The following is a 72,089-nucleotide window of genomic DNA, read 5'->3' as shown; positions in this document are numbered from 1 at the left end:
TGTTGATATGAATATTATTACACCAGTACTGAATATTATTTTGATGATAATAATATAGGATATAAAACTGAGAGATGAAGCTGCTCGTGTGTCTAAACTGAGCAGGAAGGCTGTGGATATGCAGGCACACATTTCTTACCGCCTTCTTCATTCATTAAGGGTGGTTATTTAAATCTTAAAACTATTAAAACGCTACATTTGGTGTCATTATTGACATATTGTGCTTCCTTTTTAGGCGTATGCTTCTATGTTATACCTCCAAAAGTTCAACAACTTTAAAATCATCTTAAGAGGGAAACCCGTAGAGCAGTATAATATAGCAGATGATTTGAAGTTTCGGGAAGTAATCGTCTACAAGCCACAAGTTTCTTCTGTGCAACACGTAATAAATCCTTTGTATATCTGTATGATTTATATATATACAACGACAACCATACCTGGTAAAAATCCCATGAATAGCAACGCTATTAGTAGGATCTTGGGAGGGTGAGATGTAGCCGGACCGTACCTCTACTTCAAAGAGACCCCCAACTTTGAAACCATATGTGTGAAACAGTATAAAAGAAACACACAGTTGAAGACTAGAAACTCTAAACAACAAGGCAAAAAAAATAGATAAATAATATATATATATGACTCTTATTACTTGTCAATTTGATGTAGGCTGTTGCGGAGACAACTCTTGGATTCATCAAAGAAGCACCGGCTCTTGGGATTACTGGATTTAACGTGTACCATAAAAACCGTCTGATTCGTGTATGCATTTCTAACATCAAGACTTTGATTTTTACTAGAATGCTTTAAGGCTAGTATATAACTCAAATTGTTTCAGCCTTTCTGGAAAGTAACAGGTGAAGGACATTCTAAAGGGTATGGAATTGTTGGAGTTCTAGAAGCAAATTTCATAGAACCGGCACACGATAAGCAGGATTTTGAAAGATCATCCGTGTTTTCACGGCTGGAAGTGAAGCTAAAACAGATGCAAATGGAATACTGGTTCGTTTATTTTAAACACTATCACGCATTGAGTTTGTTTTTTTTTTTAATAATTTGTTCCCAACAACACAGGAGAGAACACTGTCACTTAGTAGGTCACCAACCCGATCCAACTTACTTGCGCAAGTTGCAAAAGACTAATTCTGTACCGCTTCAAACCCGAGGTGAACCACTTAACCACACTGTTCCGGGTCACGTGGTTAGCCCCAGCCCTGGTTTGAGTGGTCCACAGATTCATGACAGAACAATGGTTCGGCCTCCTGGTTTCCAAACAGTGAGTCTTGATCAAGAAGTGGCGTGCACTACTGATGATCCTAGGTTTATTGATGAAATATGCGATGAGAACATTCAATTATTCATGAGGTAGAAATTACTATTTTGCCCCCTTGCATGTGTTCTTAATGTGTAGCTGGCAGCTTTTATACCTTAATACTATTTTGTAGGTGTGAGCAGTATATGCTAAGGGAGACCGAGTTGAAATCTACCGTAAGTCAAAGATTTAGCTAAACCTTTTGAATTTGACTATTTGATCTTTCGAGTGCATATTTTTGAATTTTTTAATTTGAATCAGGTGGACGAATTAGAGAAACAAGTTGCAGACACGAAAAGAAAATGTGCTGAACTTTCTTCACGTCTCGAGTTTCTAAAGAAGCAGAAATATGTAATATGAGAAATACCCATGAAATTTGGTTAACTAGTTTGGTCGAGTATGTTTAGCTTTTACTCTTTCGTAGTGCTCCAATGGACGCATAAAAGAATGGTTATCGTGTTCGCAGGTGTGCATTAAGTGGTGCTTGATCTAACTTAGTCTTGATGTTTCTGATTGTTTTAACTTGAAAGTCACAAAATAAAATGTCACAAACGTTCAGGGTTTAATCAAACTGTAGATGGAAGTTCTATGTTAATATGAGAGTTCTAGAGAAATTAGGGTGTTATTTGCAACTTCTCACTTTTGAGTAGAGAGGCTGATTGCAACATAGAGGAAAACACCCTGTACGCCACTGCAACATAGGTATGGGTTTTAGAGCATCCACATCTATAAACCAATTCAAACCTTCACCTCATCGTCACATCATACTCTAATCATTTCTTTAAAAATCCCCCACTTTTTACTCTACCCACAAACCAATAAAAACCTTCACCTTATCTTCCACATTATTACCTACTTTTACTATTAAATATTTAATAAATTACTTTTACAATACATTAATTTTATAATATTATTATTTAAAATTACTTTAAAAATATTTAATATTACCAGAAAAAAATAATTTAATTAATGTATAAAAAATTATATATTTTTCGTGCATTAAATTTTTTTTTGAAAAGAAAAGACTAAAATATATAAGAAAAAACCTAAAATGTTTAAAGAAAACCATACATTAACTGAAATCGACAAGTTACATGAAACATAAATTAAACATACATCACATTAAAATGAACATAACATAAGAAATACACACTCATATATTAGACATACATAAATTAAAAACCTACTCATCATTATCATCATCATCATCATCATCTGGCATATCCCACTTATTCCTGATCGCTTCACACTGACGAAGATGCACCTTAAGTCCCTTCTTATTCATACCTGTAGTAGGCATCTTTAGCACGTTCATGTCGTTAGTGTATATTATATAGTCAAGTTTTTCATTGAAGGAGTTCATAGCTTCAATCTTCCCACCCACCAAAGTTTGCATTAGTTTAATCTCTTGTTCTTCGGGTTTCTCCTTCGCCTCTTTCGCCTTCGCTTTCATCCTTGCCTTAGCTTTCTTATGGCCAGTTGGACGAGGCAACTCTTCATACTCTGGAAACTAATTAGGACTTTCCATGTTCAGTGTAAAATCATCAAGGGAAATAGGAGTGTCATCAGTGTTGGAAGCCGATGTTGATAATCCTCAGAAGCTGATGTTTTCGTTCTTTTTGTTACACTCGTACCCCTTGATACCATTTTGGGTTGTCCTTAGCGATTGGAAACAAATGCTCGTACTTAAACGAGCTCTTCATTTCTTGGTGGTAATCTTCTTTTGCAAGATTCATGATTTGCTCATCTGACATACCGCTCCCCACTGTTCATACTCACGGTTGTAAATTTCACAAAACCTTGTCAACCCATGAGCAAACAGATGATAGTGTGATTTTACTTGTTGCACTGTACGGCTTGACTTACCAGTTTCATGACAGAAATAACTGTGAACGCGAGAAATCACGTCCCTTTTGGTTTTTTCCGACAATTGCGTCATCAGAAATGTGAATGTAGCCTTGAAGTAAAATGATTTCTTCCCAATGAGTCCACCTTTGAGTGGCAAGTGTTGGCGTAGAAGATGACCCTTCCATTTTTTTCCCTTTTTTCTTTGAATATGACGATGGTGCACATGGTTCTTGGGTCGACACCCTAGGTGATTGTTTGTCTAGAGACGATGGATAAGACATGTATTGAGGTGGGTAAGACATTTGTTGAGGCGGATAAGACATTTGTTGAGGCGGATAAGAAAATTGTTGAGGATGATAAGCCATTTGTTGAGGAGGAAGATTCATGTATTGTGGAGGATAACCACCTTGAAGTGGTACTAGGTTTGGGTTGTTTGATTGGGCAAATGTTGAGTGTTGGTGCCGGGAAAACCCGAGTGCTGGGACATTGGATGACTCGCTCGGGTTTGGGGTAAAGCCACTTAGCAAATTTGAAAATGGGAATTGGTTTTCCATACTTGATTAGGAGTACGGGGGTAGTAAGAATTATATGATGGTTGAAAGAGACGAGGAGTTGAAAGTGTTGGTGTAACTGAATAAGATAGAGTAGGGGTATTTAAAGTGCTAACCAATGGTCATATTTTTTTCCCAACGGTCATTTTTGTAGCCAACGGTCATATTTTTTTCCCAACGGTCATTTTTGTAACCAACGGTTATTTTTGTAACCAACGGTCATAATTTTTTTCCCAACGGTCATTTTTGTAACCAACGGTCATATTTCTTTTCCCAACGATCATTTTTGTAACCAACGGTCATATTTGTAACCAACGGTCATAATTTTTTCCCAGCGGTCATTTTTGTAACCAACGGTCATAATTTTTTTTCCCAATGGTCATGTTCGATCTTTCCCGAACGGTCTAATTATTAAGATATGTTTTATATTGTGTGATTATAAAATTAAAACATTACTTGGATAAAATAAAAAGATTACATGAATAAAACTAAAACATTGCATGGATAAAACTAAAAGAAAAGCTACCCCTAACTATGGTAACTGCATATTAGCCCAGATATGTTGTACTAAATCTTGTCGAAGGATATGGTGGGCATCCTTATTACACAAATGTTTGTACCTCTCCATACATTGTGCAAAAGCTTCAGACGGTCCAGGTATTGGCAGCTGCACATCCACTTTTACCTCATCGGTCCAGTCGGTTACAAATTACCCCTCATCCTGCACAATTATGTTGTGCAATATAATGCATGCATACATAATATCAGAAATTGTTTTTATGCTCCAAATCCTTGCAGGGCCTTTTATAATATGCCATCGACCTTGGAGGACCCCAAACACCCTCTCCACATCCTTTCTTGCTGACTCGTGACATTTTTTGAAAGCTTTTGCTTCGTCAGTGTGTGGATACTTGAAGCTTTTCACAAGTGTCGACCATTCCGGATAGATTCCATCTGCATGATAATATCCTTGATTGTATTGTCTACCGTTTACAGTGAAATGACATGGTGGTGCATAACCCTCAACCACATCGTTGAACAGTGGTGACTGGTTTAAAACGTTGATGTCATTATTCGATCCGACAATGCCAAAATAGGCATGCCAAATCCAAAGATCGTGTGATGCAACTGCCTCGAGCATTATGGTTGGATATCCATGGTCACCTCGCGTATATTGCCCGTGCCATGCTACAGGACAGTTTTTCCACGCCCAATGCATACAATCAATACTTCCCAACATACTAGGAAACCCGTGGATGGTTGAATGATTCTCCAATATCCGTTGGATGTCATTCTCGTTAGGTCTTCTAAGATATTCTTTATGCTAAAGTTCGATGACACCCTTGCAGAATTTTTTAAGAGACTCCATGGCCATACTCTCGCCAATGCGTACATATTCATCAACTGCATCGGCTCCTACGCCGTATGCCAACTGACGTATGGCAGTTGTGCATTTTTGGCAGGGAGAAAGACCCCGTTGTCTAGTTGCATCCGCTCTTTGTGTAAAGTGTTATAAATTGGCCTCCAAATCATTTACGATTCTAACAAAAAGTGGATGCCGCATTTGGAACCGACGCCTAAAGGTCATAGCATCGTACACTGACTTCTCAGCAAAGTAGTCTTTCCAGAGTTGTTCGAACCCTTTCTCATGACCCCTATCTACATTTGCACGTCTCCCCAATCTACTTCTGGAGGTTGAGGCTGCGTTTTCCCGACGTGCACGTCTCTGTTTCATCATCTCGAGCAATTCTTCGACGTCATTAGACATAAATTCTTGGAATTGTTGGACGGCTATTTGAACGACTTGATTTTGAATATCAGGATTCAAGTATGGGTTTATAGTGGGTGGGGGTTGTTGGCTTACTTCATCGTTATCACTTGTGTAGTCGGTTTCCTCATCGTTCGCACTCAAGGGTTGTGTTACTTCATCGTTGGAACTCATTTTTTTAGATATATTGTGGTGAGAGTATTTGAGAAATTTTGGTGTGAAGAGTGTTGTATTGAGTAGAGAAATGTGTTATTTATAGTGTGATAGGGTTAAATAATTTATTTATTTATTTTATGTAAACATAATTATATTATTATTATTATTATTATTATTATTATTATTATTATTATAAAAGAGCCGTTGTTGGCTAAAGATATATTATTATTATTATTATTATTATTATTATATAAAATCTTCATCACCTACCCACCAAGTCACCAACACAAACAACACACCCACCAACACAAACAACACAGACAACAAACCCACCAACACAAACAACACAGCTCCCCAAACCATCGATCCGTATTCCTTGTCTTCCTCCGTCGGCTTCGTCTTCCTCCATCGTCTTCGTCTTCCTCCGTCTTCTCCGTCTGCCAAAACCCACCTACCCACCGCCTGCCTCAGTCTTCCTCCGTCTGCCGCCGGCTGGGTGACCCAACAACGCCGGGCGGTGATTGCCGCCGGCACCGCCCGCCCGCCATGTCATTAATTTATTGTTTTTTACTTGATGCTGGGCCCATTTCAAACTCCATCACAAACGTTTGTGATCTCAAACAAACCTCCAACCCTCCGTTTTCCTCCACCGATAAAAACCTCCGCTCGTCCGTTTGCTCCAGTCCACGTCAACACAAACCTCTCCACGTCACGCCGGTGGAGATGCTCTTACTAAGACTATGTGTTATCTTGGATTCATCTAGTAATATTGTGCCATGCAGTGCTGACTGGACGTAGACTGTAAACTTGTTGAAAATTGAAACCCTTGTTGAAGCCACCTAAGCTTGTTGTGGTTCTGGTGAATGGGGGGCTTCATCAACATTTTTTTTTTCTTATCAAAATTCAAAAAAATAATATAATTTATTAGATAATTTTCTAATAAAAATAAAACATTAAACATTGTTAACAAAAAAAAATATAAATGCATTCCCGTTTTCTTTCTCTTTAATCTTTTTTCTTTACATCCAATCCATGCTACTTTAATAGTTATATTTGGGGAATATTTTATAGAATATTAACAAACTTTTAAAAATGTTCCAATTAGGTCACTGATGCATATTTTCCCCAAATCAGGTCATTAAATCTTCAAATCAAGTCTAACAGATTTTTTTGTGCATCAAGAAAGAAATGGAGGATAAGATGTGGCGGTTGGAATTTGCAATATATGTAGTTAAATTTAAAAAAGAGTTAAAGTGCCATTTTAGTGGCCGTGGGTTGTTCAATTACGCAACTTTAGTACCATTTTTGAATTCATTGAAAATGACTACCCCGCTTTTCTAAAAAACTTGTCATTTTAGTACTTTTTTCTAATTCTGTCTATTTTTTCCGTTAAGTTAGGGGTAAACTGGTAATTTCGTTTATTTTATTTATTTTCTCTTTTGAGCTAAGTGTTATTTTCATACCTATGGTTTGTTCAATTACGCTACTTTAGTACCTTTTTTGAATTTATTGCAACTGGATACTTTGATTACTTTTGGATACATAGGCAAACCAAAAGTGACATATTACATTTTAAAATTGAAAGGCAATTAAAATACATGATAGATGATGAAAAACAACCATGAAATGTATAACATATTTTTTTTAAACTTTTGTTCTTGATTGCCAATTTACTTCCAGTAGCTCGAGCTCTTTGACACATCGGATGATCAAACCAAATAACAATCCCACAACTTCGCACCTCTTAGTATAACATCAATTGAACATGCAGATGGGTAGCTTCGCACCTATTTATTTTCCGTAATTGCACTCCTACTCTCAATGGGCAAAGTTCTCTATTGATCTTATTCCAATGCAAATGGGTAGCTTTGACGCCATCATTGGTATGGATTGGCTCGCAAATCACCATGCCGAGATTCTATGTTTCGAGAAACTTATTCGTATCCCTGTCGATGGGGGCGTAGTTCTAAACGTTCCCGGAGAAAGACCATTCTCAAAGCTAAACCTCATGTCGTGCCTCAAAGCCCAACGTTATTTACGGAAGAAGTATGTCGCCTTTTTAGCCCATGTCACCACAAAATTCCATAAGAAAAGCAACTTTCCGATATCCCGGTTGTTCGCGACTTCCCCGAAGTCTTTCCTGATGATGTTTCCGGACTCCCTCCCGTATGCCAAGTGGAGTTCCGTATTGACCTCATTCCGAGAGAAAACCCCGTAGCCAAAGCACCTTACCGTCTTGCACCCTCCGAAAGGCAAGAACTCTCGAGCCAAATCTAAGAACTCACGGACAAGGGTTTCATTTTCCCGAGTTCGTTTCCATGGGGCGCATCCATTTTGTTTGTCAAGAAGAAGGACGATACTCTTTGTATGCGTATTGATTACTGCGAGATCAATAATCTTATTATCAAGAACCGTTATCCCCTTCCGCGCATCGATGATATTTTCGATCAACTCCAAGGAGCCGCATGCTTGTCCAAGATTGATCTCTGTTCGGGTTATCACCAACTCCGTGTCCACGAAGATGATATACCCAAGACCGTTTTCCACACTCGTTATGTAACATTTTGGATTTTCCAAACCCGTATTCGTGTACGTTTAACCCGACCCGAAACATTTTTAGATCCTTATTATTATTGAAAATCAAATGTTTATAAGTATTTAAGTTTCCATATGTTTACTTCAGGCCTGTCATACTTTAAAAGATGTTCAATTCTTAATTTATGCATAAAAGATTCATTAATTATCCAATTCTCAAACTACATGGACTAACAGTGTCAAATTTGAAACTCCCTCTCATTTTGGCCGGAGCACCATGTGATGGGGTGGCCTAGGCCCACCGCGCGGTGCTATGGGCAACCTGCACAGATCATGTAGCCAATTTTCTTTCCTAATTTGTTTTTAGCCCGAAATCGTTTATTTTTGAACTAAATCAAGTGTTTTAAGCTCCAAGAAAACTAATATAACTTACATACTTGTCCACATACATTACCCCTTCCACAAGATTGAATTATGTCTGCATATTAGGTTGATTTGATCGTTAAAACTCGATTCGGTTTCCTAAACGAGTAAATATACTAAATATGGTTCGTTTTTGTAATCTCTATATAAACACATCATAATTCTCATGTCACAAACTTCCTCATTCCCTAACTCACTAATCCCAGTCGTCACCTACCTCTGTTCATCACCAAACCCTTTGGTTTTTGCTTATTTGTTGAAGATACAAGCTTGTTCGTTTGACTTTGCATGCCTATGGACCTTTGACTCATCGTATCCGTTGATTCTTTCACTTTCCGGGTAAGTTGTAAATATAGAAATCGTTCATATATATTCCGTAGTCAATAAATTTCAATCAATTTCAGTGGTTGAAGGGTGTTGACTGGTCAATTAGTTTAAAACTCGTTAAAGGGCAAAATAGTCAACAAGTTTGACTTTACATTTTCTCATACTTCCGGTCGTATTCAATGTTCGGTCCAGAAGACTTTTATTCTCGTAACGTAATTTTAATGCTACTTACCAAAACCCGAATTCAGACTCGCTGTTAGGAATCTGGTCAGTACCAGCTCGCTTAAATCTTAAAACAAACATAACTTGAATTCGAAACGTCCATTTGGATTGATTCCAGCGGAAACGAGTTTGTTTTTATTTGTATTATCATATCCTAAAGTATCAGATTCTGAATTGTTTATATCGTTTGACATATAGTAGGCGAGTCACTTATTCGTTAACTCGCTTATTCATATTTATATTCGTTTGTCATTAATCTAAGGTGAGTTTATTATTCCCCTATTTTACCAACTTTTCTAAACGTTTTGGGGACATATGCGTACATATCCGTATTTCATACTATATATATATATATATATATGGAGATGATCAAGAGAAAACTCACCTTTAGAGAGAAAACTAAAGTTCCTAAAAACTCGTAAAGAATTATTTTTAATTAAAAATAAAAAAATATTTTCAAAAATCTGTTTTAGCCATTATTCTTATATTTTCTTATATTTCACTGGAAAAATATAAAAAAAATATAAAAAAATAAAAAAAACCCGCTGTAATGCACATACGTATTACTGTGCGATACCGTTGTATTACACATGTGTAATACTATGTATTTTTGAGTTTAATAGTGTTTTATTGTATATATTCAATATTTGTGTATTGTATATGTGTAGTAGTGTTGTATTATATGGAAAAAAAATAATAATAAAATAAAAGTCGTTGTGGTGCACATGTGCGTTAATGTTGTATTACACATACGTACAAATGTGTATTCGATGTGTGTATTAGGCTTATATTGCATATATACAATAGTGTGTATCAAATATGTGCAATAGTGTTGTATTCTATACAATACAAACACTTTTGCACATATGCAATACACACTATTACACATGCGCACCATACCGACGAGGTTATCGACAAGGTTTTTTTTTGAACCAATAACATATAAGAATAATGGAAAAAAAAGAAACTTCAAAATTTTTTTTTAAAAAAAGTTAAAAATAGTTTTTTAGAAATTTTTAAGTTTTCTCTTTAAGAGGAGTTTTCACTAGAACCCACCCCTATATATATATATATATATATATATATATATATATATATATCAAACAGATGCATACGTGTAATTGTGAGTGACTTAATAAAATATACGTGTTACATGCTTACTTGTGTTAATATTCATTCATTCGTATATTCGGAGGGGTCCAAAGTATTCCCATGTATTGGGTGCTAATGCTATTGACCAACGCCCGATTCGCTTGGAAACGGTGTTATTATTATTTGCTCGTGGTTGATTTACCGGCGTCCGATTCGCTTGGCATGGTTTAATTTACTACGTTATGCATATTTATATTGTTGTGTCAAAATCTGGTGATATTCTCACTCAACTTTATGTTGACAAACTCTTTCCATTTTCTACACATATGCAGGTTGCTTGTATTGAAGATTGAAGTTTGGACAGTTAGACAAGACCTTAGGATATAATCAAGATAATCATTATTTGATGTAACACCCCGACCGATGGCGGATTATACATCGGGGCGCCACGTATTGTTTCATTACTCGTGACACTATTTGGGTGTCAATATTTAATAAATACATTTCATTGCGCACGCGCAGAACACGACATAAAGTAACATAAATCATATCATAACTCAAAATATTCAAATAAAATAATTTGTCTTGATACATTTTAATCTAGGTCCAAACAAAAGAAAACGTCCTACGTGTCCTTGAGATTCCCAAAAGCAGCTACAGCAAACCTGAACATGTGTTAAAATAAAACGTCAACACTTGCGTGTCGGTGAGAAATCAAGTTTAATAGATATAAATAGATAATAATAAACACTGCGCGCAACATGTGCTTAACTGGGGTTTAACATAGGGTGTAATCAGATTGTGATCAAGCCTAAATAGATCATAGCTCATAGTTCAATCCGTGCTCCCAATTGAGCACAAAAACGAGAAATCATACGTGCATGTGTAAACAAAACAAGAAAACCGTAAACGATAGGTCTCCCGTGTTCATCTAATGGATCCATGAAAACTTCGGAATAGGCCGTCAAAGCGGTTAATGATTCACACATACAAATAAACAGCCAAGTAAACGTCCATAACACATGGGGTTTTGCGCACATAAATTTCATAAACAAGTTTAAGACTCAAGTTGTACGAACACATGAACATCCCAAAACGTTAAAAATAAAAGGGGATTAAGTACGAGATTACTCACTTGTAAACGGCGCGAAGAAAGATAATGCAAGAACCAACTTTTAAACAAGCACAAGTTAACCTATAAATAAGAGGTTATTGGTTTAACGATTGGTTTTTATGTCTTGAATATATGCAGTAAGTATCGATGTTAGTTAAACAAATTAAAATAAAATATATATAATTATATTTACCGAGATTCAGGGCAGAACAGAAGAGAAGACGGATGCAAGGAGAAGAGTTGGAGGCGCTGCTGAGGAACTACGGCAGAGAGCAAAAGGGGAGAGAGATTTGGGGAGTGTTAGTGTAGTGTGTGTAGTGTAAAGAAATTAGCTTAATTTATAGGAAAACCCAAGGGAACACAATCCCTTGAAAAGGGGAAAAGATCTTATCAAATCAAGCAAAAGATATCTAAAAGCACAAGAATCCAAAAGCAAAAGATATCAAAAGATATGCCGGCAGCTGCAGGGGATGGAGAAAAGCTGACAGGTTACAGGTCAAAGCATGGGAGGTGTTAGATAAAACACTGTTCAAGACATGCAAAAGAAGATTTCAAAAGATTATGTCAGTCACTTTTTCTGTCAACCAATAGGATTGGTGCGCATGCTGCGCCGAAAGTGGCTTTTCGGACAGATGTCGGAGCTGACCTAAAGTGCTCATACAAAAGATAAGATATTTCAAAAGCATACAGGCAGGCTTAAACAGAAGAAAAGACTTAAGGTCTAGCGCGAGAAGACTCGAGCGCTGCGCGCGAGGGCGAAGGCAGACAGAGAACAATCCTTAGCGCGCCGCGGGAAGAACTACAATCCTTAGCGCGCCGCGGGAAGAACTACAATTCTTAGCGCGCCGCGAGAAGAACTATAATCCTTAGCGCGCCGCGGGAAGAACTACCATTCTTAGCGCGTCGCGGGAAGAACTACAATTCTTAGCGCGCCGCGGGAAGAACTACCATTCTTAGCGCGCTGCGGGAACAGTTCGCCTCGCGTATCGCAGGAACAGTTGGTCTTCGCGCAGGCTTCCTTGTAAGGAGTCTGGCGCGTGGAGCTGCGCAGGCATCCTTAGGCGGGAAGAACCAAAGGACAAGCAAAGAGTTAAGAGAAAAAGGGGGTTTCAAGGCTTAAGGGTTAAGCAGAGGGGCGGGACGGCGACAAGAAAGAAAAAGAGGCGGGACGGCGACAAGAAAGAGAAAGAGGCGGGACGGCGACAAGAAAGAGAAAGAGGCGGGACGGCGACAAGAAATTATTATTATTAGTAAGTAATATAAAAATTTATATATATATATATAATTTATTTAAATGTTAAATTTACAAAGATTAATAATCAAGTTTTAAATCATAAAAAAAGAATCGGATTCGAAAACGGGTACCTGGGTCGGGTCGGATTGGGCAGTTGTCACAGTCTCCCCTACTTTAAGAAATTTCGTCCCGAAATTTATCTCGAAGTAGGATGCGCAGAGAAAAGGTGCGGGTACTTGATCTTCATCTGATCTTCCCTTTCCCAAGTGAACTCGGCTCAGCGCTTGGACTGCCAACGAACTTTGACAATAGGGATGCGACTGCGCTTGGTTTGCTTTACCTCGCGATCCATAATCTCAACAGGCTTCTCAACGAAATGCATAGATTCATCAACTTGAACTTCATCAAGTGGTATGTGGAGGTTCTCGTCAGCTAAACATTTCTTGAGATTGGATACATGGAAAGTTGGATGCACATTGCTGAGCGCGGGCGGTAGGTCAAGCTTGTAGGCAACTTTTCCCACCCTCGCAAGAATCTTGAACGGACCAACATAACGAGGTGCAAGCTTACCTTTCTTCCCAAAGCGGACAACACCCTTCCAGGGCGACACTCTGAGGAGAACAAGATCACCAACTAGAAATTCGAGAGGCTTCCGCCTGCGATCTGCGTAACTCTTCTGTCGGCTTCTGGCAGTCAGCAGATGATCACGGATCTTGGCGATTTTATCGGTGGTCTCTTGAACTAGTTCGGGTCCTGTGATTTGAACTTCACCCACTTCGTTCCAACAAATCGGTGAACGGCACTTTCGACCGTAAAGTGCTTCAAATGGGGCCATACCGATGCTGGAATGATAGCTGTTATTATAAGAGAACTCGATCAGAGGTAGGTGTGAATCCCAATTACCTCCAAAATCAAGAACACAAGATCGAAGCATATCCTCAAGGGTTTGGATGGTTCGCTCAGACTGTCCGTCAGTCTGAGGATGATATGCAGTACTCATGTCCAAACGAGTTCCTAACGCAGATTGGAGAGAATTCCAAAAGCGAGATATAAAACGGCCATCGCGATCGGATATGATGCTCAAGGGAGTACCATGACGGCAGACAATTTCTTTGACATAAAGATGCGCAAGTTGTTCAACACGGTAGGTTTCACGAATGGGCAGAAAGTGGGCAGACTTGGTCAATCGATCCACTATTACCCAAATGCTATCATGTTTGCTTGCGGTCAAGGGTAACTTGGTGATAAAGTCCATTGCTATACTTTCCCATTTCCACGTAGGAATTTCAGGTTGTTCGAGCAAACCAGACGGGCATTGATGTTCAGCTTTTACCTTAGAACAAGTTAGGCATTTAGCTACGAACACAGCAATATCCTTTTTCATACCAGGCCACCAATAAGAAAGGCGCAAATCTTTGTACATTTTGTCAGCACCAGGATGAACGGAATACCGGGTTTTGTGCGCTTCACTCAGTAAGACAGAGCGAAGATTCTCATCATTGGGGATCCAGATGCGATTGAGATAACAGAGAATTCCATTCAGGTTAGGGGCTAGGTGCGCTTCTGCACCACACGCTAACTCGGCGCGTAGGTTGCCTTTGCTGATCGATGCGCGCTGCGCGTCGAGAATGCGCGATTCAAGATCGTTTTGGATCGGCGCGAAATGAAGCTGCGTGCGCGGCAAGATACAGTTGAGTTGACTGGGTTTGCGGCTGAGCGCATCGGCTACCACATTAGCCTTTCCCGGGTGATATCGGATCTCACAATCGTAATCGCTGATGAGTTCGTTCCATCGGCGTTGTCTCATGTTAAGTTCCTTTTGATCAAAAATGTGCTGAAGGCTTTTATGGTCGGTATAAATGATGCACTTAGTCCCATAGAGGTAGTGTCTCCAGATTTTTAAGGCAAATACAACTGCACCAAGTTCGAGGTCGTGAGTCGTATAATTCTTTTCATGAATTTTGAGTTGCCTAGACGCGTAAGCAATAACCTTGCCTCGTTGCATAAGTACACAACCGAGACCTTGGTTGGAGGCATCACAATAAACGACAAAGTCGTCAGTACCCTCAGGTAACGCTAGAACAGGAGCTTCGCACAACAATTGCTTGAGCGCTTGAAAGGCTTCTTCTTGCTTAGAGCCCCAAATATACGGTTTGCCTTTGTGCGTTAATGCTGTTAAAGGCAAGGCGATTTTTGAGAAGTTCGAAATGAATCGCCGGTAGTAACCAGCTAAGCCCAAAAAGGAACGGATTTCGGTAGGAGTGGACGGTGTAATCCAGTTCTTGATTGCTTCAATTTTGGATGGGTCGACATGAATACCCATCTTGTTTACAACATGACCAAGAAACTGTACTTCATCCGACCAAAACTCACACTTGGAGAGTTTGGCATAGGGTTGTTCGGTTCGAAGCTTTTGCAACACCAACTGAAGATGTTGTTCATGCTCGGCCTTGGTTTTGGAATATACCAGAACGTCATCGATAAACACGATCACGAATCGGTCCAAGAAAGATCTACACACCCGGTTCATTAGATCCATGAAAACAGCGGGTGCGTTGGTTAAACCGAAGGGCATGACCAAGAATTCAAAATGACCGTAGCGGGTTCGAAAAGCAGTCTTGGGGATATCTTCTTCGCGGATACGCAACTGGTGATAGCCAGAACGGAGATCGATTTTGGAGAAACAAGAGGCACCTTGGAGTTGGTCAAAGAGGTCGTCAATACGCGGTAAGGGATACCGGTTCTTAATGGTGAGCTTGTTCAGCTCGCGGTAATCGATACACATGCGAAACGAACCGTCTTTCTTTTTAACGAACAAAACCGGAGCACCCCATGGCGAAGAGCTAGGGCGAATGAATCCTTTATCGGTCAACTCTTGAAGTTGACTTGCTAATTCTTGCATTTCAGCGGGTGCAAGCCGATAAGGAGATTTGGCTACGGGGGATGCACCAGGGACAAGATCAACACGAAACTCGACTTCCCGAGCGGGAGGTAAACCAGAAAGATCATCGGGAAAGACTTCAGGAAAGTCACGCACGATGGGGATTTCAGAAAGTTTCTTCTTTCCTTCATCGGGTTTGACCACATGAGCTAAGAACGCTACACATTTCTTCCGCAAAAGTCTTCGGGCTTCAGAGCATGACATAAGTTTAAGACCGTTAGATGGTTTCTCGCCGTAGATATGAAGATCTTGACCATTTTCCCGAGGAATGCGAATCAACTTCTTGGCGCAGATTACTTCGGCGTGATTTTGCGAGAGCCAGTCCATTCCAATAATCACATCAAAACTTCCAAGAGGCATGGGAATGAGGTCGATTAGAAAATCATGTTCATTAAGGTTAAGCGTGCAATCTTTGATCACGGAGTTTATTAAAATAGTTTCACCATTAGCCAATTCAACTGAAAAGTTTTCGTTTAAGTTCTTTCGCGGTCGCGCAAGTTTTTGTTCAAATGCGCGAGAAATAAAACTTCTATCGGCGCCAGTATCAAAAAGTATAGATGCATATTGTCCGTTAAGTAAAAATGTACCATTAACCACGTCATTATTCGCTTGCGCTTGGTGCGCGGTTATATTAAAAGCTCGGCCGCGCGTCACTTGGTTTGAAATTTGGTTAACCGGATTAGCTTGCGTAATTTGTACTTGCAGTCTCGGGCACGCGTTCCGGAAATGACTGGGGTCACCGCAGTTATAGCACGACCTGGGTCGTGGATTAAGGTATGTTGGTTGTGGGTTTAACGGGTAAGTTGGTGGTGTTTGCGCGATTGGGTTGGCGGGAAGGACTCTACAGTTCTCAGCAGTGTGACCAGTACGGCCACATCGGTTACATTGTCGACACGGGACTTGAGTTGGATGGTGAAGTCTACAGGTTGGGCAAAAGGGTTGGTTTCCTGTGTAAGGTTTCTTAGTTGACGGGGCAGGGAGTGCGGGATTGGTTAAGGCATAGTTATGGACTACAGGGGGTGTTGGGTAGGTTGACAGTGGGTTAGGAGCGTGTACTAGAGGTTGGTAGGCGGGTTGCTGGACAACGAGCGGGTTGGTAAGCGCGTAGGTTTGATGATTGGGTCTGCGCCTACGCTTGAGGTTGTTACGGTTTGAGGGTTCTGGCTTGGTTTCTGTTGGTTCTGGGACAGTCTTGGTGAGTTTGTTCTTCTCGGCTTGTAACACCCCGACCAAAGGCGGATTATACATCGGGGCGCCACATATTGTTTCATTACTCGTGACACTATTGGGTGTCAATATTTAATAAATACATTCATTCGCGCACGCGCAAAGTAAACACAATAACATAAATCATCATAAATCAATATATTATAAATCATAATATTCGAACAGCAAAAACTTGTCTTGATACATTTTAATCTAGGTCCAAAATAAAGAAAACTTCCTACGTGTCCACAAGCTCCAAAACAGCTACTGCAAACCTGAACATGTGTTAAAATAAACGTCAAACACTTGCATGTTGGTGAGAAATCAAGTTTAATACAATACATAGATAACAATAAATCTGCGCGCAACACGTGTATGTCTGGTGTTTAACAAGGGTGCAATCAGATTGTGATCAAGCCTAAATAGATCATAGCTCATAGTTCATAGTTCAATCCGTGCTCCCAATTGAGCACAAAAACGAGAAAACATCTGTGCAAGTGTAAACAAAGAAAACCGTAAACGATAGGTCTCCCGTGTTTATCTAATGGATCCATGAAAACTGCGGAATAGGCCGAACAAAGCGGTTAATGATACACACATACAAATAAACAGCCAAGTAAACGTCCTCAACACATGGGATACTGCGCGACTAAAGCTCATAAACAAGTTTAAGACTCTAAGTTTGTACGAACACATGAACATCCCAAAACATTAAAAGCAAAAAGGGATTAGGTACGAGATTACTCACTTGATAAACGATGCGGTGTAAGATAAAGCAAGAACCAACTTTAAACAAGCACAAGTTAACCTATAATTAAAGATTATTGTTTTAACGATCTGTTTTAAGTCTTGATTATAAGTTAGCATAATTAATAAGTAAATTATTATATATATAATATATATATATATATTACCGGAAAAGCAGGGCAGAACAGGGAGGAAGACGGAGGCAGAGAGGAAGGCGGCAGAGAGAGCAAGGAGAACAGGAGAGATTAAGTGTTTTGTGTGTGTAGTGTTAGGAAAAAATAATACTATTATTTATAGAGAAACCCTAGGGAACACAATCCCTAGAAAAAGGGGAAAAGATCTCAAAAAGTAAAAGATTCCAAAAGCAAAAGATATCAAAAGATATGGCAGCAGGGAAAAAGAGAAAAAGCTGACAGGGAACAGTAAAAAGGCATGGGCAGGTCAGTTAAAGGTACTGGTCAAGCATGGCAAAAGCAGATCTCAAAAGATAATGTCAGTCACTTTTTCTGCCAACCAATGGGGTTGGTGCGCATGCTGCGCCGAAAGTAACTTTTCAGACATAAAGCAGATTAGGTCAACAGCACAAAAGATAAGACAACACAAAAGCAAACGGCTAGATTAAACAGAAGAAAACTCAAAGGGTTTAGCGCGAGAAGGCTCGAGCGCGAAGGCAGACACAGAAGGTCAAGAGAGCGCGAGCGCGAAGGCAGACAGAACCAACCTTAACGCGTCGCGGGAAGAACTACATTTCTAAGCGCGCCGCGGGAAGAATCACATTTCTTAGCGCGCCGCGGGAAGAACTATAATTCTTCGCGCGTCGAGGGATGAACTACGATTCTTAGCGCGCTGCGAGAAGAACTACAAATCCTTAGCGCGTCGCGGGAAGAACTACCGTTCTTAGCGCGCTGCGAGAAGAATTACAATTCTTAGCGCGCTGCGAGAAGAGTTCGTCTCGCGTAACGCTGAAACAGGAGGTCTTCACGCAGGCTTCCTTGTAAGGGGTCTGGCGCGTGGAGCTGCGTAGACAACCTTAGGCGGGAAGGAACAAAGGACAAGCAAAGAGTTAGAAGAAAAAGAGGGAAACAAGGCGTAAGGGCGGGACGGCGACAAGAGGGAAAAGAAGGCGGAAAGAGAGAAGAAGAGGGACGGGACGGCGGAAAGAAAGAGAGAGAAAGAGGCGGGAAGGAAAATATATTATTATTATTAAAAGTAAAATATAAGTATAAATAAATACTAGATCATAAAAGAAAGAGATCGGGTCAGAGAAACGGGTACCTGGGTCGGGTCGGATCGGGGCAGGTGTCACAGTCTCCCCTACTTTAAGAAATTTCGTCCCGAAATTTATCTCGAAGTAGGTTGCGCAGAGAACAGGTGCGGGTACTTGATCTTCATTTGATCTTCCCTTTCCCATGTAAACTCGGCTCCGCGCTTGGACTCCCAACGAACTTTCACGATAGGGATACGACTGCGCTTGGTTTGCTTTACCTCGCGATCCATAATCTCAACAGGCTTCTCAATGAAATGCATAGATTCATCAACTTGAACTTCATCAAGTGGAATGTGAAGGTTCTCGTCAGCTAAACACTTCTTGAGATTGGATACATGGAACGTTGGATGCACATTACTGAGCGCGGGCGGCAGGTCAAGTCTGTAGGCAACTTTTCCCACACTCGCGAGAATCTTGAATGGACCAACATAACGAGGAGCAAGCTTACCTTTCTTCCCAAAGCGGACAACACCCTTCCAGGGCGACACTTTGAGGAGAACAAGATCACCAACTTGAAATTCGAGAGGCTTTCGCCTGCGATCTGCGTAACTCTTCTGTCGGCTTCTGGCAGTCAGCAGATGATCACGGATCTTGGCGATTTTATCGGTTGTCTCTTGAACAAGTTCGGGTCCTGTGATTTGAGTTTCTCCCACTTCGCTCCAACAAATCGGGGAGCGGCACTTACGACCGTAAAGTGCTTCAAATGGGGCCATACCAATACTGGAATGATAGCTGTTATTATAAGAGAACTCGATCAAAGGCAGGTGCGAATCCCAATTACCTCCAAAATCAAGAACACAAGATCGGAGCATATCCTCAAGAGTTTGAATAGTTCGCTCAGACTGACCGTCAGTCTGAGGATGATATGCCGTACTCATGTCCAAGCGAGTTCCTAGCGCAGATTGGAGAGATTTCCAAAAGCGAGATATAAAACGGCCATCGCGATCGGATATGATGCTCAAAGGAGTACCATGGCGGCAGACAATTTCCTTGACATAAAGCTGTGCGAGTTGCTCAACACGGTAGTTTTCACGAATGGGCAGAAAGTGAGCAGACTTAGTCAAACGATCCACTATTACCCAAATGCTATCATGTTTGCTTGCTGTCAAAGGTAACTTGGTAATAAAGTCCATCGCTACACATTCCCATTTCCACGTAGGAATTTCTGGTTGTTCGAGCAAACCAGATGGGCGTTGGTGTTCAGCTTTCACTTTAGAACAAGTCAGACATTTAGCTACGAACACAGCAATATCCTTTTTCATACCGGGCCACCAATAAGTAATGCGCAAATCCTTGTACATCTTATCAGCGCCGGGATGAATGGAATATCGAGATTTGTGCGCTTCACTCAGGATATCAGCGCGAAGATTCTAATCAAAGGGAATCCAGATGCGATTGAGATAGCAGAGAATTCCACTCAGATTAGGGACAAAATGCGCTTCCGCGCCACACGCTAACTCGGCGCGAAGGTTACCATTACTGATGGATGCGCGCTGCGCGTCACGAATACGCGATTCAAGGTTGCTTTGGATCGGCGCGAAGTGAAGCTGCGTGCGCGGCAAAATACAGTTAAGCTGGCAGGGTTTTCGGCTGAGCGCATCGGCTACCACATTAGCCTTACCAGGATGATACCGGATCTCACAATCGTAATCGCTGATGAGTTCGTTCCATCGGCGTTGCCTCATGTTAAGTTCCTTCTGATCAAAGATATGCTGAAGGCTTTTATGGTCAGTGTAGAGGATACACTTAGTACCATAAAGGTAGTGTCTCCAGATCTTCAAGGCAAAAACAACTGCGCCTAGTTCGAGGTCGTGAGTTGTATAATTCTTTTCATGAACCTTAAGTTGCCTTGATGCGTAAGCGATAACCTTGCCTCGTTGCATAAGAACACAACCGAGACCTTGGTTGGATGCATCGCAATACACGACAAAATCTTCATTACCCTCAGGTAGCGCAAGAACAGGAGCTTCACACAACAAACGCTTGAGCGTTAGAAAGGCTTCTTCTTGCTTCGAGCCCCAAATATACGGTTTACCTTTGTGCGTTAGAGCTGTTAAAGGCAATGCGATCTTTGAGAAGTTCGAAATGAAGCGCCGGTAATAACCAGCTAAGCCCAGAAAGGAACGGATCTCAGAAGGAGAGGATGGCGTAATCCAGTTCTTGATTGCTTCAATTTTGGACGGGTCGACATGAATACCCATCTTGTTCACAACATGGCCAAGAAACTGTACTTCATCAGACCAGAATTCACACTTGGAAAGCTTAGCATAGAGCTGCTCGGTTCGAAGCTTCTGCAACACCAACCGGAGATGTTGCTCATGCTCGGCCTTGGTCTTAGAATACACCAGAACATCATCGATAAACACGATCACGAATTTATCCAAGAAAGGCCTACACACCCGATTCATTAGATCCATGAAAACGGCGGGTGCGTTGGTTAAACCGAAGGACAAGACCAAGCATTCAAAATGGCCATAACGAGTTCGAAAAGCAGTCTTCGGAACATCTTCATCGCGGATGCGCAACTGGTGATAGCCAGAGCGGAGATCAATCTTCGAGAAACAAGAGGCACCTTGGAGTTGATCAAAGAGGTCGTCAATACGCGGTAAGGGATACCGGTTCTTAATGGTGAGTTTGTTCAACTCGCGGTAATCTATACACATGCGAAACGATCCATCTTTCTTTTTAACGAACAACACCGGAGCACCCCAGGGCGAAGAGCTAGGTCGGATGAATCCTTTAGCTGTCAACTCTTGAAGTTGGCTTGCCAATTCTTGCATCTCAGCGGGCGCAAGACGGTAAGGAGATTTAGCTACGGGGGAAGCACCAGGGACAAGATCAATACGGAACTCAACTTCACGAGCGGGAGGGATACCAGGAAGATCATCAGGAAAAACTTCAGGAAAATCACGCACAACAGGGATATCGAGAAGCTTCTTTTCTTCAGCAGGTTTGACCACATGAGCTAAGAATGCAATACACCTTTTCCGCATGAGCCTTCGGGCTTCGGCGCAAGACATAAGCTTAAGACCACTGGAGGGTTTTTCGCCGTAGATATGTAGATCACCATTTTCTCGAGGTATGCGAATCATCTTCTTGGCGCAAATAACTTCGGCGCGATTATGCGAAAGTCAATCCATACCAATGATAACATCAAAACTTCCAAGAGGCATGGGGATGAGGTCGATTAGAAAATCGTTTTCGTTAAGGTTAAGCGTGCAATCTTTAATCACCGAGTTAATTAAAACAGTTTCACCGTTAGCCAATTCAACTGAAAAATCTTCTTTTAAATCGCTGCGCGGTCGCGCAAGCTTCTGCTCGAAGGCGCGAGAGATAAAACTTCGATCGGCGCCAGTATCAAAAAGTACAGAAGCATAAAATCCGTTAAGCAAAAATGTACCATTAACTACGTCATTATTCGCTTGCGCTTGGTGCGCGGTTATGTTAAAAGCTCGTCCACGCGTCACTTGGTTCGAAATCTGGTTCACCGGATTCGCTTGTGTAATCTGAACTTGTAGTCTTGGGCACGCATTCCGGAAATGACTGGGATCACCGCAGTTAAAGCACGATCTGGGTCGTGGGTTTTGGTAGGTTGGTTGTGGGTTCTGCGGGTAGACTGGTGGTGTTGGCGCAATTGGGTTGGCGAGAGGAACTCTACAGTATTCAGCAGAGTGACCAACGCGGCCACATCGGTTACATTGTCGACACGGGGTTTGGGTTGGGTGGTGAAGTCTACAGGTTGGGCAAAAGGGTTGACTTCCTGTGTAAGGTTTCTTAGTTGGCGGGGCAGGGAGTGCTGGATTGGTTAAGGCATAGTTGTGGGCTACAGGAGGTGTTGGGTAGGCTGACAGAGGGTTAGGCGCGTAAACTGGAGGTTGGTAGATGGGTTGCTGGACAATGGGCGGGTTGGTAAGCGCATAGGCCTTGCGCCTGCGCTTGAGGTTGTTACGGTTTGAGGGTTCTGGTTTGGTTTCTGTTGGTTCAAGGGCAGTTTTGGTGGGTTTGGTCTTCTCAGCTCCCCGCAGGAACAGGGTTCCTGCTCTGACATGGTTGTCGCTGAGCACAGCGGCCAACTCGATGGCGTCAGAGAGGGTTGCTGGGTTTCTGGCCCATACAGAATCTTGAATTTCCATGGGGAGACCCCCAAGGAATTTCTCTATGGCTCGGCGTGAAGGGGTAACAAGGTGAGGGACCAGTAAGCTTAGCTCGTGGAAGCGCGTCGCGTACTCGCGCGCTTCTCCACTGTATTGCTTCAGGTTCCAAAATTCTTCCTCCAGGCGCTTTACTTCGTTGGGAGGGCAGAATTCTCGCGTCAAGAGATCCTTAAATTCCTCCCAGAGTATGCTGGAAGCAGCTTCTGCGCCACGCGCATGAGCTACTCCATTCCACCATGTAAGCGCTCTAGATTCCAGGACACTGGAAGCATATAGGGTTCGTCTGTCTGAGGGGCATTGGGTGTGGAGGAAAGTGTTTTCTATTTTCTCAAGCCACTGGAGCATCACGGTGGCTCCTTCAAGACCTGTGAACTTTGGAGGGTTACCCGCGTTAAAGGACTTAATGTTATAACTGGAGGTATTGTTTTGGCTCAAGGCTTGGGCTATCGCGGCGGCCATTTCCTGGGAACGTTGCTGTCTACGCATGCGCGAGGCTTCTCTTCTCTGAAATCGGCGAGATAGCGGAGGCATTCTATAAAAATTTTAATTTTAGTTAATATCTTGGTTTTATCGCAAAGTATAATCTCGAAAAGCTTGGTTTCGCGGAGTTAGATACTATCAAAAGTTAAAGTAAAATAAATGACCCTAAATGCAGACTTAATAAAGGTAGCAAATTCGAATCAAGAATCGACAATTCATGTATCACCATGACTTTCCGAATTCCCAATTTAAAATATACGAGTAAACGAGTATCGGAGATTGACGATTCATGTATCACCATGACTTTTCAATCTTCAATATAAAATATACAAGAAAATGAGTATTGGAGGTTGACAATTCATGTATCACCATGACTTTTCAAGTCTCCATCCTCAGAACATAATCGTAAATGGAAATTGAAAATCAACTATTCATGTATCACCATGACTTTTCGGATTTTCAAACCCAACAAACGAATATGTAAGTAAAATCAATAAAAATCGAAATTCAATCAAAAATCGAAATATCGCGGAATAAAACATAAAATCATATACTGCGCAAGCGCGAGCATATTCATAAATAACGAGTAATTAACAATAAGCGCGCAAACATGAGATTTCTCTCATGCGCGAGAAGGGACTCTTAGGTATTCTAGGCCGTTACGTCTAACCACCTATCCTAAAGTCAACGAGCTCTGATACCAATCTGTAACACCCCGACCAAAGGCGGATTATACATCGGGGCGCCACATATTGTTTCATTACTCGTGACACTATTGGGTGTCAATATTTAATAAATACATTCATTCGCGCACGCGCAAAGTAAACACAATAACATAAATCATCATAAATCAATATATTATAAATCATAATATTCGAACAGCAAAAACTTGTCTTGATACATTTTAATCTAGGTCCAAAATAAAGAAAACTTCCTACGTGTCCACAAACTCCAAAACAGCTACTGCAAACCTGAACATGTGTTAAAATAAACGTCAAACACTTGCGTGTTGGTGAGAAATCAAGTTTAATACAATACATAGATAACAATAAATCTGCGCGCAACACGTGTATGTCTGGTGTTTAACAAGGGTGCAATCAGATTGTGATCAAGCCTAAATAGATCATAGCTCATAGTTCATAGTTCAATCCGTGCTCCCAATTGAGCACAAAAACGAGAAAACATCTGTGCAAGTGTAAACAAAGAAAACCGTAAACGATAGGTCTCCCGTGTTCATCTAATGGATCCATGAAAACTGCGGAATATGCCGAACAAAGCGGTTAATGATACACACATACAAATAAACAGCCAAGTAAACGTCCTCAACACATGGGATACTGCGCGACTAAAGCTCATAAACAAGTTTAAGACTCTAAGTTTGTACGAACACATGAACATCCCAAAACATTAAAAGCAAAAAGGGATTAGGTACGAGATTACTCACTTGATAAACGATGCGGTGTAAGATAAAGCAAGAACCAACTTTAAACAAGCACAAGTTAACCTATAATTAAAGATTATTGTTTTAACGATCTGTTTTAAGTCTTGATTATAAGTTAGCATAATTAATAAGTAAATTATTATATATATAATATATATATATTACCGGAAAAGCAGGGCAGAACAGGGAGGAAGACGGAGGCAGAGAGGAAGGCGGCAGAGAGAGCAAGGAGAACAGGAGAGATTAAGTGTTTTGTGTGTGTAGTGTTAGGAAAAAATAATACTATTATTTATAGAGAAACCCTAGGGAACACAATCCCTAGAAAAAGGGGAAAAGATCTCAAAAAGTAAAAGATTCCAAAAGCAAAAGATATCAAAAGATATGGCAGCAGGGAAAAAGAGAAAAAGCTGACAGGGAACAGTAAAAAGGCATGGGCAGGTCAGTTAAAGGTACTGGTCAAGCATGGCAAAAGCAGATCTCAAAAGATAATGTCAGTCACTTTTTCTGCCAACCAATGGGGTTGGTGCGCATGCTGCGCCGAAAGTAACTTTTCAGACATAAAGCAGATTAGGTCAACAGCACAAAAGATAAGACAACACAAAAGCAAACGGCTAGATTAAACAGAAGAAAACTCAAAGGGTTTAGCGCGAGAAGGCTCGAGCGCGAAGGCAGACACAGAAGGTCAAGAGAGCGCGAGCGCGAAGGCAGACAGAACCAACCTTAACGCGTCGCGGGAAGAACTACATTTCTAAGCGCGCCGCGGGAAGAATCACATTTCTTAGCGCGCCGCGGGAAGAACTATAATTCTTCGCGCGTCGAGGGATGAACTACGATTCTTAGCGCGCTGCGAGAAGAACTACAAATCCTTAGCGCGTCGCGGGAAGAACTACCGTTCTTAGCGCGCTGCGAGAAGAATTACAATTCTTAGCGCGCTGCGAGAAGAGTTCGTCTCGCGTAACGCTGAAACAGGAGGTCTTCACGCAGGCTTCCTTGTAAGGGGTCTGGCGCGTGGAGCTGCGCAGACAACCTTAGGCGGGAAGGAACAAAGGACAAGCAAAGAGTTAGAAGAAAAAGAGGGAAACAAGGCGTAAGGGCGGGACGGCGACAAGAGGGATAAGAAGGCGGAAAGAGAGAAGAAGAGGGACGGGACGGCGGAAAGAAAGAAAGAGAAAGAGGCGGGAAGGAAAATATATTATTATTATTAAAAGTAAAATATAAGTATAAATAAATACTAGATCATAAAAGAAAGAGATCGGGTCAGAGAAACGGGTACCTGGGTCGGGTCGGATCGGGGCAGGTGTCACACGGCTCCCCGCAGGAACAGGGTTCCTGCCCTGACATGGTTGTCGCTGAGCACAGCGGCCAACTCGATGGCGTCAGAGAGGGTTACTGGGTTCCTGGCCCATACAGAGTCTTGAATTTCCATGGGGAGACCCCCAAGAAACTTCTCGATGGCTCGGCGGGAAGGGGTAACTAGGTGCGGGACAAGCAAACTTAGTTCGTGGAAGCGCGTAGCGTACTCGCGCGCTTCGCCACTGTACTGCTTCAAGTTCCAAAATTCCTCCTCAAGGCGCTTTATTTCGTTGGGAGGGCAGAATTCTCTAGTCAAAAGTTCATTGAATTCCTCCCAGAGCATGCTAGAAGCAGCCTCTGCGCCACGCGCATGAGCTACTCCGTTCCACCAAGTAAGCGCCCTTGATTCTAGGACACTTGAGGCGTATAAGGTTCGTCGGTCTGGAGGGCATTGGGTATGGAGAAAGGTGTTCTCAATTTTCTCGAGCCATTGGAGCATTACGGTGGCTCCTTCAAGTCCTGTGAATTTCGGAGGGTTACCCGCATTAAAGGATTTAATATTGTATCCGGAGGGGTTAGTATTATTTTGGTTTAAGGCTTGGGCTATTGCGGCGGCCATTTCCTGGGAACGTTGCTGCCTACGTCTGCGCGCGGCTTCTCTCCTCTGATGACGGCGAGATAGCGGAGGCATTCTATAAAAGTTTTAATTTTTGTTAATATCTTGGTATGGGAAATCGTTTTAGCGCAAAGTATATCGTCGTAAAGCTTGTTTCGCGGAGTTAAATGCTATCAAATTTTGAAGTAAAATATGAATTTAAATGCAAACTTAATACAGGTAATAAATTCGAATTGAAAATCGACAATTCATGCATCACCATGACTTTTCAAATCTTCAATTTAAAATATCGAGTAAATGAATATTGGAGATTGACAATTCATGTATCACCATGACTTTTCAAATCTTCAATTTAAAACATAAAGTTAATGGGGATTGAAAATCAACTATTCACGTATCACCATGACTTTTCGGATTTTCAATGCTAAATCCCAACAACAAACGAATATGTAAGTAAAGAAATAAATTGAAATTTAACAATAAAAATCGAAAGATCGCGAATAAAACATGAAATCATGTGCTGCGTAAGCGCAAGCATATTTTATAAATATCGAGTAATTAACAATTAGCGCGCAAACATGAGATATTTCTCATGCGCGAGAAGGGACTCTTAGGTATTCTAGGTCATTTCGTCTAACCACCTATCCTAAAGTCACGGAGCTCTGATACCAATCTGTAACACCCCGACCGATGGCGGATTATACATCGGGGCGCCACGTATTGTTTCATTACTCGTGACACTATTTGGGTGTCAATATTTAATAAATACATTTCATTGCGCACGCGCAGAACACGACATAAAGTAACATAAATCATATCATAACTCAAAATATTCAAATAACATAATTTGTCTTGATACATTTTAATCTAGGTCCAAACAAAAGAAAACATCCTACGTGTCCTTGAGATTCCCAAAAGCAGCTACAGCAAACCTGAACATGTGTTAAAATAAAACGTCAACACTTGCATGTCGGTGAGAAATCAAGTTTAATAGATATAAATAGATAATAATAAACACTGCGCGCAACATGTGCTTAACTGGGGTTTAACATAGGGTGTAATCAGATTGTGATCAAGCCTAAATAGATCATAGCTCATAGTTCAATCCGTGCTCCCAATTGAGCACAAAAACGAGAAATCATACGTGCATGTGTAAACAAAACAAGAAAACCGTAAACGATAGGTCTCCCGTGTTCATCTAATGGATCCATGAAAACTTCGGAATAGGCCGTCAAAGCGGTTAATGATTCACACATACAAATAAACAGCCAAGTAAACGTCCATAACACATGGGGTTTTGCGCACATAAATTTCATAAACAAGTTTAAGACTCAAGTTGTACGAACACATGAACATCCCAAAACGTTAAAAATAAAAGGGGATTAAGTACGAGATTACTCACTTGTAAACGGCGCGAAGAAAGATAATGCAAGAACCAACTTTTAAACAAGCACAAGTTAACCTATAAATAAGAGGTTATTGGTTTAACGATTGGTTTTTATGTCTTGAATATATGCAGTAAGTATCGATGTTAGTTAAACAAATTAAAATAAAATATATATAATTATATTTACCGAGATTCAGGGCAGAACAGAAGAGAAGACGGATGCAAGGAGAAGAGTTGGAGGCGCTGCTGAGGAACTACGGCAGAGAGCAAAAGGGGAGAGAGATTTTGGGAGTGTTAGTGTAGTGTGTGTAGTGTAAAGAAATTAGCTTAATTTATAGGAAAACCCAAGGGAACACAATCCCTTGAAAAGGGGAAAAGATCTTATCAAATCAAGCAAAAGATATCTAAAAGCACAAGAATCCAAAAGCAAAAGATATCAAAAGATATGCCGGCAGCTGCAGGGGATGGAGAAAAGCTGACAGGTTACAGGTCAAAGCATGGGAGGTGTCAGATAAAACACTGTTCAAGACATGCAAAAGAAGATTTCAAAAGATTATGTCAGTCACTTTTTCTGTCAACCAATAGGATTGGTGCGCATGCTGCGCCGAAAGTGGCTTTTCGGACAGATGTCGGAGCTGACCTAAAGTGCTCATACAAAAGATAAGATATTTCAAAAGCATACAGGCAGGCTTAAACAGAAGAAAAGACTTAAGGTCTAGCGCGAGAAGACTCGAGCTCGCGCGCGAGGGCGAAGGCAGACAGAGAACAATCCTTAGCGCGCCGCGGGAAGAACTACAATCCTTAGCGCGCCGCGGGAAGAACTACAATTCTTAGCGTGCCGCGGGAAGAACTATAATCCTTAGCGCGCCGCGGGAAGAACTACCATTCTTAGCGCGTCGCGGGAAGAACTACAATTCTTAGCGCGCCGCGGGAAGAACTACCATTCTTAGCGCGCTGCGGGAACAGTTCGCCTCGCGTATCGCAGGAACAGTTGGTCTTCGCGCAGGCTTCCTTGTAAGGAGTCTGGCGCGTGGAGCTGCGCAGGCATCCTTAGGCGGGAAGAACCAAAGGACAAGCAAAGAGTTAAGAGAAAAAGGGGGTTTCAAGGCTTAAGGGTTAAGCAGAGGGGCGGGACGGCGACAAGAAAGAAAAAGAGGCGGGACGGCGACAAGAAAGAGAAAGAGGCGGGACGGCGACAAGAAAGAGAAAGAGGCGGGACGGCGACAAGAAAGAGAAAGAGGCGGGACGGCGACAAGAAATTATTATTATTAGTAAGTAATATAAAAATTTATATATATATATAATTTATTTAAATGTTAAATTTACAAAGATTAATAATCAAGTTTTAAATCATAAAAAAAGAATCGGATTCGAAAACGGGTACCTGGGTCGGGTCGGATTGGGCAGTTGTCACATTTGAGCTTATGAATAATTGTTTGTTATATTTGGATATTGTGTGTATTCTTTCAATAAAATAATTAATTAGATATTGTCACATTTTATGTATGATAGTATATTCGAGCTGTGAGAAATCGGATCACGCCCCGGCATTTCTGCCTTAGGTTGGGGTGTGACAGATTATGGCTACTTCGAGTTCCTAGTTATGCCTTTTGGGTTGACTAATGTTCCCGCGATTTTCATGAAACTTATGAATCGCGTTTGTAAACCATACCTCGACAAGTTCGTGATTGTTTTCATCGATGATATCTTGATATATTCTAAATCCGAGGACGAGCACAAAGATCATTTGCGTGCCATTCTCGACTTGCTGCGAAAGGAACAACTCTATGTTAAATTCTCCAAGTGCGAATTTTAGCTAAAACAAGTTTAATTCTTGGGCCACATCGTCAACGACAAGGGTATTCCGTTGATCCGCTAATATCGAAGCCTTTAAAAATTGGAAAACCCCGTCATCTCCAAAGGAGGTTTGATCATTTCTTGGTTTAGCGGGGTATTACCGCCATTTTATTCGCAACTTTTCGAAGATTGCTCAACTTTATGTTGCAAACCTATCTATTTTCACGCATGACGTATGTAGCTTTATGGGATAAAACATGTGTTGAAGCTTAGATGATACCTTAGGCTGCATCGATGAATAAAGAATAAATTATTTTACGTTTTTGATTGTAACGTTTATTCCTTTTGAGACAATGTTATGTTTTTGTGTACTTGACGGTTAAATGAAATGAATAATTTAGATATTGACACGTGTAATTCAATTAGTGTCTTTTGAGCTATGATACAAATTATTTCGCATCCCGGCATGTTCCGTCGTAGGTTGGGGTGTGACACCGACTATGGTCTAAGCCATAATAATAAAATAATACTTAAGCGGAACCCCTACCTTACACGAATATTTGGAGTTAAATGCTTAAGAGCGATCGAGCAACACTTCTATTCTATATCTTGGTTGTATAAGTCGCTAGGCGCTCCCGGAGCGGTCGATTGGGGAGTCGCGAGTACTCGGTCTAGGTGAAGAGTACTCGGGGAGTACTCAGACGTGCTAAATTATAAAGAAACTAGCTTTTGGGAACTTATATATATGTCAAGCATCATAAATCTACTAATATTTATAACAAAAATACGTGAATATCCATATAAATAAAAAAGACACATCTTTAAATACTAAAGTATCTAAAATTTGAAAATCATTAATTAAAAAAATAATAGTCATTCTTTAATATTATAGAAATATGAATTATGCTTAATTTTTTAAATATAAAATATGCTCGAGTTGACCGACTAGATCCAGTTGGGCGAAGGTTGACCACTATTGATCGATTTTGAGTAATTAGGCTTAGTTAAAGAAAGTCGCCTCGGCACCATACCTTGTAGCGATTACTCAGTGCCTAGTCGGGATTTTTACAACCATGCTCTATATCGCGTACTAAGGCTTAAACTGTCGGAACTTCGGAGCTTGGCACGTACTTCGAGACTCGACACACTTCCCGAGACTAAATTTATGCTAGTGAAGGTGTTTTGTGTTATGAGGTGAGAGATGTCGTTTTATAGGCAAATTGTAAGGCCCCGTTCCCGGTAACCCTACTTTGGTATTGGATTTACTCATAAACATACTTCTAAAATCAGAGTTAATTAAAACTTTCGCGAAATAATTTAAAACTTCAAACATCACATTATAAAACATTCATTTTTTTGTCTGAACATACAAATTGTCTTTCCATAAACATTATTAAAACATTCATGACACTTCTTCGTAGATGCCAGTCTCTTTCGTTCATGCCATGTGTCCCTCCTCAAGCCAGCTGCCTCAACCTATTTGCCTGCGTGCATACTAAAAGTCAGCTACGGTGAGTGAGTTCTAGTTATTCGATTAACATACATAACATTCATACTATACTTATACGTGTCCGGAGATACGTATTCATACCTTATTTACTATTATTTCTTTCATACATACTTTACATACATGCACACGTTCTTAAATACTTCCTTTTATAAAACCCTATGGTATACCATAAGCTATTCTATCTTAAACATCACAGATATTATAAGGGTCTGGTCCCTAACATCACATATATTATGAGGGTCTGGTCCCTATCATCTTAGATATTATGAGGGTCTGGTCCCTTCTGTCTCGAATAACCATACCTTTATCACACGTGCATACTTTACCTATCTTTTAGTTATAAATATATATATACATACTCGTTCATACAATCATTATGTAACAATACATTCAATACACCATCATACACGTATCATTCACTTTACTAATCAAGTAAGTGTATTATCACATAGGAGTATGCACACAGCCCCGAAAACATAACAGATAAAGGGGCTAGAACTCACCTGGAGTCGGTTTCTCTCGCTGTTAATGGTAATGCCCTTCCTTAGTTGCGCACGACTAACTTTACAACACATTACGCGTGTCAATTATCCATTACTACTACTTCCTACATCTAAGTTAGTGAAACCCTCAACTAACGGGGATCCGGGAGCAGTGCCCCTGGTAGCGGGGTCTAGGGGCGGCAGCCCCTAGCAGGGTCCAAGGGGCAAAGCCCCTGGCTGGAAGAATTTCATGAAATTTCGCATCAGAAAATGAATTTCATGAAATTTCGCATGGAATTTCGCTTCGCATGACATTTTCGCTTCGGATATAATTTCGCTTCGCATGACTTTTTCGCTTCGCATGACTGTGCGATGCGAAAACATTGATTTCGCTTCGCATGGCTGTGCGATGCGAAATTATTGATTTCGCTTCGCATGGCTGTGCGATGCGAAATTCCTGCCTTTCGTCGTATTTACCATTTTAAAGCCGTTTTTCTCCTTGTTTCCTCCTTAGGACCCGATTCTACTCTTTTTATGGGTCTTGGGTTGTACCAACTTTGTATAGCCGTGTTTCTCATAGTCCAGAGTCACCTTTTTTGTTCTATAATACACCCGTGAGGCTAAAACTCACCAAGTTCAAGTTTTTCTTACATTTCACAACCCGATCTATCATTACATCGGTTTGCATGTCGATTCTAACCGTAAAACTTAACCCTTTGGCTGAAGCTTACCTTTTTGCTCCGGGTTCGGTTCAGGTCTGGACAACCCCGAAGATCTGGACGTTTTCTTGATGTTTGAGATACTCGAACACCAAGATCTTCCTTGCTTTAGCCCGGATTCGGATTCGGGTCTTGAGAGAAAATGTGTGTGTTCTTGAGTGTGTGTGTGTGTGGCGGTAGGGAAGAAAGTGGTGAAAGGAAGGAGGGGTTGGGTTTATATAGGGGACTATGGGCCCCACAACCCACTCACACTTCTAATTCCATTTATTATCCAAACATTAACACACCCAATTAAGTTAACGACACACAGTTAATCATAGAACTTTCTGTTATTTATAATTTAGCAAAAGTTGGATGTTACACAAATTTTGCAACCCGTCGCATACCGGGATGTCCTTCTTGAAGGGCCATCGCATAGCGCGATGACTCATCAATCGCCAGTGCTGCCACTTGTTGACGCTTTGCCTGCTACGCGTGCCATATGGTGGGACACACGTCATTTCTACGTATCACGGCTATGACAAACTGAAATTTTTCTTACTTTTTCAGACACTCATCACGACTTGACTCAAATTTTCGGGACGAAAATTCTTTAACATGGGAATGATGTGACACTCGTCAATTTCAGGTTAACTCCGTTAACTCAAACTCCGTCAATTCAAACTTAAGATCACTGGATCTATAACGCACATCTCATTACATTTAAACTAAGGTTTTAAATGACGCTTGACAATTACTACATGTGTAGTCTTTCGGGAATTGCACCGAAACGCAAACGAGTTGACGCAAACCATTGGTGAATAAACGAAAAACATCAAAACAATAATTATATGATAATTATGTGTTAGACTTATGTGTTAGACTTATGTGTTATGTGATAACATTGTATGAAACGTTAACTCAAGATGCAAACGAGTTAATTTAAGCTAGAAAAGTGATAATTAGAAGTTGAGGGGCCTAGATGTAATATATTATTATTAATAACATTAAAAACCCTAATCTCTTTCTCTCTCCCTCTAACCCGATCGGCCAGCCCCCCTCCCCTTCTCCCTTGCGATCGGCAGCCCACACACACACATATCACCTTGTTTTGATCTTGTTCTTCATAATCGGAGCATCCTACACTCGTTTCTAAGCACCTCTCACGTTTCTCTTGGTTGTTTCTGCGTTTTTAAGGTATAAATATGAAACCCTAATTATTGAATATCATGTATTAAGTGTTCTTATGATTGATTATTGCTAGAGGATGATTGATTTGTGTTGGTTATTGATATTGATGATCATATGTGATTTTGAACGGTGAAAGATTGATGAATCATTGATTGTTTGTAAACCCTAGAGGGTTACTACTAATTTTTATGATTAATAATGCTTATTGCATGTTGGAGTAATGTCGTATGCTTAGGATGCATGTTAGACGATTGTTGGTGCTTGCTGAGTTTTGACAGCAGTAATTGTTAAACTTGAACGACATGTAACTCGTTAATTATAAAAGCAAAATGAGCTATTTATGAGTCTACAAGGTAGTACTCTGAGTCTAGTTTTCAGAAAGTCCAACCACGCCTAATTTGGAGGTGTTTTGGTTGGTCAAATGATTTAAATGTGATTAAAGGTCAAAACTGGTACTGGACAGATTGTAAGTTATGTTTAGACAACTGTAACTAACTGTTAATGTGGCAATTGGTTGAGGTTATTAACACTACAGGGTGCTATGTTGAGTCTAGTTTCTATACAGTCCAAGTTTGTAATTTTTGGACGAGTAAAAGTTAATCTTTATGATTTTACAAAACTGAAGTGCAAATCTGAATTGTGAGACCTGCTGTTAAGTTGTTTTATAAATATCATATCTCATGAACTACGAGACCAAATGGGTTAGTTCCACTTCTGGAAGTTAACTTGTTGAGTTAAGAACCTAACCCAATTGGTCTTGTATTAATTGGATTTTCCATTTAACGGGAATAACAAATAACATTATGTTGCGCATGATTTTGACTACTGTGAGTTTGTTGTAATGTTTTGATCATTGTGAGAAATCTATGTAGAATAAAAATACAATAAAATATGTTCTGGAAACCTAACTCATGTATGCTTTTGTGACGATTTTTGGTGAATTAATTGAGATACTATGGTCTGTTGAATAGAGTAATCTTTCAAGTAGAATTCTGTCTTGATGAAACTAGCTGCTGAACTTTGTGAAAATACATGAAACGTGCTAATTGCTAGATAATTGTTACGTTTTGACCAAATTGCCCTTGCGGGGAATAATTGTTAGAAATGTACACTATTAATACTTGACACGTAAATTATTTTTCACACATGTAACGTATCACAAATGTGTTTGTGATGGCACACACAATTCATAAACGAAACACGAAACGTAATTTATGCATATGAATTATGTGCCGAGTCTAGAGACTCGATAATAGTTCCGACACTTAGAAAATCTCTTTGTTGTTTTAGAACGCTAGCGAGGTTTGTCTGCGACGCACATCACTTGGGTGACTTGTTTTTGGAATTCTTCGCAAACAGTGAGTTTCACTTTCACCTTTTAAACTTTTTAAACGCTTTTCACTTGGGGGGGATAACATACCCCGAAACGCTTTTAGATTTTGTTATGAAATTATATATCACTTGTAAAGGCTATGGCAAACGAAACAACTGAAGTCCTACACATCGAACCGTTTAATATTGGATAATAGCGAGTCACTGTTGAGTAGTACTACTGGGTTTGACAAACCCCACCCAACGCTAAGCTCGACTGGAGGTCGAGTGGGTGTAATTTTGGCTAACACATTAACATGGTCGGGATAGACCTGGTGGCAAGGCACATGATAAACAGTCAGCTTCGGTGTCGAACACTTAGTAATACTTGTTTTATAGGCTAGCTACCTATAGATATATAATTGATTTAACACTATCTGGTAACGCAAAACGCTAAACGCAAAACGCTAAACGCTTTATTTTACATAAACTTGTGAACTCACCAACCTCGTGTTGACACTTTTAGTATGTTATTCTCAGGTAGCCGAGGCGGGCGCGCGGTATAGGATCATGCATTAATTTGAATGTTACTATTTATGCAAACTTGATTTAAACTAATGTTATTGGGTTTTAAGTCGTCCTGCGTGACGCAATGTTTGGCTTATGGTTTTACGCTTCCGCACTTATTTACACTTAAACGTTTTCGTGGTTTGAAAACTTTATTTATGGTTTGATTATAACTAATGATTCCGATCCTGTTAGTTCACACCATCTGACGGTAAAATTCCGTTAGTGGATTTGAGGGTGTGACAACGGCGGAGAGATGGGTTGGTTCATCGCGTAGCGTGACACTTTCTATCCTCGGTTTCTTCCCAATTCAATCGTGTAGCGGGATAGTTTCTGGTTATGGCCATCTCCTAGCGCAATGGGTTAAAAAATCAAAATTTTCATTTTTAGTCCTTCGTTCTAAAAATACTAAGGCGGCTTGGGATGATGCGAGTGTGCGAAGTGCAAAGTGCGCAATCAAAGCGTCATATTGCGCTCGTGCACGTGTGCGTGGGTGCTTCGCACCCTTTCTAAGATCGCTGGATAAATCTATTTTGTATTCTATCAATGTGGGATAAATCTGTAACATCTCAGATTTTTCGTATTTGTATTTGTTTATGTTTAAAACGATTCAAGAATATAATTTGGATCTTTCGAACTATTGAAAATTTGTATTTATTGGTATTTAACTTATTTTTATGTTTTCATAATTTTCAATCATGCTAAATGGTCCTTAGAAACTTTTAAAATCGTTTAAAATGGCTAAAAATGAATTTCCCGAAATTACAGGGACTAATGTTGACAATTCTTTCCTATTTTTTATTTAAATTAACGAACTTAAACTCCAAGAAATGTTATTGTAGATCCCAAGTCGTTTTCTTGATGTCTAAGCCGAATTATTTTAGTTATTGTACCCGATTTTCACATTAACAGCTTATTTTGTTTCCTAATCGAGTGAATTACTCATAAACAAGTTATAATTCATTATACTTAATCAAAACACACCTCTAAACCCTAAGAACTATTGAAAACATCAGCCACCATCCCCTGATCTCGAAATCCACCTTCTCCTTTTTCAATTTCATAAAGATTGTTCAAGTTCTTTCATCTACAGTTCAAGACCGCTTTGACCTTAATTATCTCTTGTTCCATTCATCGTATGGGTAAGTTGTCTTCATGAAAAAATTTTTTTATCTAGCTAACAAAAACCGTCAATCAATTTTACTGATTGATGGGGTTTTGTCCGTAAATTGCTTCCCGGCCCTTTTAAGGGCAAAAAAGTCAATTTTAATGATTTTTCAATTACTATATCTTCTTATTGGAATTAGATTTTGTTCCAGAAGACTTTTAGTTTTATCTCAAGATTTTGAGTGTACTGACCAAGACCCGACTTCTTTCTCCCTGTTCGGATTCTGGTCCGTACCAGCTCGCTTATTTACTAAAAATCTTATAACCGGAGTTCTAGATATCCGTTTGGATTGATTCCGGCGGCTATGTCTTGGTTTTGACTACATTTTATTTTGTATAAGTCTCAGGTCTAGTTGGATCAGAAAACTTGTCACGTTAACTTTGTTCGTTTATTTTATCTCTCGGTTTATTTGCTTAATTATCAAGGTGAGAAGTAATTCCCCTATTTTTACAGCTTTAAATGTTTTGGGGACACTTGCGTACTTATCTGTATTTACATAATATATATCATTCGTACTAGCAAACTGTGAGTGTTGTGTGTTATCAATTAAATGCTAATTGCTTAATTGTTTAATTGCTTACTTTATCGCATTTGGAGAGATCCATTATAATCACATTAAAGTATGATCATACGCCGTCCTAGTAGCCAAACCCCGATTCGCAAGGAAATGGTCAACCGACACCCTTATTTGCAATTGTTTTGTCATAGTAGCCATAGCCTGTGTTCGAGAGGCATGGTCAACTGACACCTTTTATTTGCCCATGGTTTGATTAATTTATATTCACAATATCGGGTTTTGCTTATTTTATTTATATATTATTATTTGTGTCAAAACTGGCAGCTTTTCACACTCAACTTCGTGTTGACAAATCTATATTATTTTGTACGCATTTGTAGGTTATCATTTGGTTTGAAGCTAAGATGAAGAAACACTTAGAGATGCCTTAGTTAATGATATAAAAGATATTTGTGAACTATTTTAATTTTGGTAATTTGTTCTTGATCGAAATTTTGAAATAAATAAATAATTAGATATTGTCATATTTAAATTGTATGATAGTACTTTGTGAGCTGTTGTAACATTCGTTATTTTTCAAACCCGAAAACCCGACCCATTTTAAATTTTCGGTTTTGGTTATAAAGAATATATGTAAGTATATATTCTCAAGTTTCATTTCGATATATTATCATTTATTGTTATGTAATATTCCTGACGCTAGATGTTAAATGTTCGTTCGTTTATTTTTACTTTCGATTTATTTATAAATCCCGAGTCTTATCGTTAATCAAGTCTTACGGGTTAAATGCATAAATATCCTCAAGCCTTAATTAAATCATACAAATATAAACATTAAATATAATTTAAAGTCCAAGGTTCTTTCTGTAAGTTATAATTTAATTTTCAATTTGTTAGAAATCTCAAACTTAAAGGGCCATATTTGTGAATTGTATTTAAAATATATTAATATATTAAATTACCCAACCCACCACCCCTGTAACCCCGTCTTCCCGACCAAGCCACCGGCGGCGGCGCACCACAAATTCCGGCGACCTTGTATTAGCCGTTAATCACGTTTTTTACCAAATAAATTATATTAAAACCTTTGAACCATCGATATTGTACTATAATTAACGAATCAATTATATTTTGACGGCCGTTAATCACGTCAACGAATTCCGTAACATCCGCCGGATTTTCGGCCAAAACAATTAAACACCATTAACGAGCCTACGCTCCAGTTAGTAGTATAAATAGGACGCTCGCATCAAACTAAAGTCGCTCACACCTCTCAATCACTCTCATTTTCTTTATTTCGGCCGTAATCGAGCTTGAAGCTTCGAGTTTTCCGGCGAGTCCAATTCCGGCGATATAAGACCAATAACAGGTAAACAAAATATTGATTTTAATAGTTTTCGATTAACAATCAAAACCCCTAAACTAAATCTTTCAAATCTATAACAGGAATTCCTAATTGAAACCCTAGGTTTCAATGTAGGAGATGAACTGAGGTGTTGGTCATATCTAATTTGCTTCGTGTTCTAAACGAATATATGACATAGCTCAGTTGGTCAGACGCTTTCTTTTGTATATAAGATATTTAATTTATTATTCTTTACCAATTAATTTTTAATCATTTAAAAACCATAATAAAATAATAAAAATTGTTTTAAATCAAATAAAAATTTTTATAAATTAAATTTTATCAATTTTCTTTTTAAAACTAACTTTTTGTTCCCGTTAAGTTCGTGAAACCCAATTAATATTATATTATTCCTCCATTTTGTTAACTTTATAATTCGTTAACACTTTTGTTTTCAAAATAAAAATACCGTTAACACAAAATTTCCGTAAATGTATAATGCTCAAACCTAGTATTAATCTTGTAATTAAGATTATATTAAGATATTAATAAATCATTAACCCGTTAATACAAGTCGTTCATTAACTTATTTATTTATTTATTTACTTTTTATCGTTAAAATTTAATTCCTTCATTTCAATTTGTTAAACTTATATTTCGACAACTGTAACCCATTAACTTTAAAATTTGTTAAGTTTGATAGTTTATAATTCGTTAATCTTAATTCATTAACTTAAAATTTGTTACCTTTTAATTCGTTAACTTTAAATCAATAACATATATTAATATTAAAATAATCCATGCCGTAAATAACCTATTCCTAACAAACAATTAACTTTAATAATCACGTTAGATTCGTCTTTAAATTTTGTATTTTTTTTATAGTTCGAGAAGTTCAATCGTTTCGGATTCTTTAATGCACTTTCGGTTGCTTCGGTTTCTTTATTTTGCTTTCGGCTTTTCTTACAATGTTTATCTTCATTTTCGGGGTGAGTTTCTCACAACCCCTTTTTAACGCTTTTACTTTTGGAGGTAGCATATATATCCTATTAAACGCAAATCGATTTTATACTCAGCTATTAAACTGCAGTTCATATCGTGGACTTATGTGTTATATGTGCTTACTTGATTATGTGCTCAGCAAGTGGTTGCCTCAATAAGTATGATCATACGCCCCCCTTTGCATTTAGGACCATTTTTTTATGAGTGGAAAAGGGACCCTCATCCGAGTACGTTGGCTGTGGCCAACTGGAAAGGACATTGCATGCGAAGTAGCTTAATTATCACATGTTTCATGGAATTGCAAGGTTTTTATGTATTTATTCAAACTTGTGGGAACTCACAAACTATTAAGTTAGTTGACCGTATTTTATATATATGCTACAGGTACAAACATTAGAGGATGATACTTGGAGAAGACACTAGAATTAGGTTATTGAAACAAATGGATAAAAGTTTTAGTTGTATTTATATTTTCTTGTATTTCTTGTTTACGAACTTGTGTATATGATGTTTAAACCAATTAATGATAATATTATCATTTAATAGTGTCACATGTGTTTGAACAATCTATACGTCACACTCAGGCGTTTCCTCTTTAGCCGGGGTGTTACAGCTGTGAACCAATGGTTCGCACCTCGACATTTCCGCCTTAGGTTGGGGTGTGACAAAATCTATTTTCTTGTGATACCTTCTCCTTATATGGAGCTCATAAGTTTTGTATTCTATCAATGTGGGATAAATCTATTTTCTTTTTATACCTATATGGGATAACTTCACTTTCTTCTTTCTCAAATGTGGGATAAACCAACGTACTTTTCTTATTTCACATTTTCCATTACATAATTTTGGGAATATCTTGAGTCTCTTAACTTTCCTAAATTGTCAAATTTAAACTGAATTTTTGGGATGTCACACGTACAATAAGTACGCGAAACACGCTCATGCCATTTTACAAAAACGCTCGATGTTAAAACTCAATATGCTCAAATCACATAAATTATGCTGAGAAAACGTTTTTCGTTAAAAATAGTCAAAATTTGATCGACTGTTGATCCAAATCTGTTTTTTTATGAACAGATGATTAATTGGATATAAATTGACGATTCAAGATCATGGTATGTGATTTCATGGATTAGTTTTATGAATATAGTTATTTGTCCCTAATGTACGTTAAGAAATCATTGTATTCTATCTTTTATTTATTTATATAAAGGGTAATGGTTGATAAGGGTAAAGATAGTAAAGTGCCAAGTTTGCTATATTTCTGGGGTGAATGGTTACAGTCAATGTATGATAGCTTCATGAAGAATCCAATTATTATAGTGGACGTACGAGAAGGCTTAAAAAAAAATCCTCCATTGATAAGAATTTCAATTTTTCGCAAGTCTTACGATCATCCATTGAGAAGGGTTATAATTCGGGTTCGCCCTAGTTCGTTAGAAAATATGGCCCATGGAAACATATACACAACACTTAAGCATCGCTAGGCACCAACTCCTTACAACTTGGTAGATGCTTATAAAGTTTTTTATTTCTTTTCGTTTACACCCATTATCTCAAGTTTTAGATCGAACTAATCCATTGACACAAATAGTTCAATGGCAATGCTCTAACCTCTGAGCTAAGCAGGCTCACATAACATAAATTTGACATGCACTAAAAACGTGAAAAAAAATAATCTCTCTTACTTTTTTTTTTGAAACCCCTCGTCAAGAATATAATATAGTATCTCCCAACTCCTTCAATAAAAAGGATCTCGGAGAACCACCAAAGCACGAAAGTCAGGATCTTTCAGAAAATGAATAACTTTCCCTAGTACTAAAGGACCGGGAAGGATGCACGTTTGGTGTACCTTGTATCGTGCTCTAAACGTGTTAAAGAACATACCAAAGTATGTGATTTGCCCTACTATTCATTGATCTAAATTTCAAACTGAGAACCTTCATAATAGGGGTTTGTTTTTTAACCAAATACTAAAACCAACTTCAAAGCCACCCGGACTTAAATTAGAGAATACATGGAAAACCTACTCAACATTACTTATTGTATATTTTATCCCTATCCAACTTAATTTTAGTGTCTTATATATCCTACGTAATAATGATAACCTATACACATTCTATTATAGTACGTGACATTAAACAACGTTTTACCTACACATTCATAAGATACATTCAGGAACCTTGGCTTACACAATATCATGGTCATCTTGTGGGTAAGCTAAATATAAAGCTTCAGTTTTATAGGGCCTCCATTTTAATTAGGAGTTATGTATTATGATAATTTTAAAGTAGAGTTCTTTTAGAGTTAGTAACTCATTGGTAGGTTACAAGCTAATTAGGAGAATGCTTCATATCCATTATCACTTCATATTCTATAATTCTTGTATAATCTATTGCGTTATACGCATAAAGAGAAGAAAGAAAAAAACATTAACATTTTTGTTAGTTTTAGGCATCCAAAGACGTTGAGCCGACCCTGCACAATATTATTATCCCATACACATCGATCCCAGCACGATGGATCAACAACCTTGCACAATTATCAACCCACCCTATATAATATATAACACAATCGTTACGTTAAACCGACACGGCAAAAGTAAATTCAAAATTAGATTAAAAACATGGAAAAGGTCACAACTAAAACAATCAATCAACCCAGTTTGATAAAAGATAAATGTATAATAATAAGTTAGAGATCACAAATACCCATGATCCATTGACTTAGTGGTATGGTTTTTCCTTTACAAATGTGAGGCCGGTGGGATTGAATCCTCTTGCAACCGTAAGGATTGGCGATTTTTAGGTTGCTGCTCGATAAAAGATCGATAAAAGAAAAAAAGAAAAAAAACGTTAGAAATGCAACTTATTATTATGTCCACAGTACGTACAAGTATTATTTACCGGTAATTTAAAATCGCATTTAACCCGACCATGTTCTATCTCGTGTACTTATTTCAAAACCGTAGAACCTTTCAAAAAGACAAGAAAGAAGATCTTGGCATAATTTTTTGTGGCTCGATGCATCCAGTAAGATAAAAAAAGTCAACTTTTACCGAATACCTTGGACAAGACTATAGGTATATAATAATAATATATATATACACAGAGAGAGAGAGAGAGAGAGAGAGAGACTATGTGTTATACTTTTTTTGCATGGCTGGAAGGCTCAAAAGACATAGAATAAAAGAACAAAATAAGAGATTAATTAGACCAGCTTTAAGGCGTGAATGAAGGAAAAGAAGAGATTTTTGGAACAAATTCACACCACGAGACAGACAAATAATTGAAATTATTCATAAACTAAATTATTTCTTTATTAAAAAACAAAGAAAACACCAAAAACAATTATGGACAGAACTCGTAGGTGCTGCCGGCTACATATACCACCATTACTCGTAGGTATACCCTATGATATATCCCCTCAATTCCTTAAATTAAACTTTGCATCCAAATATATATATATACCGGAAACAAAATCAGATTAACCTTTAAGTTTCGAGTTAACTGCATAAATATCCAGGAAACAACACTAATTAGCGAGTCCAGTTTGCGTGTAGATCGAAGTTACTATGCGAGTGTTTATTTAGTCTCTTGGAATTTGATGGAAGAATTGCGTACTGGGCATGTAATCGTTGTTGCCACCGAGTGATGAGTATATCGAATGACTAAAAGATGTGTCACCGCCGGAAGAGGTATCTCCGCCCATGTACTGACTTTCGGGACCTTGATCATAGAGAATTCCTTTGAATACATGCCCGCCAATGTTCACGGCAGCTTGATATGCGATTTGGTCTTCGGTTTCATCGATTGAGCCAACCCTTACACATCTGAAGTCCGCGTGTGCTGTCATTTCTGGTGGGAAATTACCAACCTCTAACCCTAGTTTCACAATAGAAAAACAATCATTAATATATTAGTTCTCGTCTCTGTCCTAGAAAATAATGATCATATAGCCAACCTAAACACTTGGGTATAGTATAACATGATAAAATAGGATGCCATATATTTTTTGTGCCCTACAAATAGTATACCACAATAACATGAAAGAACGTCTAACCGATATAGGACTCTAGCAACATAAATATAATTGTTTTCTGAACTCTGAAATCCAACAAATGAAATACACTAATCAATAACGTCCGACGTCGTAGGTCAAAACACAGCTTTTTGTGAGAATATGACACGGTACATTAATAAATATCATTTATGTTTAAAAGAAACAAAACAGAAGAAAATAATTGAAATACAATATAAAATGTTTTCAATCTAAAAAAAAAAATACAACAGAAGAAAAACAAACATAAAAAAATCAGCTAGATGTTTTTTTTATGCAGATAACATATTGATTTGTATTTAGGAACTACAAAATGTAAAAAATATGAACCATCAAGAAGAAATCAAGCATTTTTTTATCCTCCAAATAATTTAATGTAATGCAATTAACTTCACCAACATCAATAAACATGTAACATAAAAGATAGCCTAATAAAATAAATCTTTTGTATAATTTTGCGTAACATATATACCATAATCAATAAACAGAAATAATTGAAAACCTAATTAACCACACACGTAGTCTAGCAATTATTTTATTCAATTCAATTTACTTTTTCATTAACGTTAACAATTAGGGTAGAGTGATTGAATATCATAAATCAGTATTATATGCACGTTTAAGCTTCTCTTATTAAAAAATATGTTTGGTAGGACTAAAAATATAGTAAAAGTCTTAATCATCTTCATCAATTCCCGCCTCCAACAATCAAAGTCACGAGATGACATATTATGAATTATTCGATTAAAGAACTCAGATGATATATTTTCATATTCACGTTTTAATCTTATATAAGAGCGCATAATTAAAAAAATTCAAAAAATTGTGATAAAAAATGAAAGATAAAGTTATAATTAATGCATCACAAGAACAAAGAATCAAAGATGGCATATGTAGGTTTTCCAATGGAATCAGTTAGGTTTAATTTCTTCAATATACATGTATGCACAATCATTTATTGCAATAATTCAAAAAAAAGAATAATTAATTTAATTGATAAAATATAGACAGAAATCTAGAGAATCTTGGTTACAAAATCTAGTACCTGAAGCAACTGCAGTAGCAGCAGTAATTGGATTAGCCAAATTAGGGTTTTCAGGATCTTCAACCGATCTTGTTCTTTTGGTGTTTTGAAGAAGTTGGCGGTTGTCATCTTGTTTTGCGGCGGAGTTATACTGCTGTTTTTCCCGGCGTCTGGCCGCCGGAACCCACGTGCTTTTCACGTGGGTTTGACACTGAAACCCTCTGCTCTTGCAACAAGTTCTACACCTAATATGAGGACAATCTTTTTTTGCTTGGTTGCCACAGTCCTGACAACTCACACCACCACTAGTACCACTACCACCACCACCACAACCACCCGTCACTAACAAACTCGCAGATCCCCAAGTGGATTCATCTGAGAAATTAATAAACCGCCCATCACCACCACCACTACCATCACCACCCATAGAATAATTTGCTACTCCTCCGGGTAGCAAATTATGAGCATGTGGCAGTTCATGCCACAGCTCAAAATCTTTGGTGGTGGTAGTACGGTGGTGATGTGTGGTTCTGGTTGTTGTACTCGTACCGTACAACCAGCTACTGGATTCAGTGGGGTCTTGTTGGATATGGTTAGTTGCAGATCCTAATGAGAAGAAGGCAGCCATAGCTTCTGCAAGAGACAAGTACTCCTACAACTTCCCAATTGTGACTTATCCATAGCCAAACAAAACTATAACCTAGCTAACCCTATTTTCTAGATATCTTAATTATTATAATTAAAGAAAAGTAAATTTTTTTATCTTTTGGCTAATTGAAATAAAATCTCAATTCTAAAATTGTGGTTTGAAAATGAGAGAATTGAAGATGATTGATTCAATTGTGTGGTGGTTGTACGTGAGCATTAAAGAAGCTAAAAATTACAGGTCTGCCACGCCGCCATAGCCATTAAAGCAGCAACTTCTTTCTTCTTTTCTTTCTTTCTCTGCTGCTGCTGTTGCTGCTTCTCTTGCTGTTCCTTCCTTTAATTCTTTAATTGATAGAGGCTGCTGCTTGTTTTGTGGGATTTCATCTCAGTCTCTCTCTCACACACAAACACACACAGTGAGGGTGAGAGAAATATGAAAAAGAATGGAGTGAGTGAATTACATAAAGGTTCTCCAAACTGCCACTTGAATTTCAAGTTTAACCATTTAGTCAACTTTTGTATAGAAATGAGCACCTTTGTTTCCATTCCTTTCTGTAATAAATTAAATTAATATAAACATTTCTCTAATGTATTTGGTGATATTTGGTTTTATGTATTTGTTTTTTTCTAGAAGGACCGCACGTATTTCTATCAATATGTGACTAATGATGTTCATAAACTTCATTTTATTGGTAACTAGTAAAAGTATCTATAGGTACTATGATCGGATCAAACAACTAAGTTATTGGATCAATCTCCTTAGAGGTTAGCGGAAATAACCTCTAAGTAATCGAGATCTCGGATCTTGTTGTTGCTTGTATTATTGTCGAGAAGGGTAAGATAAGAGATAAAGTGAGAGAGTTGCTTAAACAAAGCCCATTTTGTTTAAAAGTGATCTTAGGACCAAACATAAAAGCTAAGATAAAAGACGATTACATATAAACGTAAATAAACAAGACAATACAAAAGACTTAATATACAAATTATGACATAACAATCTCCCTCTAGTCTTTAATATTGTGTTTCGTCTTCATCTTCAACCGGTCTCGTACTCTAAGCATCCACTTTCTGGTAGTTAAACCTCAACAAGTCTTCGAACAAACTTGTTGAAAGCTTCAACTATCTTGTTAGTATTCTGCTTTCCATGATCTTCTAGAGTAGGCAAAGGAGACTTGTACAGCTTCAAAATGCCTTCTTTGCTGAGGCCCATTAACTCGTGTTCATCGAACACACACAAAGGATGCATGGTTCGGCATTGTATCACAGCCTACCCCGTGTTATTATCAAATTCCCAACATAAGAAGTCGTGAGGAAGATTTGACTCGAATGGTTCTCCATGGAAGACTTCTGACTTTCCCTAGGCATCTTGAATCTCCAAGCTCGTCAATGTTTGTCTGTTGCTGGGTCGATCTCTGTCGGATGCTTGAACGTTCGACCTTTATTTAACTGGAAGTTGGCGTAGTCGACTTATGATTCTCTGTCCATATGTCGCTTGAACCAATCTTCCAATTTCTTTCCTCCAACACCTACAGCTATTCTCTGAAATAATTCATATCCAGCTAAGGAAGGGTATGCATCTTGGTGTGATGCATGTAGGTGAGGTCGCCGTTTACCCTTCGTATCACCCATGACTTGCTATCATTATGAAATTTTGCGTATGCGATAAGCGCATCGTCATGGTAGTTTCTGCAGCGGGCACTTCCACGGCTGGTCACATAGTGCCACTTTTCTTCATTTGCTTTGGCACTTGTGAGGTGTTTACTTCAAAAGCAATCAATGGTTCAGCTTCAGGAGTCGGGTCTCTGATGTGACATTTGTCAATTTCGGGTTATTTTAGTAGTCGAACAAGTCGCCGTTGTGATTCCCGAACTCCTAACTCACTTGCAAGCAAACCAACCTCCACCCGTTGTAGTACCTGTTGTTGCACCCGTTGAACCCAAACCCATTCCCCACTTGTACAAACAATTTACCGGTGCTAACCCAACCAAATTTCTTGGTACGAACTGTGCGACTACCTTGTTGCAATTGTTTGAAAAGATGGAAAGTGTGTTCCAACATAGCGAGTGCCCCGAAGCAAAGAAAACTAATTTCGCTTCGAGCATGTTTGAGGAAATTGCTCTTACATGGTGGGGTAGTGTTATGCATATCCAAGGGGCGGAAATCGCCATGGCTCTCCCATGGACCGAGCTTAAAGAACTTATGATGAAGAAGTTCTGCCCAAAACACGAACTCCAAAAGCTCGAAGCCGAGTTTTGGGAACTTAAGCAAGAAAGTGGTGATAACGCTGCCTACTCACTCCGTTTTCACGAGTTGAGCACTCTTGCTCCTCACTTGGTCACCCCGCTCGAACGCAAAATTGACAAATACATCGGGGGTTTGCCCATGCTAATCCGTGACTCGGTAATGAGTAGTAAACCGGCAAACCTTGAAGACGCTATTACGCTAGCCGGAGCCCTCTCCGAAAACCATGTCAAGGCGGGTACACTTTTGATCAAGAAAAAGTGTGACAAGAGTAAACCCGAACCAACCCCTCAAATCAAAGTTGATCCACCTCCTCAAGCCATAAATTACTCCAACTCATGCCACCAAGCCAAGAAGAAATTCAAGCGCAATCACCGAAACTATGCCGTCACCCACCCACAACAAACCTAACAACAATCTAAAGCTCCTCCAAACCGAAAACCTTACACTGGTCCTCATCCATTATGCAACAAATGTCAATTTCACCATCCCTCAAACATGACTTGTCGCCATTGCACCATTTGAAACCGTTATAGTCACTTCAATACCACATGTCGAAACACACATCGTGGACATCCCGCTCCACCAAGAAACAACCCGCAAATCCCGCAAAACCCACAACAACCCAGAACTTGCTATAATTGTGGAGACTCTAACCATTTCCGCAACAATTTCCCCGAATCGTTTACGCAAACCAAGCCCAAGCCGTAACCGTGCCTTATTACCAAACCCAAACTTACCAAGTCCAAACCTACCAACCTCAAATCCCACAACTAAATGCACCTCTCATCCAACCAATTCAAGCCATCCAAGCACCTTCTCCTATACCCCAAGCACCACAAAGAAATCCCGGTAACTAAGGGCGTGCTTTCATGATAAACGCCAATCAAGCTCAAGTCGCAAACGACGTTGTGAACGGTATGTTTCTAGTGAACGAACATTTGGCTTCAATTTTATTTGACACTGGTGCCGATAGGAGTTTTATTTCATTAAAATTTGAGTTTATACTTGCCGTACCTCGCACTAAACTCTCTAGACCTTTTTCCGTCGAAGTCGCCAACGGAAATTCCATCACAATCAACTCGGTCATTCGTAATTGTATTCTCACTCTTTGTAAGCGAAAATTTTCGATCTATCTTATCCCGATGCAAATGGGAAGTTTTGATATCATAGTAGGCATGGATTGGTTATCTTTGGACCATGCCGAAGTCGTTTGTTACAATAAAATCATTCGAATCCCACTTGTAAACGGTAAAACACTCAAGGTCCACGGCAAGACTACTCCTAAAAGGCTCAACCTTATGTCATACTCTCAATCCCAAAAATATTTGCGCCAAACGTATGTTCCGTTCCTAGCTCAAGTGGTGGTTAAAGACCTTAAAGAAAGAAAAATCCAAGACATCTCCATCGTTTGTGACTTCCTCGATGTCTTTCCCGAAGACGTCACCGGTCTTCCACCCATTCGCCCGGTAGAATTCCGAATCGATCTTGTGCCTAGAGCAATGCCCGTAGCCAAAGCTCCTTACTGTTTAGCCCTGTCAGAAATGCAAGAGTTATCAAACCAACTCGAAGAACTTTTCGACAAAGGCTTTATTCGTCCAAGATCTTCTCCTTGGGCGCTGCCGTCCTCTTCGTGAAAAATAAAGATGGTTCGTTTCGTATGTGCATCGATTATCGTGATCTTAACAAACTTACTATTAAAAATCGTTGTCCTTTGCCACGAATCGACGACCTCTTCGATCAAATTCAAGGCGCAACGTGTTTCTCAAAAATCGATCTTCGATCGGGATATCACCAATTGCGTATTCGCGAAGAAGACATCCCAAAAACCGCAATCTGTACTCGATATGGACATTTCGAATTTCTAGTCATGCCTTTCGGTTTAACCAACGCACCCGTGGTATTTATGGATCTCATGAACCGCATTTGCAAACCGTTTCTAGATAAATTTGTCATTGTCTTTATTGATGACATCCTCATCTTTTCCAAAACCAAGGCCGAACATGAGTATCACTTGCGTTCCATTCTCGAAGTCTTAAGAAACGAACGACTTTACGCCAAATTCTCAAAATGTGAATTTTGGCTAGAGGAAGTTCAATTTTTGGGACACATCGTCAACGACAAGGATATTCATGTTGATCCCGCAAAAATCGAAGCCGTCAAAGATTGGAAGACTTTGACTACACCCACGGAAATTCGATTTTTCCTCGGTTTGGCCGGATATTATCGGCGTTTCATCCAAAATTTTTCCAAGATCTCTTTACCCCTCACTTCCCTAACTCACAAAGGAAAGCCTTATGAATGGGGGATCCAAACAAGAAGAAGCCTTTAATACTCTTAAACACATACTTTGCAATGCTCCTGTTCTAACCCTTCCCGATGGAAACGACGACTTTGTAGTATTTTGCGATGCTTCTCATCAAGGTCTCGGTTGCGTTCTCATGCAACGAGGTCAAGTTATCGCGTATGCTTCAAGGCAACTTAAGGTCAACGAGAAGAACTACACGACTTACGATCTTGAACTTGGTGCCGTCGTTTTCGCACTCAAAATTTGGAGACATTACCTTTACGGAACGAAATGTGTGGTTTTTACCGATCACAAAAGCCTTCGACACATTTTTGACCAAAAAGATCTCAACATGAGACAACGACGATGGGCTGAGTTACTTAGTGACTACGATTGAGAGATTCGCTACCATTTCGGTAAAGTGAATGTCGTGGTCGATGCCCTTATTCGAAAGGTTAATGTCAAATCCGTCTTGCTTATTAGCGTCATCATTCAAACCGATCTCCAAGCCAAAATCTATCAAGCCCAACGTACCTCCGTTGATGAAGGCAACATGTACGACGAAATGTCATGTGGAGCCGAGCTTCGACTCAAAACATGTTAGGTCCTTTTTTGTTTATATTAGTCTTTTGTATCGGTAATTATGTAACGGGTCATTTTGTTTACTTCATATTTTAGGCCCAAGAGAAAAATTGTAAAGAAGCCCATTAGGCATTTGATGTATCCTACTTCTCATGCATGCTTCCCTATAAATAGGAAGCATGCCATGAGAAGTGAAGTAAGTTGTTGATATTCAAAGAGAAAAACCTTTGTTATAACTCTCTCTTTTTCTCGGCTTTCTCTCTTTTTCTCCCAAACCATCGAAAATAACATCTCAAGATCCGAGACCGCTTAGGTGGCTTAGTGTGATTTCTGCTAGCACTAAGCTCGGTTGATCCAAGACTATTGTTAGATCCACCCATGTTGGGACCTACAAACAAAACCCGATGGCTTATTGTATTATCTCAATCGTTTATGGGTTCCCGATCACGATGACCTTCGTACTTGCATACTCGATGAAGCTCATAAGACACGATATTCTGTTCATCCCGGTGCGGATAAAATGTATTTCGATCTTCGTTATAACTTTTGGTGGCCGGGTATGAAGAAAGACGTAGCAACTTACGTTTCGAAATGTATTACTTGCTCTAAAGTCAAAGCCGAACATCAAAAACCCTTTGGGTTACTCGAGCAACCACCGATTCCCATATGGAAATGGGAAGACATTGCTATGGACTTTATAATGAAACTACCCAATACTCAAAAAGGCAACAATAGCATTTGGGTGATTATTGACCGATTAACCAAGTCCGCTCACTTTATTCCAATTCGAGAAAAATACTCCGTTGAGCAACTTGCCCATATCTACGTTCACGAAATCGTGTGTCGCCATGGTTTACCTTTGACTATCATCTCCGATTGCGATGCTCGATTCATGTCTCATTTTTGGCGATCACTTCAAGAAACCTTGGAAACTCGTCTTGATCTTAGCACCGCTTATCATCCTCAAACGAATGGACAATCCGAACGTACCATTCAAACACTTGAGGACAAGGTTCGAGCGTGTGTACTCGATTTCGGTAGGAATTGGGATTCTCACATTCCTTACATTGAATTCTCTTACAATAACAGTTTTCATTCTAGCATCGGTATGCCTCCTTTCGAAGCTCTCTACAATCTCAAATGTCGTTCCCCGATTAGTTGGAACGAAATTGGTGAAGCTCAAATTACCGGACCCGAAATGGTCCAAGAAGCCACCAACCGTATCGACCAAATCCGCAAGAACCTACTTGCCGCTAGAAGTCGACAAAAGAGCTACGCTGAAAAATGGCGAAAACCGATCGAATTCAATGTCGACGATCTCGTCCTTCTCAAGGTATCCCCTTGGAAAGGAGTTGTTCATTTTGGAAAGAAAGGAAAACTAGCTTCCCGTTTCGTAGGCCCATTCAAGATTCTTGAGCGAGTCGGAAAAGTAGCCTACCGACTCGAACTACCGGAAGAACTCACCGGTGTTCATCCGACCTTTCATGTTTCAAATCTCAAGAAGTGTTTAGCCGAAGGTAATCTCTATATACCTCTCGATGAAGTATATGTCAATGAATCAATGATAATGGTCGAACGACCCGTTGAAATCATGGAACGCAACGAAAAGAAAACCAAGCGAAGTCGCATCAAGTTAGTTAAAGTTTGATGGGAATCACGGCGTGGCACGGAGTTTACATGGGAACGAGAAGACTCGATGAAGGAGAAATATCCACATTTTTTTACATCATCTTAATTTCGGGACGAAATTTCCTAAAGAAGGGGATACTGTGACATTTGTCAATTTCGGGTTATTTTATACTTGTATTCTTAATGTAAACCCGACCCGTTTTGTATCCCGAACCTTTCGATATTATCAAAATGATGAATTTTATGTTATATATTTGTTTTATAGTTTTCGGATCTAAAAAAACACCCTTTTCGGTTCTTAAAATGCCCGAAAACGCTCAAAACGAACTCCAGGGACTAAAACTACCAAAATGAAGACTTGAAAGACCCATTTGTAGTTTGTGTTTTCTTGGGTCTATAACCAACCCATTTTCATGAAACACCCTTTATGAAAGACCCATTCAACTTACCCTATATATACACATCTGTCTTCTTCATTTGTGCTTGCTCGTTTCTCTCTCAAATTCTTGAATTCTAAGGTTGTTCTTCATAGTTTGACTCTCAAGGTCAACTAAGCTAATCTTTCATTTTAACTAACTTCTCGATACTTAAAGCTTGATGTTACAACATATATATAATATACACTCCTTGTTTACCTTCGGTCTTTCATTTCTCCGGTCTCGACCGGTTGAAATGTCGGGCTAGTAAGGCAAGGTTACATGGAGGACTTTGTAGTCCTTGTTTATATATTTAACAAATCTAACCATATAACTTGTTATACTTGCTTAACTTCTGCATATTTTAGTTTATTGTTCATATTTGTCAAGTTCCATGGTATTGGGTATGTGGTGACTAGCCTCGGTTTCATCCCGAGTTGAGAACCGAACCAAAAACCGAACTTTCGTTTAAAAGCTTTATTGTTAACTTTTTGAATGTAAAACTTGAGTATTATTATTTATAAGTTATTTTACAAGTTCCATGGTAATTGGGTATGCGGTAACCATCCTCGGTCTTATTCCAAGTCAAGGATCTAACCAAAAACCAAACTAAACCGAGTTCACTTGCTTAAGACACACAAGTGTGTTTTTAGCCACCAAAACTCATATTTTTCTTCAAGATTATATTTTAAATCAATTTTAGTTAATTTCTAAACATACTTGGCATGTCGGTAACCAACTTGATCTTATAACCAGTTCGGACCGATAGTCGTATACTCGCTTAACGAACGTTAATGTTCTTCACAATAGAACTACATACTTGGTTAAGTCTATTTTGATTTTATTGAGTTATCTCATAACATTTATTATTTTGGGAAGTTAATTTTGAGCTTGGTCAATTATCAAGTCTCGAACCGAAAAACCCGAACACTCGTTTAAACCTCGTTTTGGTATTCTTATAACCAAGGGTTTTGCAATATTGCATTTTAACCCACATTATTACTTAACATAGGTTGAGTAAAAAAAAGAAAAAAAAAATACTAATGAATAGAATACCGAGACCCGGTTTCGAGTAAACTTATTTTACAAAACTCGCTTCTTTAATTTCTCAAATATTTACATTTTAAATCCTAAACTTTATTTATTTACTTTATTTGTCATGTAAATATTTTAAACCCTTCCAAGACTACCTACTAACACAAGACCCATTTAATATAGGTCTTGCTCGTTAAACCGATCTCTCCGATTATTCACGACACTATCTTTCAAGTTACTTGTTAAAGTGAGTACCTTTTCATCCCCCATTTTCCGTCTTTCGTTTTGGGGGTGGCATTGCATACTTATTCAAATTCAAATGATTTATACTTGAGTTTTAAACCACAACACTTATTGTATATGTTTACTTAAATAAATGCTCGATTTGGTGTTATATGCTTTACATGATTATGTGTAAATTCTTGAATGCTAAGGCGGGTAGCCTCATCAAAGTATGATCATACGTTAATTCCGAGTATATGTGGCATCTCCATATAGAAAGGTGTCGTTAATGTATTCTTATTGACGGTTCGTCAATGTATTCTTATTGACGGTTTTATTATCTAAATTGTTGCTATTATTTATTGTTTTCATATACTAGTTGTGGATTTCATACTATATACTTATTGTCTAAAACTATGAAAATTGCTCACCAACCTTTGTGTTGACAAACTCTATTTTATGCAATGTTACAGGTTTGATGTTAGCTTGATTGGATTACTTGAAGAAACTTATCATCTTGGCTTTAGGATATTAGAAAATGAAAGGACAAGTTATTTGTTTATCTATCTATTTGGCATTTTGTATGAACAATTGTTGTGTTATTTATGATGATATGGATTTAAATGAGTTGTTTAAATATTGTAACTTTATAGTGTCGTGCAATGAGCAATCATGTCGCGCATCGACGTTTCTGCCTTCATTGGTTGGGGTGTGACATCTGACTTCCTGAATAGGTGTGTCAGGACGTAGTGAGTAGTTGATGTCGTCGTCCTCGTTAGAGATCCTTGTTGTGTTTTCAGGAGGCGATCGGGTACCTGCAACATCATCAACATTAAACAAAGCGTTAAAATCGTCTTCTAGTGCAGCGTCCCAATCCCTGACTCCCTTTGAAGCCTCGGTGACTAAGGGGTCCTCGTGTGGCTCGTCGTCGTGCGGAGAGGTTTGAGTGTCCGCTCCACTGCTACCCCCTACACCGGCACCACCACTTCTTCCATATCCTCCTTCTCTTCCTTCCTTCATCATCATCATCATCACTGACTCATCATCGAAACTGTCGTGCATGTTGTCGTCTTCGTCATCTTCCTCGTCATTCTTGTCATCTTCTTCCTCCTCAGTCGGTTCAACGTCCCTATCTTCAATACCTCCAATAGCCAGGGGGCTAGGAATGCTACCTCTAACACCACCACCATCTGGTACAATAACACCCACTGTGGCTTCACCACAAGTGGTCACAACCAACTCCGCACCACCACCACTACTAGGACCAACAGACGTTTGCTGTCCTTGCTTTATCTTAACTCCACTCGGGTTCTTCCAACTTCCAAAGACAGCTTCTAGTCGGTCCTCGAGACTCTCTATGTCCTCGTATCTCATCTGTATAAGCTTAGAGGCTGCTAGATACTTGTTGGCCACTTCTTCATTCAGCTTAACATGAATCTCGTTCAGATGGTCTTGTTCAGCCAACTTAGTCTTCAACCCTTCAATCTCAGTTCTGAATTCGGAATTCTCAGCAATGAGAATCCTGACATTTCGTTTCGCCCCCTGAATCACTTTCCATCATGTTAACTCTCTATTCTTTCCGCCTCCATCAATATCCTGTCCGTCACCCTCTCTAAGTTGTCTTTCAATTTCGCCTCAAGGCGAGAAGACGACGGCAGGTTCCTCTCTAGCATAGATACATGAGACTCCACCCTTGAGCCCTCCTCATGATGATGAGCGAGCGACAGTGATTGATCGGCCATAAGCTTCTGCTGACTGTCGGCTCGCTTTTGGAGGGTCTCAATCCAGCTCCTTTAACTCTCAATTAGAGCTTTATCAAGCTCTCTCTCCTCCTCAGACTTGGAAACCCGTGCCAGCAACACCACCTTCTCCTTCTCATCCTCCATCTCCTTCTTCTTTTGTCTTTTAACGTACTCCAACAAAACCTGTTCATGTTTAGCCCGCTTAGCATTTGATTCTTCCAGAGCGATGATCCTATCGAGGATAGGATCAGCATATACTGGAGACTTCTTGTATTTCCCACCTGACAGGGGTTTATGGGTAATGAATGTGGCTTTGGTGGTTGCGGGAAGGATATCGAATTGGGTAGGCTGAGTTGTGGTTTGTAGAGGTAGGGTTATTGTTTTGGTAGAAAGGATGAGGTTAGGATCAATGGTAGGGTTTGGGGTTGGTCTGAGGTTGTAATTTCAGGCTGGGTTGATATAGGAGTGTATATTTTTTGGGTAGAAGGTGAGGAAGTAAAAGTTTGGGACCAGAATGTGGTAGTTTGTAGAGGTGAGGTGATGAAGCTTGGTGATTTGAGTGGTGAGGTGAATGGCTGGACAGGTGATATTGGTTGGTCAATTCGTGTGGTGGTTAGTGGTGGAGAGAAGGATTGGTGAAAGGTAGAAGTTTGTACGGGTTGGTTTGGTGAGGTTGGTAGGTTTTCAAGGAATGTGGTTTGTAAGGATTCGTGTTTGGATGGTGAGGTTTCAGGAGATGTAATCTGTGAGTCATGGAGTAGAGTTTTGGTTTGTTTGGATTTGGATTTCGATTTGGGTTTCTGAACCTTGACTTGTTTTGCTTTAAGATCAGCCAAGGTTCAGGCTAGGGTTGTGGGTGAGGCAGTGTGGGGGTCTTGTGTGGCTGGTATAGTGGTTTGGGTTCTTGCAGTGGGAAGCTTGATGATTAAGGACGGGGCCTTCTTGCAGTCCCCAATCTCCTGTAAGTGTTTAATTGGTTGAACGTCCTCTTCTTCTTCCCCCTCTATCTGCTTGGAAGAACCATCAACAGAAGGCTTACTGGGAACCTTCTTCTTATTCTCTTTCTTTTTTTTAACCTCCACATCAGTTTCTGTCTCCTCATCCGCCGACTCAACATCCTCCTCGCTTTCATTCGTAGATTCATCTCCAATCTTCTCGGTCTAACTAAATAACCCAAACTTCCTGCCTGGAGTCTCACCTCTATAAACATAATCCTTGCTCGACATGCTCAACATAGCCTTAAATACCGTCTGCTTGAACATCTTGACATTATAAGGCTCTAAGGGGGGCAACTCCACACCCTTAGCATCAACTGCAACTGCATACACTGGCTTGGGCACTTCTGGCGTTATGTCATCCAACAACATTTGCACGAACCTTGGATACATCATTCAAGTGATGTTGGTCGAGGCGTTTTCAATCATGCAAAGGAAGACCAGCCTCGAGTAGTTAAAATAAACCTTGTTCGTCAGAGAAGCCATGACCCCCACCCAGTCTGTATTTAGGCTATCAAACCCGCCTTTAAGATCTGACAGACAGTGCACTACTATGTGGAATAAGAATCTCCAGTAGGGAGGGAAATGTCTCTTCTCCAAAGATCTCTATGCAACATCATAACCAATGTCAGTAACAAATTGCTGAAGGTCTGCTCTTTTGGCTTTCTCAAAGTGATGATCATCAGCATCGTTACTGTTGAGAGCCCTTCTTATGCCAGCTTTAGTAATCGAAAGGATTTTCTCGGCCACTTGTGATGTGAGAGACATAACTTTGGAACCCTTTGCGTTGGTTCAAAACTCTTTAACCCAACATGTATGGATGTCTGGATTAGCCGTGATGGCATGTAGCAGTGATGTCTCTTGTAAGCCCTTAATCATAGAGGTGAAGACCTTGTGTTCCTCTTCTTTGGAAGATCCAAAGGGCAATACATGTTATGTTGCTGCAAAACAAATATTAACAAACCATTAGAACACATATTTAATAATACATAATAAGGGGATGGATATTTTGAGAGCCTTGTTGAGTTTTAAGAACTTGAGAATTTCATTTTTTTACCACACATTTAATTAAATAGATTTGATTATGTGGTTGAGATTAAATGTGATTAAAGAATTAAAGTATGAGAGAGAATAAAGATGTACAGTGAGTACACAATTTTAAACGTCCGTTACACATATGTAATAAGTCGACTCGGTGCGTAAAAAAATATATAATTTTTTTACATAGATGTAACCTACATATATTACGCATGTGTAAAAAAAATTAAAAAAAAAAAAATTGTTACGTTGAGTTCTTTCGAGTTCTTAAAATTCAAAGTGGTTCACATTTGAAATAGGACAAATAGATATGTTCTAGTGGATCATTTAGATGCTTACAACCACAAACATGGATTGATTCACCAAACTTATCACACCAAAAAAAAAAACCTTAGATCTAACCGACGGTTCATATGAACTGCCGATGAACCAAGAACAAGAATCAAGGTAGAGGAAGATGATTGTGATTATGTTATACCATGGGAGTAGGGTCCATGATTGTCACACCCCAACCCAAGGCGAAAATGTCGGGGCACGAACCGTTGGTTCACAGCTCACAAGATATTATTATACAATTTAAATATGACAATATCTAATTATTTATTTATTGCAAAATTTCAATCAAGTACACAAAGTTTAAAGAAATTACCAAAATAAAAATAGAACACAAATATCTTTTACTAACTAAGGTCTCTCTAAGTGTTTCTTCATCTTAGCTTCAAGATAACCTAAAAATGCGTTCAAAATAATATAGATTTGTCAACACAAGGTTGATTGAGAAACGTCACCAGTTTTGACACTAATAATAATGTATAAGTAAAATGAGCAAAACCGATCTTGTGAGTATAAATCAATCAAAGCATGTGCAAATAGTTGTGTCAGTTGACCATTGCCTAGCGAATCGGGCTTTGGCTACTATGACAAGCAAATACAAATAAGGGTGTCGGTTGACCATCGCCTAGCGAATCAGGCTTTGGCTACTAAGACGGATTATGATCATACTTTAATGTGATTATGATGGACCTCTCTGAATGCGATAAAGTAAACAATTAAACAATTAAGCAATTTGCATTTAATTGATAACACACAACACTCACAGTTTGCTAGTGTGAATAATATATAATATGTAAATACTGATAAGTACGCAAGTGTCCCCAAAACTTTAAAAGCTGTAAAATGTGGGGAATACTTCTCACCTTATTACTTAGGCAAGTTTGCAAGATAATAAGAACAAAATAAGAAACCGAACTTTTAACGCGTTGACTGAGTTAATCCAAACAGACCTGAAACTTAGAGATAATAAACTAAAATTAAAATCGAGAACATAACTGCTAGAACAATCCAAACGTATATCCAAAACTCCGGTTATGAGGTTTTCAGTAAATAAGCGAGCTGGTACTGACCAGAATCCAAACAGCGATTCGGAAGTCGGGTTTTGGTCAGTACACTCAAAATCTTGAGATAAAACTAAAAGTCTTGTAGACTGAAAGTCGGTTCCGACCAGAAGTGATAGAAATTGATTGGTCAACAACGTGCCCTTAAACAGGTCGGAGTCAAACTGAGCCACCAATTCCCCTCAATAACAGAAATTGATTAAGACTTATTGATAATTGAACAATAAGGACTAACTTTACAGAAGAAAAGTTGCTCAGAAAGCGATTAGATTGGTGAGAAAACTGAGTTAAACACCGGGGAAAATAACAAAGTCAACTCGAACACGAACAATCTTGAATTAAATAGCAAAGAAAGAAGGGAAAAGCGGGTGTTTCTTGAGGATGACGGTTGCTACATGAGAGATTAGGGTTTAGGGAAGAGGCTTGCAGATTATAATGACCTTGTTTATATAGGATTAGTAAACAAAAGCTAATTTTAGGCAAAAGACTCGTTTAAGCAACAATATCTTGTTTAATGACTCAATCAACTATGATCAGGTAAAGAGGTATGACATGCTATTTACGTTTCTGCCTTCATTGATATGACTTAGTTGGAGTCGGCAACCGCTTTATAACATGTAACCACTAGCATAGGCAGATAATTAAGTTTATATCACTATGACACTTACTCATTTGTCAAGCCTATCTACACATCAAGCAATGATCTTGTTGGCTTTTGATCTACTCTTTTCATATGCTAGAATCGTTAGAGATAATTTCTTATTATTTTTCAATGGTCGCATCAATTTCTCAATTTTTTTTTAAAAAAATAAAAGTTTTAATTATCCGACTCCCTCTAAACAGAAGCTCCCTCTTAAAGAGATAGTACTTTTAGAAACGTTTTTCTGATTTTCTTAAAAGAACATAAAATATTTTTGTTAAGTCAATGACTCATTTTAGTTTTTCTTGAAAACAAACAAAAAATCTTTTTGGTGAGTTAAACTTAACTCATTTTCTCCCTCTAAAATTGTGACATATTTGAAAAATATTTACAATTTTATAAACTAAAAGATAGATAGGTTGTTTTAATCAAAATCGATCATGCCGAGTGATTCGACCAGAAATTCAAATCGAGCATGAGCGATGGCTTTAGTGAAAAGGTCAGCAAAGTTGTTGTCAGATGGACTATCTTAAGCATGCATTATCACATTGTATTAACAAAGTTGAAGAGATTCAAACCGAGACCCAACAGTTGAGGCTGGATCCATCACTTGAGAGAAATAGTTCGACGAGGTTAGTTTGAGAAATGCTCGATAAGTTGTGGTTGAGCCATTTGAACAAGGCTGGTGTTGTTGAAGCACAAATTACCATATGAAACACTTCCCTTCCTTGAAGTTTGTCCTCCCGTGTCGCTTATGAAAGACTCGAATCCGCCATCGAATGGTTTAGCATCAAATAGTAAGGGTTCGTCTCCCATCATATGCCGGATGCAATCACTATCTAAGTATCGAATTGTAACACCCCGACCAAAGGCGGATTATACATCGGGGCGCCACATATTGTTTCATTACTCGTGACACTATTGGGTGTCAATATTTAATAAATATATTCATTCACACACGCGCAACGTAAACACAAGATAACATAAATCAACATAAATCAATATATTATAAGACAAAATATTCGAACAATAATAACTTGTCTTGTTACATTTTAATCTAGGTCCGAAAGTAAAAACGTCCTACGTGTCCACAAGCTCCAAATGTAGCTACAGCAAACCTGAACATGTGTTAAAATAAAACGTCAAACACTTGCGTGTTGGTGAGAAATCAAGTTTAATACAATACATAGATAATAATAAATCTGCGCGCAACATGTGTATGTCTGGTTTTCAACAAGGGTGTAATCTGATCGGGACCAACTCTAAGATTCATAGACTGCCAGTGCTCACAATTGAGCTCACAAACAAGAAAAACTGTGCAAGTGTAAACAAAAGAGAAAATCATAAACGATTGTTCTCCCGTGTTCATCTAATGGTACCATGAGAACTGCGGAATAGACCGACAAGACGGTTAATGATCCACACATACAAATAAACAGCCAAGTCTACGTCCTCAACACATGGGATACTGCGCGACTAAAGTTCATAAACAAGTTTAAGACTCTAAGTTTGTATGAACACATGAACATCCCAACACATTAAAAATAAAAAGGGATTAGGTACGAGATTACTCACTTGATAAACGATGCGGTGTAAGATAAAGCAAGAACCAACTTTAAACAAGCACAAGTTAACCTATAAATAAGATTATTGTTTTAACGATTGGTTTTAAGTCTTGATTATAAGTTAGCATAATTAATAAGTAACTTAAACAAATTATTATATATTATAGATTACCGGAAAACAGGGCAGAACAGGAGAGAGGACGAAGGCAGAGGGAGGAGACGGCAGAGGATCAACGGCAGAGAGCAAAGAAGAGAAAGATAATAAGTATTTGTGTGTGTAGTGTTAAGAAAATAACATTATTATTTATAGGGAAACCCTAGGGAACACAATCCCTAGAAAAGGGGAAAAGATCTCCAAAAAGTAAAAGATTCCAAAAGCAAAAGATATCAAAAGACATGGCAGCTGCAGAGGGCAAAGGAAAAGCTGACAGGTAACAGTAAACAGGCATGGGAGGGTCAGATAAAGGTACTGGTCAAGCAAGGAAAAGCAGATCTCAAAAGATAATGTCAGTCACTTTTTCTGTCAACCAATGGGGTTGGTGCGCATGCTGCGCCGAAAGTAACTTTTCAGACATAAGATAGGTCAGGTCAACAGTACAGAAGATAAGACAACACAAAAGTAAACGGCTGGATTAAACAGAAGAAAAGACTCAAGACATAGCGCGAGAAAGCTTGAGCGCACGCGCGAGGGCGAAGAACAGTCCACAGCGCGCCGCGGGAAGAACTAAAATCCTTAGCGCGTCGCGGGAAGAACTACCGTTCTTAGCGCGCTGCGAGAAGAACTACAATTCTTAGCGCGCTGCGAGAACAGTTCGCCTCGCGTATCGCAGGAACAACCGGTCTTTACGCAGGCTTCCTTGTAAGGAGTCTGGCGCGTGGAGCTGCGCAGACAACCTTAGGCGGGAAGAAACAAAGGACACAAAAACTAAGAGAAGGGGGTTCAAGGCTTAAGGGCGGGACGGCGACAAGAGAGAAAAGAAGGCGGAGAGAAGAAGATGGACGGGACGGCGGGAAGGAAAAGAGAGGAAGAGGCGGGAAGGAGAATATATTATTATTAAAAATAAAGTATAAGTTTAAATAAATATTAAATCATAAGAGAAGGAGATCGGATCGGAGAAACGGGTACCTGGGTCGGGTCGGATCGGGGCAGATGTCACAGTCTCCCCTACTTTAAGAAATTTCGTCCCGAAATTTATCTCGAAGTAGGTTGCGCAGAGAACAGGTGCGGGTACTTGATCTTCATTTGATCTTCCCTTTCCCATGTAAACTCAGCTCCGCGCTTGGACTCCCAGCGAATTTTCACGATAGGGATGCGACTGTGCTTGGTTTGCTTAACTTCGCGATCCATAATCTCAACAGGCTTCTCAACGAAATGCATAGATTCATCAACTTGAACTTCATCAAGTGGAATGTGAAGGTTCTCGTCAGCTAAACACTTCTTGAGATTGGAAACATGGAACGTTGGATGCACATTGCTGAGCGCGGGCGGCAGGTCAAGTCTGTAGGCAACTTTTCCCACACGCGCGAGAATCTTAAATGGTCCAACATATCGAGGAGCAAGCTTACCTTTCTTCCCAAAGCGGACAACACCCTTCCAGGGCGACACTTTGAGGAGAACAAGATCACCAACTTGAAATTCGAGAGGCTTTCGCCTACGATCTGCGTAACTCTTCTGTCGGCTTCTGGCAGTCAGCAGATGATCACGGATCTTGGCGATTTTATCGGTTGTCTCTTGAATAAGTTCGGGTCCTGTGATTCGAGCTTCACCCACTTCGCTCCAACAAATCGGGGAGCGGCACTTACGACCGTAAAGTGCTTCAAATGGGGCCATACCAATACTGGAATGATAGCTGTTATTATAAGAGAACTCGATCAAAGGCAGGTGCGAATCCCAATTACCTCCAAAATCAAGAACACAAGATCGGAGCATATCCTCAAGAGTTTGAATAGTTCGCTCAGACTGACCGTCAGTCTGAGGATGATATGCCGTACTCATGTCCAAGCGAGTTCCTAGCGCAGATTGGAGAGATTTCCAAAAGCGAGATATAAAACGGCCATCGCGATCGGATATGATGCTCAAAGGAGTACCATGGCGGCAGACAATTTCCTTGACATAAAGCTGCGCGAGTTGCTCAACACGGTAGTTTTCACGAATGGGCAGAAAGTGAGCAGACTTAGTCAATCGATCCACTATTACCCAAATGCTATCATGTTTGCTTGCTGTCAAAGGTAACTTGGTAATAAAGTCCATCGCTATACCTTCCCATTTCCACGTAGGAATTTCTGGTTGTTCGAGCAAACCAGATGGGCGTTGGTGTTCAGCTTTTACCTTGGAACAAGTCAGGCATTTAGCTACAAACACAGCAATATCCTTTTTCATACCGGGCCACCAATAAGTAATGCCCAAATCCTTGTACATTTTATCAGCGCCGGGATGAATAGAATACCGAGATTTATGCGCTTCACTCAGGATATCAGCGCGAAGATTCTCATCAAAGGGAATCCAGATGCGATTGAGATAGCAGAGAATTCCACTCAGATTAGGGACAAAGTGCGCTTCCGCGCCACACGCTAACTCGGCGCGAAGGTTACCATTACTGATGGATGCGCGCTGCGCGTCACGAATGCGTGATTCAAGATTGCTCTGAATCGGCGCAAAGTGAAGCTGCGTGCGCGGCAAGATACAGTTAAGCTGGCTGGGTTTACGGCTGAGCGCATCAGCTACCACATTAGCCTTACCAGGATGATACCGGATCTCACAATCGTAATCGCTGATGAGTTCGTTCCATCGGCGTTGCCTCATGTTGAGTTCCTTTTGATCAAAGATATGCTGAAGGCTTTTATGGTCAGTGTAGAGGATACATTTAGTACCATAAAGGTAGTGTCTCCAGATCTTCAAGGCAAAAACAACTGCGCCTAGTTCGAGGTCGTGAGTTGTATAATTCTTTTCATGAACCTTGAGTTGCCTTGATGCGTAAGCGATAACCTTGCCTCGTTGCATAAGAACACAACCGAGACCTTGGTTGGATGCATCGCAATACACGACAAAATCATCATTACCCTCAGGTAGCGCAAGAACAGGAGCTTCACACAACAAACGCTTGAGCGTCAGAAAGGCTTCTTCTTGCTTCGAGCCCCAAATATACGGTTTACCTTTGTGCGTTAGAGCTGTTAAAGGCAATGCGATCTTCGAGAAGTTCGAAATGAAGCGCCGGTAATAACCAGCTAAGCCCAGAAAGGAACGGATCTCGGTAGGAGTGGATGGCGTAATCTAGTTCTTGATTGCTTCAATCTTGGATGGGTCGACATGAATACCCATCTTGTTTACAACATGACCAAGAAACTGTACTTCATCAGACCAGAATTCACACTTGGAGAGCTTGGCAAAGAGCTGCTCGGTTCGAAGCTTTTGCAACACTGACCGAAGATGTTGCTCATGTTCGGCCTTGGTCTTAGAATAAATCAGAACGTCATCGATAAACACAATCACGAATTTATCCAAGAAAGGCCTACACACCCGATTCATTAGATCCATGAAAACGGCGGGTGCGTTGGTTAAACCGAAGGACATGACCAAGAATTCAAAATGGCCATAACGAGTTCGAAAGGCAGTCTTCGGAACATCTTCATCACAGATGCGCAACTGGTGATAGCCAGAGCGGAGATCAATCTTGGAGAAACAAGAGGCACCTTGGAGTTGATCAAAGAGGTCGTCAATACGCGGTAAGGGATACCGGTTCTTAATGGTGAGTTTGTTCAACTCTCGGTAATCAATACACATGCGAAACGAACCATCTTTCTTTTTAACGAACAACACCGGAGCACCCCAGGGCGAAGAGCTAGGGCGAATGAATCCTTTAGCGGTCAATTCTTGAAGTTGACTTGCCAATTCTTGCATCTCAGCAGGCGCAAGACGGTAAGGAGATTTGGCTACGGGGGAAGCACCAGGGACAAGATCAATACGGAACTCGACTTCACGAGCGGGAGGAATACCAGGAAGATCATCAGGAAAAACTTCAGGGAAGTCACGCACAACAGGGATATCGCGAAGCTTCTTCTTTCCTTCATCGGGTTTGACCACATGGGCTAAAAATGCAATACACCTTTTTCGCATGAGTCTTCGGGCTTCGGCGCAAGACATAAGTTTAAGACCACTGGAGGGTTTCTCGCCATAGATGTGAAGATCACCATTTTCTCGAGGAATGCGAATCAACTTCTTGGCGCAAATAACTTCGGCGCGATTATTCGAGAGCCAGTCCATACCAATGATAACATCGAAACTTCCAAGAGGCATGGGGATGAGGTCGATCAGAAAATTGTTTTCGTTAAGGTTAAGCGTGCAATCTTTAATCACTGAGTTAATTAAAACAGTTTCACCATTAGCCAATTCAACTGAAAAATTTTCTTTTAAATCGTTGCGCGGTCGCGCAAGCTTCTGCTCAAACGCGCGAGAAATAAAACTTCGATCGGCGCCAGTATCAAAAAGTACAGAAGCATAAAATCCGTTAAGCAAAAATGTACCATTAACTACGTCATTAATCGCTTGCGCTTGGTGCGCGGTTATGTTAAAAGCTCGGCCGCGCGCCACTTGGTTCGAAATTTGGTTCACCGGATTCGCTTGCGTAATCTGAACTTGTAGTCTCGGGCACGCGTTCCGGAAATGACTGGGATCACCGCAGTTAAAGCACGATCTGGGTCGTGGGTTTTGGTAGGTTGGTTGTGGGTTCTGCGGGTAGACTGGTGGTGTTTGCGCAATTGGATTGGCGGGAAGGACTCTACAGGTTTCTGCAAGGTGACCAGCGCGGCCACATCGGTGACAAGGTCGACACGGGGTTTGGGTTGGGTGGTGAAATCTACAGGTTGGGCAAAAGGGGTGGTTTCCTGTGTAAGGTTTCTTAGTTGGCGGGGAAGGGAGTGCCGGATTGGTTAAGGCATAGTTGTGGACTATAGGGGGAGTTGGGTAGGTTGACAGTGGGTTAGGTGCGTAAACTGGAGGTTGGTAGGTGGGTTGCTGGACAATGGGCGGGCTGGTAAGCGCATAGGCTTTGCGCCTGCGCTTGAGGTTGTTACGGTTTGAGGGTTCTGGTTTGGTTTCTGTTGGTTCAGGGGCAGTCTTGGTGGGGTTGGTCTTCTCAGCTCCCCGCAGGAACAGGGTTCCTGCTCTGACATGGTTGTCGCTGAGCACAGCGGCCAACTTGATGGCGTCAGAGAGGGTTGCTGGGTTTCTGGCCCATACAGAATCTTGAATTTCCATGGGGAGACCCCCAAGGAATTTCTCGATGGCTCGGCGGGAAGGGGTAACAAGGTGAGGGACAAGCAGGCTTAGTTCATGGAAGCGCGTCGCGTACTCGCGCGCTTCGCCACTGTACTGCTTAAGATTCCAAAATTCTTCCTCCAGGCGCTTAACTTCGTTGGGAGGGCAGAATTCTCGCGTCAAGAGATCCTTAAATTCCTCCCAGAGCATGCTGGAAGCAGCCTCTGCGCCACGCGCATGAGCTACTCCATTCCACCATGTAAGCGCTCTGGATTCCAGGACACTGGAAGCATATAGGGTTCGTCTGTCTGGAGGGCATTGGGTGTGGAGGAAAGTGTTTTCTATCTTCTCGAGCCATTGGAGCATCACGGTGGCTCCTTCAAGACCTGTGAACTTTGGAGGGTTACCCGCGTTAAAGGACTTAATTTTATAACCGGAGGTATTGTTTTGGCTCAAAGCTTGGGCTATTGCGGCGGCCATTTCCTGGGAACGTTGCTGTCTACGCCTGCGCGAGGCTTCTCTTCTCTGAAATCGGCGAGATAGCGGAGGCATTCTATAAAAGTTTTAATTTTGGTTAATGTCTTAGCGCAAAGTATAATCTTATAAAGCTTGGTTTCGCGAAGTCAGTTACTGTCAAAAGTTAAAGTAAAATAAATGACCCTAAATGCAGGCTTAATAGAGGTAACAAATTCGAATCAAGAATCGACAATTCATGTATCACCATGACTTTCCGAATTCCCAATTTAAAATGACGAGTAAACGAGTATTGAAAATTGACGATTCATGTATCACCATGACTTTTCAATCCTCAATATAAAATATACAAGAAAATGAGTATTGGAGGTTGACAATTCATGTATCACCATGACTTTTCAAGTCTCCAACCTCAGAACATAATCGTAAATGGAAATTGAAAATCAACTATTCATGTATCACCATGACTTTTCGGATTTTCAAATCCCAACAAACGAATATGTAAGAAAAATCAATAAAAATCGAAATTCAACAAAAATCGAAATATCGCGAAATAAAACATAAAATCATATACTGCGTCTGCGCAAGCATATTTATAAATAACGAGTAATTAACAATAAGCGCGCAAACATGAGATTTCTCTCATGCGCGAGAAGGGACTCTTAGGTATTCTAGGCCGTTACGTCTAACCACCTATCCTAAAGTCAACGAGCTCTGATACCAATCTGTAACACCCCGACCAAAGGCGGATTATACATCGGGGCGCCACATATTGTTTCATTACTCGTGACACTATTGGGTGTCAATATTTAATAAATATATTCATTCACGCACGCGCAACGTAAACACAAGATAACATAAATCAACATAAATCAATATATTATAAGACAAAATATTCGAACAATAATAACTTGTCTTGTTACATTTTAATCTAGGTCCAAAAGTAAAAACGTCCTACGTGTCCACAAGCTCCAAATGTAGCTACAGCAAACCTGAACATGTGTTAAAATAAAACGTCAAACACTTGCGTGTTGGTGAGAAATCAAGTTTAATACAATACATAGATAATAATAAATCTGCGCGCAACATGTGTATGTCTGGTTTTCAACAAGGGTGTAATCTGATCGGGACCAACTCTAAGATTCATAGACTGCCAGTGCTCACAATTGAGCTCACAAACAAGAAAAACTGTGCAAGTGTAAACAAAAGAGAAAATCATAAACGATTGTTCTCCCGTGTTCATCTAATGGTACCATGAGAACTGCGGAATAGACCGACAAGACGGTTAATGATCCACACATACAAATAAACAGCCAAGTCTACGTCCTCAACACATGGGATACTGCGCGACTAAAGTTCATAAACAAGTTTAAGACTCTAAGTTTGTATGAACACATGAACATCCCAACACATTAAAAATAAAAATGGATTAGGTACGAGATTGCTCACTTGATAAACGATGCGGTGTAAGATAAAGCAAGAACCAACTTTAAACAAGCACAAGTTAACCTATAAATAAGATTATTGTTTTAACGATTGGTTTTAAGTCTTGATTATAAGTTAGCATAATTAATAAGTAACTTAAACAAATTATTATATATTATAGATTACCGGAAAACATGGCAGAACAGGAGAGAGGACGAAGGCAGAGGAAGGAGACGGCAGAGGATCAACGGCAGAGAGCAAAGAAGAGAAAGATAATAAGTATTTGTGTGTGTAGTGTTAAGAAAATAACATTATTATTTATAGGGAAACCCTAGGGAACACAATCCCTAGAAAAGGGGAAAAGATCTCCAAAAAGTAAAAGATTCCAAAAGCAAAAGATATCAAAAGATATGGCAGCTGCAGAGGGCAAAGGAAAAGCTGACAGGTAACAGTAAACAGGCATGGGAGGGTCAGATAAAGGTACTGGTCAAGCAAGGAAAAGCAGATCTCAAAAGATAATGTCAGTCACTTTTTCTGTCAACCAATGGGGTTGGTGCGCATGCTGCGCCGAAAGTAACTTTTCAGACATAAGATAGGTCAGGTCAACAGTACAGAAGATAAGACAACACAAAAGTAAACGGCTGGATTAAACAGAAGAAAAGACTCAAGACATAGCGCGAGAAAGCTTGAGCGCACGCGCGAGGGCGAAGAACAGTCCACAGCGCGCCGCGGGAAGAACTAAAATCCTTAGCGCGTCGCGGGAAGAACTACCGTTCTTAGCGCGCTGCGAGAAGAACTACAATTCTTAGCGCGCTGCGAGAACAGTTCGCCTCGCGTATCGCAGGAACAACCGGTCTTTACGCAGGCTTCCTTGTAAGGAGTCTGGCGCGTGGAGCTGCGCAGACAACCTTAGGCGGGAAGAAACAAAGGACACAAAAACTAAGAGAAGGGGGTTCAAGGCTTAAGGGCGGGACGGCGACAAGAGAGAAAACAAGGCGGAGAGAAGAAGATGGACGGGACGGCTGGAAGGAAAAGAGAGGAAGAGGCGGGAAGGAGAATATATTATTATTAAAAATAAAGTATAAGTTTAAATAAATATTAAATCATAAGAGAAGGAGATCGGATCGGAGAAACGGGTACCTGGGTCGGGTTGGATCGGGGCAGATGTCACACGAATACTATTGATAGTCCTCCTTGATTGGCTCTGCATTCACTAAGCGTTTATATAGACATGGGTTCCCGACACACTTTTGTCCTGGGAAGGTCAACCATAAACCAACCAAACTTAATTTTATTTCCTGAAAACACTTTATTTCTTGGTGCAGCCTCACTTGATGAAGAACAGTCCTTAGGAATCCAAGCAAAAACTTGTTCCTTGGGGTTGACCATTTTAGACTTCTCTTTTCTTATTTTTAGAACTGTTTTTGGTGAATCCTCGGACTTTAAAGTCTTAGGATCCTTTTTGATTTTATCCTTCTTGGTTTTTCAAAAAGGTTTCTTTTTGTGTTTTACTTTATTTACTTTGGATCTCACATCCATTTCACTGGGTTCACTATCGGCTTGATCAGTCCTTGAATCAGAGCTTCTGAAAGCTCCTTTTGGGGACTGACTGAGCCGCCTTTGAATATCAATTTGTTGCTTGAACCAGTGCTTACAATGTCTTGCAAGGTGAGAAGAGTGACCAAACACAAAACAACACTTTCTCCTAGGAGTGCCATAGAAGTCATCTGAACTATAATGTGGTTGGTGCGGTGGAAAAGGTGATCCTTGGAAAGGAACAAGATTATAAAACACATTTGTGTAATATGGATCAACAAAATTTTGTTGATAATGACCATAGTGTTGTTATCACAGAAGTTTCTAAAAGCGGTTGGCGACTCCAACTCAAGCTTTGATACCACTTGTAGGTCCTCTAGATGGATCTCACAACTTTACTTGGATCAATCTGTGCTGTTGGTTAGCGGAAATCACCAACGACACTCGGATCTCGGATCTTAGTTTTGTTATTACAAAAGAGAGGAAAAGATGAAGTGCGGAGAGAGAAACTTTATTTCCAAAAAGTTTATTTCTTGAGTTGTTCGGAGAAATGGGTAAAGTGACCCTTTTATAGGGTCCCCATTTCTCCAATACTTACAAAATAAACGTACTGAGTATGTAATACATCGACTAAAAGCAAACTAGAATGACACACACAATCCTAAAAACAATATAGAATATTGGCCCTACAGAAACTTAAAAAGAGAGACTTAGGATGAAATGTGGAAAATGAAACCACATTCTAAATAAGTTCTTTTAAAAAAAATAAGAAAATGATTATATTGGTCAAAGTTCAAATATTTTTAAGATGGTGCGTTGTGGTCATTTAATGGGGGTGCTAACCCATCCCACTGCCATATAGATCACGAACACCACAACACGATCCAACTATGGGTGGCGCTAACGGGCACGTGTGAGCTGGATAGCGGTCGTGAATGGATTGGAGTGAATGGATAAGGGTGATAACGCTAGCGACTAACTTACCACAATAAGCTCAAGTAAACAGGGGTGCAAGTGGGCAGAGGAGAAGGGTTCAGTCCAGTCAGCGGCATATAGCGAAATGTGATAGGATGAATCCATGGATTGGCTTCAACTACAACACGTAGTCTAATGATAAAGTAACAGAAGACGATGTAATGCTTTGATTTCAAGCTTGCAAATGCCATGAGGAGAAATTTTCTAGGTACACGTTTATCTTTACTTATTATCATGTTTTTTTTAAAGTACACTAGAAAAATTACGCTACCCCTGAATTTATGCTCTAGATCCGCCACTGATCGGGATGATGGTCTTTGATGGAGAGGAGAGAGGGTTGAAGATGATGGTGGATAGATGGAGGTTGAAGATGAAGTTAATGGTGAGTGAGTCTCACTTTATTTCTTTTAATATTTCATTAATAATTAATAAAAATAATGTATACTCCAATGCCACATCATTAAAAAATAAATTATTGTCATGTATTAATCGCCACGTCATACGCCACATCAACAAAGCTTAACGAGGTTATTAGACTAGGATTGTTGTGCGTAACAAAACTGAAAGTTAAGATTGTCACCGGTTAGATTGTTAGTTGAGATTATTATTGGACAATAGCCAATAGTTTGGATTAATATAATCCAATTTTTCTTTTTTAAATTATTGTAAGTGTATAAAAACAAAAAATATAATTTTTTTGTGAGTAAGATAAAGACAAAAATAATGGATGAGTTGTGAAAGATTCTTAAAAATAAGTATTTAATTTTGAAAAGTATGAATTTTAATTAAATTATAGGATTAAAAATGATGTATGAAATATGAATGTTGTTAGGCTAATTATCGAAGTATGATAAAGTTGACATGAAATAAATATGGACAGATTGGGTACTTTCATTGGTGGCCTAACATAGATTTTTTTTGAAAGTACATACACATGCACTGATGCACTAGGATAATACACTACAAGAAGAATCAATCTATATCCAAAATTCAAATGGCTATGCACTTAAATTGGATAGTACAAGCCTAACGCATTCTTAGATAACTCGTTATTTTGTGAAAATCCTTTAAAAAAGGTTTGAGTTACTTCTAAATACATGCCTCAACACTGGCGGATCTAGACATAAATCTCAGGGGTAACGTTTAAAATTTTTTTTTACCGTCTTTCAAACAATGTAAACGTAAAAAAAACAGAAGCACGATACATGAGGT

General features: G+C 39.7%; 1 protein-coding gene and 1 pseudogene across 2 annotated transcripts in view; one reads left to right on the top strand and one right to left on the bottom strand.

Moving 5' to 3' along the window:
- LOC143627817 (protein MICRORCHIDIA 2-like) overlaps positions 1-1,773 on the top strand; it is a 3,347-nt pseudogene extending 1,574 nt beyond the window's left edge. Inside the window, exons 10-16 of the transcript XR_013152651.1 lie at positions 59-160; positions 236-382; positions 664-756; positions 833-996; positions 1,069-1,359; positions 1,440-1,482; positions 1,568-1,773. The product of XR_013152651.1 is annotated as a protein MICRORCHIDIA 2-like (transcript). The remainder of the gene's footprint in view (positions 1-58; positions 161-235; positions 383-663; positions 757-832; positions 997-1,068; positions 1,360-1,439; positions 1,483-1,567) is intronic.
- A 41,045-nt stretch (positions 1,774-42,818) lies between these two features.
- On the bottom strand, positions 42,819-45,534 carry LOC143627816 (protein EXPRESSION OF TERPENOIDS 1-like). Its single transcript, XM_077097546.1, has 2 exons — positions 44,801-45,534; positions 42,819-43,580 (listed from the first exon to the last, which is right to left on the bottom strand). The coding sequence occupies exons 1-2, from the start codon at positions 45,405-45,407 to the stop codon at positions 43,285-43,287; spliced, it is 903 nt and encodes a 300-aa protein (XP_076953661.1). The 5' UTR covers positions 45,408-45,534; the 3' UTR covers positions 42,819-43,284.
- Between the last annotated feature and the right edge of the window lie 26,555 nt (positions 45,535-72,089).

This window comes from Bidens hawaiensis, unplaced genomic scaffold, assembly GCF_021521415.1.
Source record: "Bidens hawaiensis isolate Kalapana, Puna unplaced genomic scaffold, B.hawaiensis_p1.1 tig00004743_1, whole genome shotgun sequence".
In the NCBI taxonomy this organism is placed as follows: Eukaryota; Viridiplantae; Streptophyta; class Magnoliopsida; order Asterales; family Asteraceae; genus Bidens; species Bidens hawaiensis.
The sequence above is the reverse complement of the archived record's forward strand: the minus strand, read 5'-3'. Positions and strand labels throughout refer to the sequence as shown.

Bases quoted from the DNA above. Each gene is read 5' to 3' on its own strand.
- LOC143627816 (XM_077097546.1), bottom strand. From the start codon at position 45,407: ATGGCTGCCTTCTTCTCATTAGGATCTGCAACTAACCATATCCAACAA. The intron at 43,581-44,800 runs GTACTAGATTTT...TTGTGAAACTAG, and splicing joins TGCTACTGCAGTTGCTTCAG to GGTTAGAGGTTGGTAATTTC.